Raw genomic sequence first — 72,089 nt, forward strand, 5'->3', positions numbered from 1 at the left:
TGGGTGAAACAGTAAATTATAAAAACAATTAATAATTTCACTCAAGATAATGACAATGATGAGACATCATACCAAAATCTGTGGGATGCAGCTAAAGCGGTAATAAGGGGAAATTTTATATCTTTAGAAGCTTATTTGAACAAAATAGAGAAAGAGAAGATTAATGAATTGGGCCTGCAACTTAAAAAGCTAGAAAAAGAACAAATTAAAAACCCCCAACCAAAAATCAAACTTGAAATACTAAAATTAAAAGGAGAAATCAATAATATTGAAAGTAAAAAAACTTGAATTAACAAATAAAACCAAGAGTTGGTTTTATGAAAAAGCCAATAAAATAGATAAATCTTTGGTAAATCTGATCAGAAAAAGGAAAGAGGAAAATCAAATTGTTAGTCTTACAAATGAAAAGGGGGATCTTTCCACCAATGAAGAGGAAATTAGAGAAATAATGAGTTGCTTTGCCCAACTTTATGCCAATAAATTTGATAACTTAAGTGAAATGGATGACTTCCTCCAAAAATATAGGCTTCCTAGATTAACAGAGGAGAGGAGATAAATTGCTTAAATAGTCCCATTTCAGAAAATAGAACAGGCTATTAATCAACTCCCCAGGAAAAAATCCCCAGGACCAGATGGATTTACATGTGAATTCTACCAAACATTTAAAGAACAATTAGCCCCAATGTTATATAAACTATTTGAAGAAAGAGGGGATGAAGGAGTCCTACCAAACTCCTTTTATGACACAGACATGGTACTGATACCTAAACCAGATAGATCGAAAACTGAGAAAGAAAACTATAGACCCATTTCCTTAATGAATACTGATGCTAAAATCTTAAATAAGATATTAGCAAAAAGACTTCAGAAAATAATCCCCGGGATAATACACTATGATCAAGTAGGATTTATACCAGGAATGCAGGGCTGGTTTAATATTAGTATAATTGACCATATTAATAATCAAATTAATAAAAACCATATAATCATCTCAATAGATGCAGAAAAAGCATTTGATAAAATCCAACATCCATCCCACACTTGAGAGTATAGGAATAAATGGACTATTCCTTAGTAATTAGGAGCATATATTTACGACCGTCAGTAAGCATAATATGTAATGGAAATAAACTGGAACCTTTCCCAGTAAGATCAGGAGTGAAACAAGGTTGCCCACTATCACCATTACCATTCAATATTGTACTAGAAATGCTAGCCTTGGCAATAAGAGCCAAGAGATTCAAGGAATTAGAGTAGGAAATGAGGAAATGACATGATGGTATACTTAGAGAACCCCAAAGACTCTGCTAAAAAGCTATTAGAAATAATTCAGAACTTTAGCAAAGTTGCAGGATACGAAATAAATCCACATAAATCCTCAGTATTTTTATATATCACCAACAAAATGCAACAGCAAGAGATACAAAGAGAAATTCCATTCCAAACAAATCTTGAGAGTATAAAATATTTGGGAATCCATTTACCAAAGAAAAGTCAGGAATTATATGAGCAAAATTATGAAACACTTGCCACAAAAATAAAGTCAGATTTAAATAATTGGAAAGACATTCAGTGCTCTTGGATAGGCCGAGCGAATATAATAAAGATGACAATACTCCCCAAACTAATCTATTTATTTAGTGCTATACCAATCAGACTCCCAAGAAACTATTTTAATGACCTAGAAAAAATACCAAAACTCATATGGAAGAATAAAAGGTCGAGAATTTCAAGGAAACTAATGAAAAAAAGTCAGATGAAGGTGGTCTAGGTGTACCTGATCTAAAGCTATATTATATAGCAGCAGTCACCAAAACCATTTGGTATTGGCTAAGAAATAGACCAGTCGATCAGTGGAACAGATTAGGTATAAAGGACAAAAAAGAGTACGTCTATAGCAATCTAGTGTTTGACAAACCCAAAGATACCAACATTTGGGATAAAAATTCATTATTTGAAAAAAACTTTTGGGGAAAAAGGAAATTAGTATGCCAGAAATTAGATATGAATCCACACTTAACACCATATACCAAGATAAGATCAAAATGGGTCCATGATTTAGGCATAAAGAATGAGATCATAAATAGATTAGAGGAACAGAGAATAGTCTACCTCTCAGACCTGTGGAGGAGGAAGGAATTTATGACCAGAGGAGAACTAGAGATCATTATTGATCACAAAATAGAAGATTTTGATTACATCAAACTAAAAAGTTTCTGTACAAACAATACTAATGCAAACAACATTAGAAGGGAAGTAACAAATTGGGAAAATATTTTTACAGTTAAAGGTTCTGATAAAGGTTTCATTTCCAAAATATATAGAGAACTGACCCTAATTTATAAGAAATCAAACCATTCTCCAATCAATAAATGATCAAAGGATATGAACAGACAATTCTCACATGATGAAATTGAAATTATATTCACTCATATGAAAGAGTGTTTCAAATCACTACTGATCAGAGAAATGCAAATTAAGACAACTCTGAGATACCACTACACACCTGTCAGATTGACTAAGATTACAGGAACAAATAATGATGCATGTTGAAGGGGATGTGGAAAAACTGGGACACTGATACATTGTTGGTGGAGCTGGGAAAGAATCCGGCCATTCTGGAGAGCAATTTGGAACTATGCCCAAATAGTTATCAAACTGTGCATACCCTTTGATCCAGCTTTGCTGATATTGGGCTTATATCCCAAAGAAATACTGTGGAGGGGAAAGGGACCTGTGTGTGCCAAAATGTTTGTGGCAGCTCTTTTTGTAGTAGCTAGAAACTGGAAGATGAATGGATGTCCATCAATTGGAGAATGGTTGGGTAAATTATGGTATATGAAGGTTATGGAATATTATTGCTCTGTAAGAAATGATCAGCAGGAGGAATACAGAGAGACTTGGAGAGATTTACATCAACTGATGCTGAGTGAAATGAATAGAACCAGAAGATCGCTGTACACTTCAATGCTGTATGAGGATGTATTCTGATGGAAGTGGATATCTTCAACATAAAGAACATCCAACTCACTTCCAGTTGATCAATGATGGACAGAATCAGCTACCCCCAGAGAAGGAACACTGGGAAATGAGTGTAAACTGTTAGCACTACTGTCTATCTACCCAGGTTACTTATACCTTTAGAATCTAATACTTAACGTGCAACAAGAAAATTGGATTTACACAAATATATTGCATTTAGGTTATACTGTAACACATGTAAAATGTATGGGATTGCCTGTCATCTAGGGGACGGAGTAGAGGGAGGGAGGGGAAAATTTTGAAAAATGAATACAAGGGATAATGTTATAAAAAAAAAATTACCCATGCATATTTACTGTTAAAAAAAATTTATAATTATAAAATTTTAAAAAAATTAAAAAAAAAAAAAAAGACTTTTGCTTATCCTGAGTCCAGCTGATTCTAAGGTACCCAGGATGCTAAAGCAGTTGCCACATTTGGTGCCCAACATGGGTCCAAGCATCCTTCACTGAAGAAACCCTCAGGGACCAGGAAATAGGGTGAGTATTTTAATAGACAAACAGGGAACTTACTTTGTTAAGGGCTAAACTAGTAACCTTTTCTAGCTAAAATGGGGCAGACATTAGGAAAAGATTCTCTGCCAGCCCCAGCCCCACCCCCACCCCCACCCCAGGGGTGTTTAAGATGATCAAGAGACAAGGTTTAATTATAACTTAGTTGCAGAACACTAGACTCTTGGGTTCATTAGAATGTACTTCCCCTTGGTTCTTAAAAGAAGAAGAAATAGGGCTAGATAATTAGAAACTGGTAGAACAACTTTGCGAATACTACAATAATAAAGGTCCTGGTTCAATTTCCAAGGAAACATTCTATATATACAACATAATACAATTGGCCTTAAAGAATCCTGCAAGTTATAGAAAAAAGAAAAATTTTCAGAGGAGCCAGATGAGGAAGTATGAGGAAAAAGAAGACAACGAACCAATTAATAGCAATATCACTAGAGAGCATGTGGAGTTAACTGAGGATGAAGGGCATGGCGTATTGAAGGGCGTGGTGTGGTGAAGGGCGTGGTGATTCTTGCTCTGACCAGGCAGCTTCAACCCTGCCTAAACTGGAACTGGTTCTTGGCACACCCCCCATCAACTTTACCTTCCCAGATGGAGGAGGAAGGAGAGAGGAGGAGGAGGAGGAGGAGGAGGAGGAGGAGGAGGAGAAGGAGGAGGAGGAGGAGGAGGAGGAGGAGGAGGAAGAGTGGGAGGGGCAGTGATACCACCAGCACTGCCCCCCTCTCCAGCAATCACCTCTTCCTATGACTAAATTGCAAAAGGCACTACTTAAAGCCACAGAAGGAGGACAGGATTTACCTGATTTGAAAATCAATATGTAACCAGTGCTTTAACAGGTTAACTCTTCAGGTCAAGAAAGTAGAATATACACTCCTTTTGATATAGAAGTCCTCAAAGACCTGAAAAAGGTTTGTACTCTTTATGGGGCTACATCAGCTTATGTTAAGATGTTATTACAGAATTTGGCTTATGAAGTCTTAACCCCTCAGGACTGGAAATCTATAGCAAGGGTATACTTAGAACCTGGACAAAATTTGTTGTGGCTTTCTGAATATAGTGAGCTCTCTAGGATACAAACCCAATGAAATAGTCATACTGGAGTTAATCCTCCAATCATCTGTGACCAACTAACAGGTGTAGGTTCTTATCCAGAAATTTCAATACAGATTAATTACCCCATAGCAGCAAATGAGCAAAATTGCTGCTGCTGCTATTAAAGCATGGGCTTTTCTCCCCAGTAAAAAAGACAAGAGTGAGGCCTTCACAAAACTTACACAAGGGCCAAATGGACCCTTTGCTGATTTTATGGGACATTTGCAGACAGCTGTCATATGAACTATTGGTGAAAATGCAGTAATAGACATTTTGATAAGGCAACTTGTTAAAGAAAATGCTAATGAGGATTGCAGAAAAATTGTACTAGGACTACACAAGGATGCTCCTTTAGAGGAGATCATAAGGTGCTGTGCCACAGTGGGCATAAATACCTTTTATAGCCAGGCTATGATGCAGATTTCCCAAGATCCCAACATGGAAAGACAAGGTCCCTTTTGGCAAGGTACTTCCAGAGAAACTCCTCAATGCTTTCAGTGTGGTAAAGTATGGCATCTGAAAGCTCAATGTGGCCATAGAGACAGAGTGAGAAAACAGGGTGGGAGAACAAGACCCAAAACCCCATGTCCAAAATGCAACAGAGGACTCCATTGGGCATCAGAGTGTAGACTGATTCAGGGAAACAGGATGAGGGACCTAGCCCCAGGGCCCAAGGCAAAAAATACTTAGGGCATGATGACAGCTGATGCTACACCCAGAGAATGCCTAGAAGTTCAGTACCCAGACATGACCAATGAGCCAGGAAGCCATCTGATGGGAGAAAGGGATTATATAATCAATCAGCCAGGAAGCAACATGATGGGAGAAAGGGACTACAACTGGGGAGAATAGAGTTGTATGCAGCTGGGACAACTGAGATACCCCCTGGACAGGTGAAATCTATTCCTCCAGCCTATGGATCCCTTGCCTCCAGGCACAGTAGGCTTGACCATTTCACCTCCTGAGAATACTTACAAAACAGTGTCCATCCATATACTGATGTGGAAAACTAGGGAATGTGTAGATAATATCCCAGTCACTAATACTTATCAACCAGGAGAAGTAGTAGCATCAGGTTTACTGAAACAGACTCCTAAAAACAACCTGGTGATAGTTGCCCAGATTCTGACTCCAAGAAACAAAATCCAGTATATTGCTGGACAGCAGCCGTGACCTATGCTCACTATCTATATAAATGGCATACCATTAGAAGGATTGGTAGAGACAGGTGCAGATTGTACAGTCATTAGAGGTGCCAACTGGCCAAAGATTAAGGCAGACACCTACATGTCTGGTATAGGAGGATCAATAGCAGCTAAAGTTAGTGCTACCTCTTTAAGATGGATATCTGAAGGTGAAACAGGAGTTTTTACTCCTTTTATAGTTGAAAAGGTCCCTATCAATCTGTGGGGAAGAGACATTTTACAACAATTAGGATTAAAAATGGGTACTTCGGTTTTTTAGGCAGGGCTGCTGTTGAAGGCCTGCCAACACTTTCACCTGTTCCTATCCAATGGAAAGCTGATACACCAGTGTGGATAGAACAGTGGCCTTTAGGCAGCGATAAAATTCAGCCTTATTAGATATACTACAGGAACAACTTGACCAAGGACACTTAAAACCTTCTCTAAATCCTTGGAATTCTCCAGTATTTGTGGTAAGAAAGAAATCTGGGAAATGGAGGATGTTGACTGATTTAAGAACGGTAAATGAACAGATGGAAACTATGGGAACTCTTCAACCTGGACTTCCATCTCCTACTCAATTGCATAGAGAATGACCTCTTTGGATTATAAACATTAAGGATTGTTTCTATTCTATCCCTCTAGATAAGGAAAATATGAAAATATTTGCCTTTTCAGTGCCCAGCGTTAGCTGAGCCTTATAAAAGATATGAATGGACAGTTTTGCCACAGGGAATGAAAAAACAGCCCTACTATGTGCCAAATGTATGTTGCTGCTGCTCTTACTCCAGTAAGAAAAACATTTCCAAAAATAATGTTATTACATTACTGGGATTACATATATTGGGATGTGCACCTGAGGAAAAAATGTTAGAAGCATATCTACAAAAGACCATAGAAACACTAAGGGACTACAAATTGCACATAGCTCCAGAAAAAATTCAAAGACATGCTCCTTTTTTCAATATTTAGGATATGAAGTATACCCTAAGGTGCTTACAGTACAAAAACTCTCCTTAAGAACAGAGAAGCTAAACACCTTAAATGACATTCAGAAATTGATAGGAGATATCCAATGGATGCGTCCAATGTTAGGCTTGACTACCTATCAATTACAGCCATTACATGACATTTTAAAGGGAGACAGTGCTTTAAACTCACCACATCAGCTTACAAAAGAAGCTCAAGAGGCTTTAGAAGTTGAACTGGCTTTATCCAATGGTTGAAGGAGACATTCAAAAACCCTTGGAAATACCAGTTTTTGCTACACAAGAGGTACCCACAACAGTCCTTCATCAAGGAGACAGTGTGATAGAGTGGGTGAACCTCCCAGAATAACCAGAACAAAACCTTACTCTTTACCCCAGTGCTTGTGGCTAGAATTTTATTAAAGGCCATTAAGCAAGCAGTACAATTATCTAGGATAAGACCTGACAAGATATACAACTTTTATACTAATGCACAAATTAATGTGTGCTGTGAAACCATCACAGAGTAGCAAATTTTGTTAGCCATGGTTCCAAATTTTACACACGGGTCTCCATTAAAGATAACTGGACTATTACATAATTGGTAATGGATTCTTGAAGAAAAGGTTTCTAAAGTTCTTCTTAAAGGACCAACTATTTTTACAGATGCATCCAAACATAATATTTGCACTGTATACTCTCGTGACAACTATAAAAAGAGTCAGAACTCCTTTTCAATCCATTTAGCAGAATGAATTGTATACAATCATTCTAGCTCTTATTATCCAGGAGATATAAATATAATATCTGAATCGCCCTATTCAGTAAGTGTGGTACAAAGAATTGCCATAGCCCAAATAAAATTTGTAGCCTCCAATATATATCAGCTCTTTAAGGAACTTCAAGAGTAAGTGAGAAAGCATCTAGGTAAGATATCTTGCAAGTCCACTCTCATACTGGACTTCCAGGTCCTATTTTTTATGGTAATTCAAAGGCAGATAGCCTTCTAACCATGTTGGCCAATACTCCTTTGTTTCAAGAAGCCCAAGAATCTCATTTTAAATATCATCAGGCTGCCCGAGCTTTACATTTACAATTTGGAATAACAAGAGAAGAAGCTAGGAGCATAGTAAAATCCTGTATAGCTTGCCTTCCTTTCCATGCTCCTACACTCCCTCCAGGGAAGAACTCTTGTTGTTTGAGACCCAATGAAATTTGGCAAATGGATTTGACCTATTATAAATCTTTTGGTCATCTGTCTTTTATCCACGTTGTGGTAGACCCCTTTTCAGGATTTACTTTTGCAATACCAGCAGCAAAAGAGACAGCCTGAGTGGTCACTGAATTCTTTATACAAGCATTTGCAATTATGGGTATGCTACAAGCAATTAAAACAGATAATGTACATGCATATACTTCTAAACATTTTGCACACCTTTGTGCATAGTATAAGATTTTACACACTACTGGCATACCCTTTAATCTTCAAGGACAGGCAATAGTAGAGAAGAGAAACAGAGACATTAAAACGCTTCTTCAAAAACAAAAGAAAGGGGCACCCACAAGTAACCCTAGAGAACTTCTAAATCTAGCTCTTTATACTATTAACTTCTTGATTTTTGACAAAGATGCACTGGCTCCAGTGGACAGGTTTTATAACCCACCAGAAGGGCAGTGTCCAGTGTTAGCAGCAACACTATCTTTAGATAATTGCCAGGTAATGTGGAGAGACCCAGAATGTGGTGAATGGAAGAAACCAGATAGGTTAACTGCTTGGAGGAAAGGGTTTGCTTGTATCTCTACAGATGGAGAAGGAATCACATGGGTGCCAACAAGCCACATTTGCCTTGTCCATAGGAGAGAGACAGAGCAGACCCTTAAAATGAAGGAGATGACTCAAGAAACATCGGGTGGCTCAATTGCTGACTATGCCAACCATTGAAAGAGCATGGCAGTTATGGCGTTTGACTCATGGACATCAAAATCCTCAGGAATCATTGGAATCCTGAGACATGAAAAGATTGTTGTAAGACTTCAAAACCCTCAGGAATCATTTGGATTCTCTGAGACATTCTGAAAAGATTGCTGTTGTACTTCAAAACCCTCGGGAATCATTGGATTCTCTGAGATATGATAAGACTGTTGAAGGGCTCGAAAACCCTCAAGAATCATTGGATTTTCTGAGAAATGATACAACTGTTGCAGGACTTCAAAAACTTGGATTCCCTGACACGTGAAAATAGATTGGTTTTAGAGTATTTCTTGGCTGCTGAAGAAGGCATGTATGTGATTGTTATTTACATACTCTCCTTTCTAGGACTTCTGGAAATCTTTTACAACACCATGTTGATTTATATTGTTTGTTATATTACTACTTGCATCTACAATTAATGTTTGTTACACCACATTGAGCCTGCCCTGGCTGTGGGGAGAGTCATCACTAATAGCTTGTGCTGTATTGCTATGTTTGTGTAATACCTCCCATGCTGATGGTTTGTGCATACCTGTTTCTAATAAGAAACTTCAGCCCAAAAACCTGCTAGTGATCCCAGCTTCCCTTTGGTGCTTTTCATCTCTCTTCCTGAGAAGTGGGGGGGGAGGGCGTGATCACCTCTTTTTCAGTGTTTTCACCTCCTTTCCTGAGAAGTCAGGGAGGGTATGATCACTTCCTTTGTGAGGTTCTCACCTCCCTGAGAAGTCAAGGATGGCATGACCACCTGTGTTCTAAAACAAAAGAAAGTGGGAGATGTAAAGGGCTGAAACTCTTGAGTCAATGCACTGGGGTCGGACAATCAAACACTTGAGGCTAATCGCTGATTGGACAATACTCTATAGGAATATGCTTGGAAAATGGCCCTTCCCACTATCCTGGGCTGGCCCAATTATTTGGTGTATACAGAAAATTGTGGGAGGAGCTAGGAGATGCAGTGAGACTATCCAGGGTCACTGAGAGAGAGACACACACACAAAGAGGTGAGGTTGCAGAGATCCTACGTGTCCACTCTCTTCACTTCTACCGCTAAAGACCAAGAATGAAGACTTTTGCTTATCCTGACTCCGGCTAATTCAAAGGTACCCGAGGTGCTAATGCAGTCACCACAATAAATGACCATTATACTGAAAACAACAGATCAAAATTGGTTAATAAGAGATATCCCAAATAAGAATGTTTAGCTGTCTTTGATAAATTCAAATTACCTGATCTAGGTGATTAAGTATATTAACTATTCCCTTGGTTTCTGAAAGAACTGGCAAGGATCATTGCTGTGCCTCTGTGAGTGATATTTGAAAGATTCTGGACAACAGAAGAGATACTACAGGGCTAAAGAAGAGCATGTTTTGTCCCAATTTTTTAAAAACATAGGATATAGTCAGTGAGCGTGACTTCAGTTAGAGAAAATCCTAGAACAAGACATTAAAGGGAAGGTTGGCAAATATCTAGAAAAGGAAGCTATAATCACTAAGAGCCCACAAGCCTTCATTAAAATCTGGTTATGCGAAACTAATCGTACTTCCTTTTTGAAAGAGTTACTAAATTGGTATGTGAAGGCAATGTTATAAAATTTTTTGCCTAGACATTTGATGAAAACAAAAATCCTACATTATACTTGTGGAGAAGATGAAGAAATGTGAACTAAATAATATATTTAGGTTTTTTTGTAATTCAATTTTATTTTCAATTCTGAATTATATCCCTCCTTCCTCCCCCTTCATTCCCATAAGAACACAAGAAAAACCAGGACCCATTACTATTATGTATAATCAAGACAGGCAAATTTCTAAATCAATCATGTTAAAGGGAAGAAAAAGAAGTAAAGGAGGAAAGAAAGAAGGAAAGGAAGAAAGAAGGAAAGAAAGGAAGAGAGGGAGGGAGGGAAAAAGGAAGGAAGGAAGGAAAGAAGGAAGGAAGGAAGGAAGGAAGGAAGGAAGGAAGGAAGGAAGGAAGGAAGGAAGGAAGGAAGGAAGGAAGGAAGGAAGGAAGGAAGGAAGGAAGGAAAGAGAAAAGAAGGCAAAAGAAGAGAAGAAAAGAAGGAAGACAGGGAGGGAGGGAAGAAAGAATATGCTTCAGAAGAAAGAGAGAGATGGAGGAAGGAAGAGAAAAAAGGAAAGGAGGGAGAGAAGAAGGCAGTAAAGAAGGAAGGGAAGGAAGGAGGGAGGGAAGAAAGAATATGCTTCAGTTGAATCTGAGTTCCTAAACTCTCCATCTGGAGGTGAGTAGCATGTTTCTTCATCTTTGGAACTGTTTGGTCATATGTCAGAGTTCCTCAGGCTTTTATGGTTATTTATCTTTATTATACTGCTTATACTGCTGTTATTAAATAACTGTCCCCCTCATTCTGCTCAGTTTTGTATTAGCTTTTATTAGCCTTCTCAGGTTTCATTCTGAAACCATCCCCTTCATCATTTCCAACAGCACAGTAGTATTCCATCACATTCATATACTATTACTTGTTCAGCCATGCTCCAATTGAATCATATCTCCTTAATTTCCAGTTCTTTGCCACTATGAATATTTTTGTAGATATGGATTCTTTTTTTTCCCCTCTATTTAAGATATTATTAGGGATTGTAGTATCACAAGATCAAAATGTATATCTAATTTAGTAGCCTCTTGGACATGGTTCAAAATTGCTTTCTGGGATGACTACAAAAGTTCAGTGTATCACCAACAGTGTATTAAAATACTTGTTTTTCTAGAACTCCTTTAATATTCATCATTTTCTTTTTTAAAAATCAATCTTGCAAACCTAATATTTGTGAAGTGGTACTTTAGAGTTTTAATTTGTATCTCTATCATTATTATTAGTAATTTAGCACATTTTTTTTCATAACTTGAAATTCTTCCTCTGAAAACTGCCTATTCATATAAAGTGGAGATTGGCTCTTATTCCTACAAATTTGATATAGCTCTCTATACGCATCTGAGAAATGAGATCATAGAGAAATTTTCTATAAATGTTTTCCCTAATTTGTTCAGTTATCAATTGGGAATGGCTCTCATTCTTATAAATTTGATATAGTTCCAATATATCTTAGAAATGAAACTTTTATCAGAGAAATTTACTATAAATATTTCCTCCAATTTCCTCTTCTAATTTTATCTGCACTGTTTTTTTGTTTGAGCAAAAACTTTTAAAATTGTATATACTCACATATATAGTATTTAACATATACTTTAACATATTTAACATGTATTGGTCTACCTGCCATCTGGGGGAGGGGGTGGGGTGAAGGAGGTTTTGCAATTGTCAATGCTGAAAAATTATCCATGCACATATTTTGTAAATAAAAAGCTATAATAAAAAAGATTATGCTGGAACAAAAGAAAAAATAATTTATATTCTCAAGATTGCCCTTTTTATCTCCTTTGAAATTTATTTCTTGTTTAATCATGAACTCTTCCACTATTAATAGCTCTGAGAGGTAATTTTTTATTGAATTTTTTTTTAATTTTCAAAACATATGTAAGGATTTTTCAACCTTGACCCTTGAAAAACCTTTCCTTCAAATTTTCCTGCCTTTCCCCACACCCCCTTCACCCAGATGGCACGTAATCCAATCTATGTTAAACATGATAAAATATATGTTAAATTCAATATATGTGTACATATTTATACAATTATCTTGCTGCACAAGAAAAATTAGATCAAAAAGGAAAAAAAAAAAATTCAAGCTAACTAGAACAAAAAGTAAAAATGCTATGTTGTGATCCACACTCAGCTCCCACAGTTCTCTCTCTGGGTGTAAATAGCTCTCATCATCACAAGACCATTGGAATTGGCCTGAATCATCTCATTGTTGAAAAGAGACACATCATCAGAACTGACCATCATATAATCTTGATATTGCCCTGTACAATGATCTCCTGTTCTGCTCATTTCACTTAGCATCAGTGTAAATCACTCCAGGCTTCTCTGAAATCATCCTGCTCATCATTTCTTATAGAACAATAATATTCCATAACATTCATATACCATTAACTTATTCAGCCATTCTCCAATTGAAGGGCATCCTCTCAGTTTCCAGTTTCTTCATAGGTAATTTATTTAATTTTTCTCTAATTTGCTTATGATGTCACTCTTTATGTCTATATCATCTGATAGCATGGGGTATATAGAGTGTTCAGGGAAGACTAGTACTTCTGATGTGAGCCCTTTTCAGGGATGCTCATCTATTTTTGGTGTTCACCTTCACCCAGCTCTCACTTGTGGTTCCAAGAAGTTGTAGCATGCACAGCAGCCACACCCCAGTAATCCTCTCAGCAGATGGCCTAATCCAGGTTGTGGGTTACCTACATGCCTCAAAGGTATCAGTGAGTTAGGGAAGTAACTGCCCAAAGTATGTGAAGACTTTCCCTAGCAGAGTGGGTGGACAAGAACAATTTGTTCCAATAGCCAGGAAGGTGCTTGAAGCAGGTATCCAAGATGCCACAGTCATCCACTGCATGCTGGACCCTTGCCAGTCATCTTGACTTTTGTCTTGCTACTGGACTTTGATGATTCAGGGAGAGAGAATAAAGCTGAGGACTTTGTGCAACTCTGACTCACTTCAATCCAATTCACTCTTAAGTCAAGACATCCCCCTGTGATATCATTGGTCCTCTTCAAAATGAAGAATGAACACCATAATATAATATATAGTTTGATTGATTCAGAACTGATAGATAAGTGAGACTCAAAGTGGTTAATGGCTTAATGTCAACCTGGCAGATATCTGGTAAAGTGCCAATTATGCTTTGTCCTTTATTGTTGAATGTTTTCATCAGTGAATTGGATAAAGGTATACATGACACACTGGATGACAGAGTTAGAATCCAAAATGATATTGACAGGTTAGAACATTGAGCTGAATTCAATATAATGAAATTCAGTCAGATAATTGGGTTCACCAATTTCACAAGTCCAAGGTGGGGGAGGCATAGTTAAATAGCAATTTCTATTTTAAAAGAAGTATTCTAGTGGCCAAAATGAGTTAGGAGTATGATGTGGCCACCAAAACAAAACAAAACACTAATATAATCTTATGCTATATTAAGAGAAAGTTTCCAGGAAGAAGGAAGTGATCACCTCTCTATTCTCTGTTCTTATAAAATCACAAGGAGAGTATTGTATTCAGATCTGGACACTGTTGTTTAAGATTTTAAGAAGGCAGCCAGGATGGTGAATGGTTTTGAGCTCATGTCATATGAGAATGGTTGAAAAAACTGAGAGTATTTATATTAGAAAAAGGAAGAAGGGAGATAATAACATCTGCCTTTAGTTTTTGAAGGGCTTTCATATGGAAAGAACATCAGACTTAGATTGACCTGAGAGAGCAGAAATAGCAGAAATTTTGAAGAAGTTACAAAAAGCAAAATTTAGATTTGATATGAAACATTTCCTATTCAGAGCTAATCAGAATGGGAATCCTAGAGATGTTGTAGGTTCTCCCTGACACAGAAGTATATAGCAAGCAATAAGGCCTCTGGTGTGCAATAAATCAGTGAGTATGTCAGTCAATAAACATTAAGTGCCTAGTAAGTGCTATCATCTCCCATATGTCTGATCTCCTGGACTTTACTATTATCTCTTGTAACTCATTTTCTAGCCAGATTGTATCAACTCTGAAACTCAAGCCTCCTCAGCACCCCCTGCCCCTGGGACTCCCCCCCTCTCTGAATGGAATGAAAAGGGAATGGACATTGAAGAGCTCTTTCAGATCAGATCTTCCATTTAAGAATGGAAATCAGTCCTGTCATCTCATCATCTCCCACCCAGCTGCTGGTCTTCATTTTGCCCTTTTCATCTTTTGTGTGTTGTCTTTTTCTACTGGTTGTGAGCTCCTTATGAGCAGGAACTGTTTTTTTTTTTGTTGTTGTTGTTTTTTTTTTTTTTTTTTTACCTTTCTTTGTATCCTCAAATACATAATACATATGTTTACTGACTGACTGCCAGGCACTATGCTAAGTGCTGGAGATACAAAGAAGAGCAAAGTATAGTCTTTGTTTCCCTAGGAGCACAGAGACACAAAATGCAAGCAATTATGTACAAACAAGAATAAATAGGACATATTCAATAGAGGGAAGAAACTAAAAATGTATCTCTTTGTCTACTTTTAATTAAAAAAGTGGAGAATGTAGTTTCTAGAAGACATTTATATATTACTATTTCAGTATATATTATTATATTCATTACCCAAGCCCTAAATTTAAGTCATGTACCTTCTAAAAAATTTGTGGAATTTTTTCTTTTTACATGTTTACTATAGAGTGTAAATAGAAATTTCTTGTACTATAAAGAATTCTATTTAGTAAGAAGCATTTTGCCTATTTGGACTTCTATAAGTTGGAATGCTTATATATTAGTAAATTCTTTTTCTCTCTTACTTTTGCTAAAAGACAAGACAGTTTTTCTTTCACACTCACTGGAGGTCTTCATGTAAAAGGGTAGATAATCACTTGTTATCCTGAAGATTCCTTTTCAGGTATAGTCAGTACTAGGTTGCTGCTGAGTTCTTTTCCTAGTTCTGAGATTGTGCTAAGCACTAGGAATACAAATACCAGTAAAATAAATAAATAAAAAATAAAAAGCTTCTGCCCTCAAGAAGGGAGTTGAGAGGGAGGATTAGAGTGGGAAAGATCCAGAAGAGGAGTGAATGAATAAATATGGCTAGCTTAGGCACTTCTCTAAATAAAATTGGAGGAGGGTTTACCATAGGGATTAAAAATTTAGAATGAGAAAGCTGCAGGGAAGTAAGCATTTTCTAAGACATGAAGACTGCTGGGATGTGACTGTGAGTAATATTTAAAGTAGTTAATAAATGATTTGAGGATGGAATAGGTCATCTTGGAGCTTAAAAAAAAGGAAGGAGGAAAGAAGAAAAGGAAGGAGGGAGAAAAATGAGGAAAAGCAAGGAAAGGAAAAAAGGAAAAGAGAGGAAGTTATATAATAAACTTTAAGAGTTTGGGAGTCTGAAAGAGTTTGTCTCACAAGTTTGGAAGTTCATGAGTAGGTGTGAAGTAAAAAGTGTGAGTGTGTATTGGAGAACAAAAGGGAGGGGGGAATTGAGACAGTGAATACTAAGACTAAGGGCTAGAATCAGTATATATATACAATCAACAATATATATAATCAGTTTTGGTCACATACTATGTATTTAAATTGGATACTTTCTCCTCTGCCTTACAAACATAATCATATTTCTTTTATTTAAGATAATGCAAGGTAAAAATTGAAAATGTGTTGTACTTTACCCATAATAATTCATTTAAATGTAAATCATTATTATGTAACTATGATTATTTATATTTAATCTTGTTTCTATTAACAGCATTTAATTAAAATTAATGACCTCCTGATCTTTTTTCTCCCTAGTCTTACAAATCTTTTAACCTTTCAAAATACTGATCACCACTTCTATTTTTTCTTTTCATAATGCTGTACTTTCCTGGTTTTCCTCTCATCTGTTAGACTACTTCTTTTCTGACTTAGTTCCTCCTCTTTTCTCTTCTCAAGGTATTGCCCAAAGCCCTCTTCAGTCCTCTTATTTTCTCCTTCCTTAAGCAGTGTCATCCATCTTCTCTGTTTCAAGTGTCAATTCTATTCTGATGAACTGAATTTCTTTCTCAAAACCTCATGGAGTCTTTCCAGAACTCCAACAGACCTAAGGGCATGCAATATCCCTTCATATGTCTGCCCAGTCTAACAGCTTGGAATTGGGAAGGAGATTTACACCAGGAAATAGTGATAAGATATGAGGGGGGATGAAGTTGCTATAAGAGGCAAAGTCAAAGCTGGAGAAAGAGGGACACAAAGACAATTACAATATTGGTAGAAGGTTTCTTTTTGGCAAGACTCACTCTTCAATCTAGCCACTGAATGCCAAGATAGCTGCAACCAGAAGAAATTGGAAGGCCATGCTAGCAACAAGATAGCAGGGCCTGAGTTCCATACTCAGAGCTAAGATGACTATGCTGAATCCATTTGGATTCTAAATTCACAGACTGCTGATCATAGATTAAGAGTTTCTACCACAGATTCTCATGACTTCTTTTACTGGAAGCATGTACTAGGCATCACATGACACTTCTTTGCTTGTTCTTAGGGAAGCAGAAATGGGGAACAAAAATTTAAATTGCATTTCTTAGAACTCCTAGGTTTAGTTAATACTCTGGTTAGGAACTTCTAGAGTCTAAGAGAGTACAGGCCTGTAAGCCCTTAGTAAAATGCTTGATTTTGATGAAATTTTGTTACTGTATATTGCGCATTGTTTTTATAATTCCTAAACTAGAAACATATCCTGCCTATATATTAAATATATATGGTTTGGGGGCAGCTAGATGGTGCAGTGGATAGAGCACTAGCCCTGAATTCAGGAGTACCCCAGTTCAAATCTGATCTCAGATACTTAACACTTCCTAGCTGTGTGACCCTGGGCAAGTCACTTAACCCCAGCCTGGGGGGGGAGGGGAAATATATATATGGTTGTTTCTGTGAAGAATTATCTCCATTATGTCAAAGACAATGACTGGGCTAAATGAAATGCAGCAAGTTTAGGGAGAAGATAAGGTTACTAGTGGGTAGGAGCTTGAGAGCTTGTTAGATTAAAAAAAAAAAAAACAAACCAGATTCATATGATATAGAGGGCTGGAACTCTGGAGAAGTAAACTTAAAACAAGGATACTCACAAGGTGTTAACTCGGTGGAATTGATGAAATGATGGTTCTATAGTATACATATACTTAATACTTAGCAAGATGATGGAATGGTTCTCTAGTTCACACATATTCAGTATACTGTAATGATGTAATTATAATAGGGTATTTAAGGGCTGAGAGGACTGGAAATGAGACATTCCATTTTTGACCATCCTCCTGGTGGCTCTCCTGCCTTCTGCACTCCTGCACTACGATCAAGGCTGGTCTTGAGGTCCTCCAAAAAGCTAGCCCAAACATTACATTTTGGCACCCAAATGTGGACATAAGGACCTACACTCAGCAGCTTAACTGATGCGATCTTAAGTTCAGCGGAGAAGTCCCTGTGATCAGGAAATAGCGTGAGTAGTCACTTTTGTTTTTCAACTAAAATGGGGCAAATACTAAGAAAAGAGACTTCCCCACCCCAAGGGAAGTGTGTATATCTGTTAATAATGAGGTGATACTGCCTTACAGAGAGAGTCTATGTGAGGGACAAAAGAATTTGACTTGAAAAGCATATAGAATTTGATACTTCAGTATTCAACACATTTACCCTGAGAAAGTCAGGATAAGCATGAAACTCATTAGGGTTTAGATTCTCAGATTGGGCAAAATCAGGTGAGTGGCTATTAATGCCACCTAATGGTTAAAGTCATCTATATCTAGATGTCCACTTAGTACCTCAAATTATTTATTCATAACTTAATATTCCTTCCCCTAAATATTTTCTTTCTTATGATTTCTCTATTTCTGCTAAAATTATCACCATTGGCCTACCCATACCAGATTTCAAACTATATTATAAAGTGATAATCATCAAAACTATCTGGTATTGGCTAAAAAAATAGAGTGGTAGATCAGTAGAATAGACTAGAGATATAAGACATAGTGATAAATGACCATAGTAATTTAATGTTTGATAAATCCAAAGACCTCAGTTTCTGGGATAAGAACTCATTATTTGGCAAAAACTACTGGGAAAACTGAAAAACAGGATGGCAAAAACTAGGTATAGACATACCAAGATAAAATAAAATGTTTTATGACTTAGACGTAAAAGGTGAAACCATACACAATTTAGGAGAGCAAGGAATAGTTTAATCTATCAGATCTATGGAAAAGAGAAGATTTTCTGACCAAATAAGAGATAGAGAAAATAATGAGATATAAAATGGATAAATTTGATCACATTAAATTAAAAAGGTTTATGGAAACAAAACCAATGTAACCAAGATTAGAAAGAAAGCTGGGAAACAAAGTACACAGTAAGTTACAATAAGTAACTCTGATAAAGGCCTCATTTCTCAAATATATAGAGAACTGTGTCAAATTTATAAGAACACAAGTCATTCCTCAACTGACAAATGGTTAAAGGATGTGAACAGGTAGTTTGCAGGTAAGAAATCAAAGCTATCTATAATTATGTGGAATATCAATATTGATTATAGAGAATTGCAAATTAAAACAACTCAGAGGTATTATTTCATACCTAATATAATAGAAATAAATTTTGGAGAAATGTGGGAAAATGGAAACATGAAGGCACTATTGCTGGAATTGTGAACTGATCTAATTCTTCTGAAGAGCAATTTAAAACTATGCCCCGGTCAATCAAACTGCATACCCTTTGATCCAACAATACCACCACTAAATCTGTTTCCCAAAGAAATATCCCAAAATGGTAAAGGATCTATTTGTACAAAAATATTATAGTAGCTCTTTTTGTGGTGACAAAAAATGGGAAACTGAGGAAATGACCATTTATTAGAGAAAAGCTGAATAAATTACTGCATATGAATATAATGGAATACTATTATGCTATTAAAAAATGATGTGCAGGTTGATTTCAGAAAAATCTGGAAAGACTTAACTGAACTGATACATAATGAAGTGAGCAGAACCAGGAGAACATTGTACACAATGACAGTAACATTGTATAATGATCAACTATGATTGACTTGGCTTTTTTGTTAGCAAGGCAGAGTTTAAGACAATCCTAAAGGGCTCATGCTATCCCCATTTAGAGAAAGAAATATCTGAATGCAGATTGAAACATACTATTTTCATTTTAATTTGTGTTTTTTTTTTTCCTTTTATTCTGCTCTTTTCAGAACATGACTAATAGAGAAATGTTTTTTACAGGTTCACAAATACACCCTATCAATTTGCTTACCATTTTAGGGAGAAGGGAGGGAAATTTAGAAGTCTTTTTTTTTTTTTTTTTTAACTCATTATAGGTATCTGGGGGAAAAATACTGTTCAAAGTTTAAAAAGCATCATTATTCTCTTACAAAAGCTAAAGATTCTGAATCATCTTTGATCATCTTGCTTTGTCAATGTCAATATGATAACAAAGTCCTAATGGGTCTAAGCAGTAGCATCTTGGTAAACGTTTAACAACTGGATCTCTGGAGAAAAAATTATGTATAATACATTTTAAAATTTTATCTGCATTGTTAACATTTTCTCCATCATTTTCTCAAGTTTAGATATTGAACAAAACACTAGTCCAAGTGCTGATTTAGAGCATATGCATATTTCCCAGGTGAAAATTTACAATTGTTTTCTACCAGGTTTCACTTCAGAAACCTGTTTTGATAATGTCTCTTCCTTTTATCTGCAGAAATACCAATTTAGGTCAGATTTTATTACTATTGTCATAATTTCTTGATTAACTTCTCTGAATTCCTGCAAACTATCTCACTATACATTGCTGCCAAATTATTTTTTTAACCAAAAGTGGAAGCTTAATATTGTTCTACCATCATCATGAAAGGCATAATTTGAGTTACACATCTGAACTGATTGGAGTTACAGAATCATAGCTCCTTTTTTTGCATTTTACAATATATACAATATAAAATAAAATATTTGCAGAATTGGACTAAATTATTTCTAATGGACAGAAAGCTAGCCTGGAGTAAGGATTGGCTTCAAGTTTTACCTCTTACAAAGAGTGACTCTGCTCCTGGGCATTTTTATTTAACCTTTCAGTTCAAAGCAGGACTATTGATCAGTATTGGTAGAGGGAATTGCCTCACTAGGAAATGCCCATTAGCAATGAAATCATAGGTTCAGACAAAAATAATGCTTAGCTCTAAACATGTTCTTTACGTTCTTGCTTCATGTCAGTGGTTCCCAATCACTTATCTTGTATAGAATTTCTTTCCTGCCATTTAAGTACCTTTAAAGTATGGCCTCTAAATTATCTTTCCAGTTATATCAATTATTATTCTCCATCTTGTACCTTATGCCCTAATCGGTCTGGAATACATCCATTACTCAGTAGACAACACAATGTTTGATCTGAAAGTGATCTTGGAGTTTATTCTAATGTCCTGATTTTTACAGAGAATTAACTTTTACTTTATGTTGTCCAGAACCAGGCCTATAAGGCATTTTCTTGCAATTGCCAAACTTTACCTCTGACTTTATACCATTCTCCTCTTCTGACTCCTCTTTAAGTGTGGTCTTCTTCCATTAGAATGTAAACTCTTTGAGAACAAGAATTGTTTTACTTGTATATTAGCACTTAATAAAGCCTTAATAAAAAAATTTATCTTCGTTCATTCATTCAAACTGGAACCAAGAAAAAGGAAGTGAGTAGTCACGTGGCTAGTTACAAAGCAGGACAAAATCTGGTGATTTCCAGCTCGCCTCACTTTCTCCTCTGATATCCTTCCACCCCCTACATTTTGCCACTTTTCTGTTATCATTCCTTCTCCCTTATGGTACAGTAGAAAGTATTTGAATTTGGAACCAAAGGTCTGGGGATTTCAATCGCCGATTCTATTAGAGTGAAATTGAGACAGTCACAATCTGTTTAACCTTCAGTTTCTTCATCTGTAAAATGAGAGAATTAACCTTTAAGGGCTTTTCCAGATTTAAATTTATCCTTTTTCTTATTACTGACATCTTTATCATCCATCAAAAAAAAAAAAAGTTTCGATGAAGATTCTTTATGATCCAACTCCCCACTCTCACCTTCCAAGCTAGAAATACTTTCTTTCTCTTCTGAATGCTTTAACCATGACTACATTTTATTCTGTATAATAATCATTTGTGTACGTCCTATCGTCCCTAGCATCCTAAGTTTCTTGAGGTCAAGAACCTTATCTTACTATCATCATTATTTGCACCACAGCTCGTCGGCATTATAAATGGCAAAATTATTCAAATGAGTAAGATTTAAATAGATAAATGTTAGCTGTTATTACTAAACCACTAATGTTTTCATTCACATGGAATCCCCGGCAAACCCAAGCAGCCTTTATCTCCAGTACTAGAGCTTTATTGTAAGCAGCACAACTCTTGGGGAGGATACCTTAGCCAATAGAAGATCCGAATTAGTTAAGGAGTGCAGAGAAACAGGAAAGACTCAATCAAGTAGAGGCGTAGCCTAGTAGCTTCTCCACAAAAGAAACAGTGTGGCATCGCACAAGCTATTTGCGACGGTCCTTATTTTACAGCGCTTCCTCGACACGATGTACACGTCAGAGCGCCGGGGTTCCCGCCCCGTGGCGAGATCCGGGAAAAATTAGAGGGAGACCTCACAAACGCTACGTCGGCCGCCGGGAGACCCAGGCGCCCATCTCACAATGCGGCCGCGGCCCCTCCGACGGGCGCCTGCGCGCGCAGGGCCGGCCCTTTCTATCTGTTCCTCCTCCTCGGCCCCCTCCCCTCTTTCCTCCTCCACCACCGCCTGCCTCCCTCCCTCCCATGTCCTCACTGCAGTCCCTTCGCCAGCGGGGGAGCTGATCCCTGGCTTCCTGGTGGTGGGGAGGGGGAGGGAGGCTGGCAGGCGGCTAGCCCGCCGGAGGCTGCGAGACCATAGACACCTGCACCGCCTGGTCACGTCGCCCCCCTCCCCTTTCCCAGCCCTTTCCCTCACCCCACGCCTTCTCCCCTCGCTCCTACTCCGGTACCCCTCCCCTTTCCTTTTCCCCAGTGACTTCTCCCCGCCCCACTCGAACAGTGGCCCGGCCGGCTGTGACGTTGCTAAGCCCCGCCTCCTCCCGCCCCCCCGTATAAATACGGGCTCTTCGGGCGCTGCCTTCCCACACTCGCTTGCTCTTCGTCCCGGCTAGCATCCCCCATCTTTTTGCGTCGTCGCCTTTTTCTTCTTCCTTTTCTTATTCTCTCCTTTTCTCGCTCTGTTGCTCTTCTCTTTAAGGAACCTGCCTATCATCCTAAATCCCTACCCGCCCCCACCTCGTTTTGGGAGTTTTTAAAATTAGCGTTTATTTATTTTTTTCTCCTCGGCCGCCGTCGCCACTGCTGCATAGCTGGTGTCGGTGCCGCGCTTTTCCCCCCCACGTCCTCCCCGCAGCCTATGGCCCAGGCCGCCTCGGGTATTTCTGCTTTAGGTAACCACATCCCTCTTTAAAAATTCCGCCTAAAAAGAGAAGACGCTTTACCCGACTCTTTGGGCCGTTATCTCACGTGAGTACCGACCCCTGAGGGGGCGCGTGGCGGCGGCGCAGCGCGGCTTGCGGGGCGGCGCGAGGTGGCTAGCGGGGGCGGCGGGCGGTGCCGGTGAATTGAGGGCGGGGGAATGGGAGGCCGACGGCGGGTCGCTCTGCCCCGGGTATTTGGGCGGGGGGAGGGGGGAGGAAGGGAGCGCGCTCTCTTCACTCCCGGCGGCCTCCCCTGCTGTCCCCGGAGCACCCCGCCGGGCTCGTCGCCTCTAACATGGCGGCCGCGGGTGCGCGGTGGCGGGTGTCTGGGCCACCCGGCAGCCCAGAGCTGGCCGCGAGCAGTGAGGAGCGAACGCGGGCGAGGTCGGAGCTCGAGTTTCTGCTTCGGACCTCCTTCAGGAACCGGCGCGGGCGTCCTTCCTCCACCCTTTCCCATACCGTGCCGGCTTCGGCTCTGCCCACAAGTCGCTGAGAGGGGGGGGGGGTGGAGCGAGGGTTGTCTCGCCGCCGGGGGTCGTCGTGTCTACTCCGCCGTCTCCCTCCCGTCCCTCTCCCGTGGTGCATTGCTATTTCCGGGGAGGGGGCCTCCTGGTTGCTGCTGCCTTAGAGGGTCTTCAGACTCGTCTTCTCCGGCGCTGGGCGACGAGGGAGGCAGCCCTCATCCCGGGGAGAAAGGAGAAATGGACTGCCCTGCTGGCTCAGACCTCTGGGGGATGGATTGGCTCTCGGAGTCCAGTGGAGTGGAGATGGCCCTCCGCGTCGGTTCGCGTGGCTGCCTCCGCCGGGCGTTTCGGTTATGAATGGAGCGGGGGCGGGTCCTCACTCCGGACCTCGGGTGACAGCTTCCCAGGGTTCCTGGGTAGATCCCAGCTGCGGAGTAAATGTGTCCTTTAGTTGAGAGAAGGTTGACTGAATTTGGGCCAACCGCGGGTCCGGGCCTCGGGGAAGCCCCAGTGTCGCCCCAGTGTCAGGTACCTTTTCTGGAAGACTCGAGGGCTGTGCCCCGCCCCCTGCGGCGCTCAGATTGGGCGGAGGCGCTGTCACTCACCGAGTCACCTCTTGGAAAGTAAGGCTTAGTCACTTCTCTACCTTGCTCTTTTTCATTCTTTTTGATGGAGGGAAGAAAATCGATATGAAGAGTGTAAAAAAATGAAGGGTGATTAATCCTCTTCACTTTCCGAAAAGTAGCATTCTTTGTGCAAATATTTTTTTTTGCTTCAAAAATACTAGATGTAAAAAGCGTGTTGGTCAGAGAAGCTGGTTATGTCCGTTGCACACTGGTCTTGATCTAATGACAGTTGGATTGAACCGAGTCTGCTGCAGGTGGACAATTGAATGTATTTAAGTCAGAATTCCTTCTAGTAAATGCTTCGAGTTAGATGGGAAAATTGAGAACTTGTAAGGAAAAGTGGGGGAAATAGTGGCAGTAAACACAAGGTTAGGTGGTATTCTGCTTTGATAACTGGTTACAGTTGCCCTGGGCACCGGCATCTGTTATCCACCTCATCCCCAAGCAAGTTGCGCTGAAAGTGAATTCCTTTTCAGGAGAAATGCCCTATTTTTATTTGAAAGAGACAGCAATCTATTTGTTGGGGGAGTTAAAGACTCTTTCAATCATACTTAAATAAGCAACTCGATGCTTCTTTTCTGCAGACTTCCCATTTTTGTATCTATGTGCAACAATTAAAATTGCGATGCTCCTTATATTTATCTGCTTGCTCCACTTTCTTTCTCTCCCCAGTCCCGTGGGGAGGGAGGGGAGTGAACAGAATTTGTTTTTCCACCCGACTTGTTAGGGAAAGAACTCGAGAGGAATTTCCTTTCTATATAAGCGTTGCTGCCGCATTTTAGCGGGTTTTTTTTTTTTTTTTTTTTTTTTTTTGTTCGAATCGACTGTGGGTGGTAATGGGGGAAGGAGGAGGGGTTTGTTCCGGTCTGGACCGCTCCAATCTAGTTCTCTTCTTCCTGTCACTATGTGAACAATGCTGCTGTCTTGTAGCACTTGGTGCTGCCTGTATTATGGTGGCCCCTACTCTATCCCTTTACAATATAAATGGGTTCTAACCCCGAGATCTTAAAAGTTATTTCCCTGACAAACTGAACTTCACTTCTAAATAGGCTAAGCCTACTGTAACTGATTCTGTTCTTTATTTAAAGGAAATAAAAATGCTGGTAAATGTTGCCTGTGACATTCTTTTTTCATTTAAGAAAAATACTAATTCTTCTTATAAAAGCTTAGTATGAAAAGCCTAGCTTTTTGGAAAACCTGTTCTTGGGCGATGGAGGAGCAAATACCTCCTGGTACTGGAAACAAAGCTCAAGATGTTGTTGACAGCAGCATTGTTGCTAGTATGGAGAACAGTGCAGCTCTTTTCTCGGAGGTAGTAAAATCTAACTGCTTATGTAGCAAAAGCTTTGTATTTAGGGATGCTGACAGGGCAAGTATTCTGGAGGTGGATGTTTGCACAAAGTAAAGAAGTAGTAGTAACCTGGGATTTTTATGGAGATGAATGAAGTTAATTTGTTCTTAAAGATCAAAGCACCTCAGAGTCTCTGATAGGCATTATGTATAGTAATTGATGGGCTTATTTTTATTCATGTGCGATAAAATGAATTTGCCAGTCTTCCCTGCAATGGATAAGTCCGGGACGTGGATAATTTAAGTCATGAGTTTTGAAATTATTCCTGCGAAATAGTGCTTTTGAAGTGTTGGCATCTTGCTCTAAACAAATAAGTATCATTAAAACTTTAAAAAAAACAAAACCTGTTTTGGGGGGAAAAAAAGTAAGCTCAAGGTACAGATATTTAATGTTTGTACTATGTGCATGCCCTATTAAAATGTTCTCTGAGCTTCTCAAAAGAAATAAATGGAAGCAGGTAGAAACTGTACTTTGAATTGAGTTCTAAGAGTTTACAGTTGTGTAACTGACAAGTGTTCTGATTATTTTCCCAGTTTTGATATGATGTAATGCAATATATTTTATTTCTTAAAAACTAGATACTCCAAGAACTTAAACTATTACAGTAGTTTACTTAAGAATTTCTTTAGATAAAAGAAAAAAAGTGTTCAATTTCATTATTAAACAGCTATTTTGTAAAATAATTCTATTGTATAATAGTGAGCAGGACTACTCTTATAGCAACATGTGCAGTTTTGAGATGTCGAAGTTTTGTTTTTTGATATGTCTTCTCAAGAAAGAGGAAAGGAATATTGTAAGGATTTGGGGTAAAATTCTCAAAAATGATATCATAAAGATAGGTTAAAAGAGAATACAACATCTGGCTAAGCTAGTAATTTCCGAAATTTCTTATATTCTGTTTGTGATTACTTAATATTGTTACTGTTAAGAATAATAGAATGGAATATAGTCTCAATAAAGAATTTGTGAGGTACTGAGAGGAATGAGTCTTTTAAAATCCATCTTTAGTGAATCTCAGGGAGGAGTGCCATTTGTTGTTACATTTCCATAACCCATTCATGTCTTTCTTGGCATATTCTAATTTTAAAGTAGCTAGAATATTATTTTACCCAAATCTCAATAGCTGGAGAACCCAGATCTACTAATCATCAATCACATCACTGTTGCCTTTTCTAAGACCTTTTTCATTGTCTTGGCCTTCCGGGTATTCTTTGATCTTGAACCATACTTAGGAAGTAGATGTGACTTGGAGAGACCTGTGAAAGTTTAAATTAGAATGGTGCTGATAGTTCTTTCCTTCCCACCCCCGATCTTAGAGTATCAGTGTCAAACTCAAATAGAAAGTTTGGTCACTAATCTGAATATAAGTATCGTGATGGACTACATATTCACTTAGTTTTAAAATGAGATTTACCTGTATTATATATCTTGTTAAACATTTCCCAATTATATTTTAATCTCGTTTGGGCTACATTCAGAAGTATTTGGACCTGGGCACAGATTTTAGAGGACTGCTGCTTAAGTCAGTTGTGACCTCAGCATTGCATTTTCTGGTTGTATTCCAGGTTTTTCAGTTGTCTTGGATTTGATTTACAAATAACTAAGAAGGGAAGTGTTCTTTGTTATTCATACCTTTATTCCTGTCTCCCTCCTACACTTAGAAATCCTATTTAAGGCTGGGATTATTATTTTAAGTAAAATGGGAGGTTGTCATTCTTAAGACTTTTCTAACTAAGTTAGAGTCACTGATCTCGGCGTCTTGGGGGTGAAGCAGTGCTAATAAATTTAAACTATTTTAGATTAGTGGTTATTTATGCAATAGATCTAAAAGTTTCTCATCACTTTATTTAGGTGCTATTATCACTATATGAAACTGTTGATCATAAACTATGCCATACCTTTTCACTATTATAATTTTAACATCAGGCTTTTTGAACAGATGCACTTTGTTCAAGAGTAATAACTACTCATTTATATCAGTGGTTTCTTAGGACCTTCAGCAATAAAGAAATTTGGCTTAAGCCTCTTATCAAAGCTTTGTAACCAGAGTCAAGTTTAAATTTATTTTAAAATAGGGACAATATTAATTTTTACTGACTAATTTATGCTACATTACAAATTATGGCTTTAGCTTGCTCTGCACTATGTGAGGACAAGTTCATCTTTGACTATTGAACCTTATCAAAGGGCTGGGCTACTATTAGGTGATGGAAGTGTGGATAGAGTTCTGGGATTGAATCAGGAAGGTTCCTCTTTATTGAGTTAAAATCTGGCCTCAGACATCATTATTTGACCTTGGGCAAATCACTTCACCCTATTTGCCTCAGTTTCTTCATCTGTAAAATGGGCTGGAGAAGGAAATGGCAAGCCCAATGTTTTTGCCAAGAAAAACCCCAAATGGAGTATGAAGAGTCAGAGATGACTGGAAAAACGATTGAACAGTAAAATCATGGGATTTTTGTGAAGATCCAATGAAAGATTTAAAATGGATGTGAGCATAATATTAAAATATAGGGGTCTAAATTGAGCATTTATTAGCTTCTAATGTGTACTGGGCCCTAGAGGGTTTTCCCTGTACTTCTATTAAAACAAATTTCATTAAGTTCACTAAGGGCAGAAACTATTTTTCCAAGAAAATAATTTGTTTTTACACTTAGCCCTACCATAATATATTTGACACTTGATAATGGTGGTGTATTAAATAGCAGTTATATTACAGAAAGATGGCTCAATCTGTAGTCTTGTTAAAATTTTGACCTTTAAAGGAAGCCTATAGAGAGTAAACAGGCAGTTAATGTTTATTGAGTTATTTATGTGTGCCAGGCACTGGACATGCAAAGAAAGATAAAACTAGATCTTGTTCTCAAGAAGCTTAAAATGAAATGAAAACATCATACAGTTATGTATGAATAAAATCTAGAATTAGGGTGAATAATAGAAGCTTGGAATTTTAACTTGGGACTTAAAGGAAGTCTGGGAAGCTGAGATGAGAAGGGAGAGTATTCTAGACATGAGGGAAAGCCAGTGAAAATGCACCTGAGAGATGGCATATCTTGTTACAGGAACACCAGGGAGACCAGCATCATTGAATTCAGAGTACGTGGGGAAGGGAGTTTAATTAAAGTAAGGTGTGGCAAGACTGGAAAGGTGGGAGGTAGGTGATAAGGGCTTTATTCTGGAGTTGGTGGGGAACCATCTGAGTTGGAGTGCAGATGATTTGATATCAGACTTGTGCTTTAAGAAAATTTGTTTTGACATTTGAGAAAATGGACTAGAATGGAGAGACATATAAGGCAGACAGACCAAGTAACAGAAGAGATGCAAGATGAGAATTGCATGTGGGAGGTAGCAGTGGCAGAGGAGAGAAAAGGGTCTAGGTAAAAGATGTTTTGAAGATAAAATTAACAGGCCTTTGGAGAGGAGAAGAGTCAAAGATGTTACTTTACAAACCAAGGGGATTGGGAAAATGATGGTACCCTAGTAGTAACAGGGAAGTTAGGAAAAAAGAGTTTTCTGGGGCCGGGAAGATGAGTTTAGTTTGGAGCATTTTGAGTTTAGGATGTCTACAGGACTTAACAGTTGAGATACACTGTAGCAGTGCACTGGAGTTCCCTAGAGAGGTTAGGGCTAAATAAATAGATTTGAGAATCATCGGCATAAAAGATAATTGAGAGCTGATGAAATCACCCAGTGAAATAGGTTAAAGGAAGAAAAGAACCAGACACATCTCTAGAAAGATTTGGCCATGGAGGCTAAGGGACTAGTCAGAAGTAGAAGACCACAAGGGGTCAGTATAGTGTCCTGGAAACCATTTAGGAGGACGATTGTATTACCGGTTGTAGACTAATTGGCTCTCTGTTTTTTTGTTTTTTTAAGGAGGTGGTAGGGAGTGAGTGGGACAGTAGTAGGTGGATATCTTTTATTTGAAAAAAAAAAAAAACAACAACAACAACATGTTAACAAGGGGAGTTTGGAGTGCTTATTGTGTAATTTTATAGTAATATGTTGAAGTTTTCCTGAATATAAAGGTTATCTTTTTCTCATTTGAACTAGTTGATTACCCTAAGTCCCTACCAATTCTGAATTCTTTTATGTCATTTGGTTTTGTGTTTCAAAATGACTTTTAATTTTCTTTTTTTAGGGCGAACTTTCTGACCAGGTATACAACTATCCAGAGGGCCTAGGAGAAGTGCTTTATAGAGAGCAGTTCGACTTCAACGCTGAGCCACCTTGGGAACCTAGCTGATGATAGGAGGGTTCCATCTCCTAACTTGTCCATGTAAGTGTTCCTAAATTTCACTTGTCATAAAACTGTATTTTTGTGTTTGGTGGTTTTTTGATGGGTAGAATTACCATGTTACAAATAATTGTCTTGGTTTGCTTAAAGATCTGAACTCTATAGAAATTCTACTCATGATAGTCTACATTTCAAAATACATGATAAAAATAATGTTCATATTTGTTTGTAATCCATAGGTTGTTTTCATATGGTTGAAATGGTATTGAAAATGTCAGGCATATTACCTTTAAAAAGTTCATTGGTTTATCTGTCTCTGCTATTTGACAATTACCAGTTCCTATCCATAATCTACATAAAAATCTTAAATGCATCACTGAACTAAAGATATGTTCTCTTTTCAGACAGATAATTTGAGAAGGTTTAGAAATTTATCTATACAAATTTTGTGTCCTGACAGTTGATATATTATTGTAGTTCAGAATAAGTTATTCTGTTTTGAAGTAACAGGTTTTATGTATAACATGTTTGGATATATAATACTATTTTGTAATTTAGGCAAGAGGACTTGATCCTCTTTTATTCATTAATTTTAAAAGGGTTTAGTTTGGGTTTTTCAAATTGGTGTTGTATTTGGGCTTTGAAGCACCTATATTTTAAACAATGTTCCTATTTATGTTTTACTGAAAGAATTTGGCAGAATTGTGAAGGGGGGGGGACTTATGTATGTTTTGAATTATTTTAAAATTGACTCTCAGACTGGAGAGAATGTTTAGTCATTATAGAAAAGATTCTAACAAAAAATTGAGGGGCAGCTAGGTGGTGCAGTGGATAGAGCACCTGCCTTGAATTCAGGAGTTCCAGAGTTCAAATCTGGTCTCAGACACTTAATACTTCCTAGCTGTGTGACCCTGAACAAGTCACTTAACCCCAGCCTCAGTGAAAAAAAAAATTTGGGTTGTACCACTGGGTCTCTTGTGTTGGCATTGGATTTTCCAGACATTCTGGTTTTTTCTTTGATAATATCTGTTTAACTTACTTTGTTATTAATTAACAATTAGCTAATTCAATTAGCTTGATTATGATGTTAACCCTTAAAAGAAGTTTTTAACAGGATCAATAGAAGGAAAAGTGATATTGAACACTTGTGATTTGGAAATAGACTATCAATTTTCCTTTGTATGTGATACAGTAGAAAAAAATATCAGAATGGCTTTATGAATTTAAATAATTTAATTTTTAAGAGCCTTGATTTTTTTTTTTTTTTTTTTTTAAGAAAATGAGTGACTTTGTACTAGATTCTTTCTTCTATGTCCCTTAATAACTCTAAATCAGTGGCCTAAACAAACAAATTGGGCAAGTTTGAAGGGAGTTCTAAGTTTTTATTAAAATGTTTCTAAATCTTATTTTTAATCAGTATCATTTTAAATAGTCATTCATCATTTAACCATTTTATCAATATTTATTTTCTTGTAAAGACAGTGTGGAATGTAGATATTTTGCTCTAATCTCCCTCAAAAAAACAAAAACCCAACATAATTCCCTTCTAAGCAGGATTTTGGAAGGTGGGAATATCTTCAAATGGCTTTTTTTTGTGTGTGTGAACATTTTGCCTTTTTTGAAACCCCACTGTCAAAAGAATATTAATATTAAAATGTTGTTTACATGTTAGGAAAGGTCTCCTGATGTTACAGCTCTTAGACTTAGAGTTTCAATGCTAATTTTGCCATTAGCTGAGCAATTCTCTTAAAATAATATTTGGATTAAATTTCTAAGAGTACTCTTCCCCTCTAAAATTTTATGATTTATATTATGCTTTCTGTTTATGTAACAAGCAAGTGAGTTTACAGTGACTTCAGGTAGGAAATAAGAAAGTATGCCTTGGGTTCCAGGGAGTATCTGTATCAAATCTTGGAATTCTTATTTTTTAAATTTATGTTGTAATTGTTTATAGAGACACTCTCCTTCCTTCATATTAAGAGTTTAGTAAGTGCTATTAATTCCTTGCCTAATTGGTCTATAAGAGTTTAGACAAAAACAAATATCTCCCCTTTTTTAATGTCACAAAAATGATAAGTTGCGGTACCTATAAAAACAAGCCAATTCAATGTATGCCCTCTTTTGAATAAAATAATCCTGAGGAATAAATCCTAACAAATACTAAATGTGTTAAACCTATGTGGATCATTTTCATCTGTGTCATATGTATGAGTATAATGTGTTGATTTTAAAAAACAAACAAACATGAAATTAAGCTTTGTTGTTCTTTTGCTAGATAACTATGAGAAGTGGACTTGGTAACAGCATACTAAGAAACTTGGTGTGTAATTCACTGTTTTTGTAAGCTATCACACCAAATGGAAGTACAAATTATAGAAATATGTTATCACTGCATAGTGGTATCAGTGTAGTTTTGAATCTGAACTTGCTTACCATAAAACATCTTATCTTCAATTACAAAGGGTGTAGTAAATGGCATGTAACATTTCAATAACAATCAGGCCTCATAAAGCATTGTCTTACCATGAAAAGATCATTGATCTCAGTCAGAATTTAACTGAATAGGTAATGTAACTTTTATTGGTCTCCTTTAAAATATAAAAAAGTCAGTAGGTGCTTTTCTGAGATTTTTTTTTTCAGTTCTAAATTTATGATCTCTGAGATTTGTACTTCAGATACTATCCCCATTTACAGATAAGACACTCAAGTTCAGTGATGTTTCACTGACTTATTCCATGATCTCCAGGCTTTAAATGTCAGGCCAAATTTGAAGCCAATCTGTGCAGCCTTCAGATTTAACACTGTCTTCATTATGTCAGTTTGTCTCTTTTAAAATAAAACCTTGAGCAAGGTTATTATAATTGTGACATTTATAAGTAGTTTGAGGAATAGATTGCTTTCTCCTTAAGAGATTGGGGAATGGGGTTGTTAATAGCTTCATTGCTATCTTTTCAGTTGTCAATATAAAAGTTTGGAATTTGTTTACATAATAACATTTTTCTCATAATGTTTCCTTCTGAACACACTTTTTGAGCTATTACTTGCTACATAGGAAATACAAATATATAAGGATACTGTAAGAATCCTAAAATGGGGGAAAGTCATCACAACTAATTTCTCAATTAAACCTTTTTGATAGTTTCCAAGTGGACATGTTTATATGTAGTGTTGAGTGGTAATACACATTTAAGAACTGATTTTTTTTTAAAGTGCCTTTCAATAAGTATTTGAATATCAGATGTTAATATTTTAGTTTTTGCATCCTTTGTAAACTGAGATGTATTTTCATGTGATATCAGTAGCGAAGGCTATAGATTCTTACATTAATAAATAGTATTCTCATTAGAAAAGTCTAAACAGTTCTGATGGCATATACATGATTTCTCCAATTTTATATTTTGAAAAAATAAAGATTTTAAGTTGTCAACACATACTCAACAAAAACCAATAGTTTGTATCTCTTTAAAAAATAAAGGACAATTTAAAATATACAATGATAAGTATATTGGTTTGCTTGATTAAATTACCTGTTTTATGTGGAATAAATTAGTTTTGGAATAGAGAAAAACAGTGGGGAAATAATTTTGGTGGAAAAACTAATGTATATATTTTTCTAAGAAGGTCGAAGGTCATACATTTCCAAAGTCTGAAGCTGTCTTAAACTTTTTTTAAAGGCAGTGTGAGCTAGTGATAGAGCTGCCAATTTGAGTTTATTTCTAGCTTTGTTCCTTAAAGATCATAGACTTAGAGCTGAGAAGAACCTCTTCACTGACAGGAGAAAATTAGGGCCCCGAGAAGTTAAGTGTTAGAGTCTGATAGGGAATACTTTAGTAAGCGTTAGATCTCTGGGCCTTAAGATGTCAAATGTTTGAAAAAATCTTTATGTGACAATGAAAAAATCTTTCATGTGACATTAAACTTGTTCACAGTAAAAAGAGTAAAAGAATGCTTTTTGGAATGGTTAGAAGTGCAAATATGAATAACTGTAACACTTTCCTTTTCTTCATAATAAAGTCTTTTAAAAAGTGAAATTTTCCTGGCTTCCAAACTGTTAGAGGACTGCTGTATTGGAACTAAAATTCTACAAGGGTTATTTAACCTTTGATTGAATCCAGTTAGGCCACTCTTCGAGCACACTTTCCAGGGACATCATTCCCCTCTATTTCCACCATTGTCTCAGAGACTGATTCTTGGGGGTCCCAGACACTTTAGACTTCAAACCATGAGGCATCATTCCATGCATATAGAAGCCAGTTGTCACAAACTATAAAGTCAAAAAAAGAGTAGAGATTTGCCTATTCTTGTTTCTTGCTGACTCTCCATTTTCTTTTCCTTTTTATCTTCTATTATCTTAGCCCACTACCTTGTCTTTTTTATCAAGATAAAAAGTTTAGATTATTTGATTTGCATTCTTGAACTTTTATTTGATTTCCTCATCTGTGAAATGAGGTGTGGAGGCAAAATTGGAACTAGTTCTTCCAAATCCAAAATTCTTTGAGACCATTCTATGAATTATTCTTCCCATTTGTGAACATGAATAACATTCACATGTCTGAGAATATAAATGTCTACCCTAATAGAAGCTGAATTGAACTTCAAGTAGTTCATTATTTCAATACAAGCAGCATTGTGTAGAAAGCCTGATCTTAAGAGTTAGGAAGACTGAAATTCTAATGCCATATGTGCTACATAGAGGCTGCATGACCCTGGTCAAGTTATTTAACTTTAGGTACCTCTGAAAATTGAATGACAGAATAATTGCTGCAGTATTATAGAAAGTAGGTTTTTGGGTTTTGGGTTTTGGGTTTTTGTTTTTTTAAGCATACAGTGGAAGAAGCAGCATTAAAGCCAGAAGATATGGATTCAACCGACTTTAGACAAATCCCTTAATTCTTTGGCTCTGTTTCCTCAGCAGTAAGATTGAGAAAGGGAGCAATTGACCCAAACTTACAGTTAAGGTCTTTTCCAGTTTCATAGCAATGAAGTCACAGGCCCAGTTAAAAAAATAACTTCTGTATCTGTTGGAGGATTTATTATATTTTATACATATTGGTAAATCTTAACTCTCTTATCTGGCTTCTTCCATTCATACAACTTATTTTTGGGATGCCTTTCATATTGTTGCTGTGTCTATATCCAGAGAATGCAAAACTAGTGTTTAATGTTTAATAAAACTGTGAAATTAGTTTTAAATGCTAAATGAAATATAGCCATTTACATATACAAAGGAGAAAGCTGGTGCTTGAAGTTGCTGGTCTCTGATGTACAGTGTTTGGTGAAATTAATTAAAACATTGTACTGAGTATTCTATTGAGTGTTAGTATACAAAGACAAAAAAGAAAATAACACTATCCTTGCAACTCACATTTCTTTGGAAAACACAGCAAGAATACACACAGAGATATGAAATCTGTTAGGTCTTGGGAATTCATGCTTTTAACTATAGCTTCTAGAATTTGTATCTTTGATTATCTCCTTTTCTTACTTGTACAAATTATCCTGTGTGGGTGCACAAGGAGCAGAAATGTTAATTTGGCCTTTGTACTCTTAAGTAACTTGTCTAGAAATAGATTAACATACCTTTGTCTCCCCTTTTGAGTTTAACTCTTTTTCCCAGTGTCTTAAATTTGTTGCCACATTCTCCTTTCTGTTATCCCTGATGCCATTCCAACAGTTAGAAAAAGGAGTTGACAAATACATATATATTCAAAAGCCAAATGGTTTATATATTTATCTGTGAGATTGTTCCCTTTCTTAGGAATGGGGTGGGTGCAAAGAAGTAATTGTTTCCATATCTTGAATTGGAATTTCTTGTTTACTCTATTCCATCTTGTAATTATGAGCCTTGCATACTTCATGTGCTCTCTAGTCAAGATTTGAGTTGAAGAGTATTCCAGTCAATTTTGCTTTTGTTTAAAAAAAAAAAAAATTTAATCGAGGCTATCCCAAGAGTGTTTTGCCTAGATATTTGTCCTACAAAAAAGGTGCAAACCATCACCAATTCTTTGCCCTTAAGTTCAGATGCTTCTCTTTTAAAAAAACAAGGATTTATATTTTTGAACCATAGTTTTAACCGATCCCAAAAGTTGTTCAGCTTCAATTTGAAATCCCATGATGATCAGGTGAAAAGTACTAATAGTAATATACATAAGTACTTGCTTTCCTCTTCGTATACTCTCCATATAATAGGCTTATTCCAAAAAACAAATAGCAACATATTTTTTTTTTCCCCCAGATTTATGGAACTCAGACTATTTCAAAATTAAATATTTAAACAAAAAAAATTGATTTTTCTGATTAAAGGAGAACTATCTTACTATGGCTTGGTGGAAAGGAAGAGACTTGAGTAGTTCCATATATCTATCTTAAAAGACTAGTTAGGCCATTATTTCAGATTTTCATAAAATTTTCATTGGAGTCTTATTACTACAACATGGTTTAAAATGTTTACCACATTTTTACACAATTATAACTTCAAATAGTACACATCTAAATATAGGTGACCACTTTAGGCAATTCTTATTTGAACTAATTGGGAGAACTCTGCTATAATTTATTAAACTTAAGATGTTGTGTTTATTTGCGTAAAGACTTAGATGTGGCTTGGAAGGGTACTTAGAGATTATTTTTCAACATTAGTGCATATCTTTATCAATTAGCTCAAAGGACTTGAATTTTTGCATTCCAGTTAAATAGGTATCAAATAATTTAACAAGACACATGTGCCAATGAAGATCTAACTTTACCCTCTTCTATTGTACTTATACCAGCTACTCCAGTTTCATCTATTCTTCCTTTTTACATTTTCCTTGATCTACGTTTATATTGTGCTGGTGGCCTTTAATTTCATAGAGAGATCCAAAGGTCCAATTTTTGCTCCCTAGTCCAGAATTGAATAAATCAGGAAATACCTCTTTAGCATTAACACTGCCCTCCTCCCAGTCTTTCTCTTCCTTCCTCCCTTTCTCCCCCCAAAAAATTTTTAAGGAGTTTGTTGTCACAGCTTTTGCTTCCTATCCATCATCATTACTTCTATGCTGCTCCCCCCCCCCATTCTAAAAATACTACAAGATAAGAAGATCCTTGATATTGAATAGAGAAGCTTTATATGGTAAAGGCATAGTGGGGGTTCAGTTTTCTATCACCTTCTATATCACATGTATTTACCATTTGTATTGATGCAATTTTATAGAAATTTAACTTTACCCATCCCATTAATGCGGAACTGTGCAGTAGTTTTCTAAGTTTTGAAAATAACCTGAAGGGTAAGTAATGTTCTCCATTTTATAAGTGAGGAAGTAATGATATAGGTGTGATATTCACAGGATGGTGTTGGAGAAGAAATGTTTCTGATTCAAATTTAGTGAGCTCTGGTAAGTTATAAAATGTGCATTAAAAGAAATCAAACCTGTCATGGGTAGTAACTTGCCCTTAGACCATTAACAAGATAACACTGTGGTTGATCATGTTAAGGTTCGGTTTCCTGCTTAGGTATCTCTGGAACAGTACTCCCAACCTTTCAGCTCTCCCTGTTCTACTTCCAGGGAGGTCTCCACTTCAGAAATCCAAGACCCATATTCATCCAGCTTGGTGTCAAGTGGGCTGTTGCTGCCAGAATTATCTTGTGATTATTTGAGAGATGTATCAGTTTCCTCTGAAGTACAATCAACTATAGAAGCCTTTGTAGCAGGTGTGTAACAAGGCAAGTGCTCAGCTGCTGCAGTCACTACTCTTGGAGCTGCATTCTTGATTACATGAGGATTCACCCTCATGAACGGTTCCACGGAGCAGTGCTTGGTTCTTTGGAGCCATATGTTTCTTCGGCAGCTACTGATGGAAATCCTACTCAGTAAAACCTGATATCCACAATCACCAATATGAAGGCACCAGGAAGTACTGAGGAAGGTTCTAAACTGTTCTTCACAGCTGTGAAGCCCAAGTGAAAATTACTTTTAAAAAATATTACAGCTGTTAATTACTGCACATGACTCTGGTACAAGCAAGCTGAGTGTCCATATTGCTAAGCAAACTTTTCCCCCACATTTATTTGTTGCATATATTTGGATCACAGAGTGATAAAATGATTTGGTCTTTGTTCAAAATTGACTTGTCATGTTTAAAGTGTTTTAGTAAAGGGAATCTAAATGAAAGATCCACTCTTCAGTGAGGCACAGTTGCTTGCACATTCTGATGTAAGCTAATGCCATAATGTACTAGTATACAACCAGTTGTGGATAGTAGAGAACCTATAGAAACATTATGGTCCATAACAGTCTTATTATGGTGCCTATGGAGAGGTGTTCCTGGCCCTCCCTCAAGCATCCTTGATGCTTGCCATGGCTAAGTTCTAGAGCTCTGGATAGACTAAAGGAAAAGAAAATATGTGGATCTCTTAAGGATCTCTTAAAATATTTTTGTGTTGTATCAGGTAAGGAGCTATCCTTACCCAGTCAGTGTTTCTGGGTCTCTGGATCATTCTATAAATCTATTAAAACTGGCTCTTTTGTTTAGCCTTTATGAAGTACTTTAAAATATAAAATTTAGGTTGAACAAAGACTTGTTAAAGGTACAAAGAAAAAATTGATCTGTGATTTCAATATAATGTTTTTTGTTTTCTAAAATTAGAATTTCAGGTCCTTTTTGTGAGGGTGTGTGATATAACAGGGAGGAGTTAGGAAGTACTGTTTTGCCAGCATACCCAGTGAGTTTAGGAGTTGGAAAGGTGGTGGTTTGTTTTTGTTTTTACAGATAACAGATTTATATATTGCAAACAGGCGGTACAAATCATTTGCCTTAATAAATTATCAAGTTTTCAGAATTAAATGGCTTTGCCTGGTGGTTAGCATCAAAATAACAAGATAGGCTTTTATAGACTTTTAAATTAAATTTGAAAATACTAAAAATCAAGAAATTGACCCTAAGAAAATACTTGATTAATGTCTGGAGGTGCTGTAGGCCAACTATTATATGTAGGCCATGATTATGGCCATTCCAGAACATCTGAATTTGAAGAACAAGTGTCAACTCAAGTGGGAAAAAAATTCTTTTGTAGGATTTTAATTAAGCCTGTAACAATAGTGCATTTTTGTTTTTTAGATTCCTTTCCCCTAGTACCTTCTGTTGAAGTTATAAAAATAATTTATTGTATGTCATTTGGAGCTTCTTTATACAGGTACACTTGTATTTATTTGTAATTTTAAAAGCCATTTTAAAACAATTTCCTAAGATACCTATGATTTCTACTAGAGATGGTTTTTAAAAGTCAACAATTAGATAACTTAGTAGTATTTGAGGTGCCATGGTATAGGTGCATGTTAAGTAACATTAAATAAAGTTTTGGATTGAACAGTTTGATTCCAATCTACTGTCACCATACTTAGCCTGAAAAAGTTTTCTGAAAAATGCAGGAATTGAGCTATATTGAATTGCAGGCTATATATTGAATAGACCTGGTAGTTTTTACTCTCCGGAAGTACTTTAGGGAAAAATACTTCTCTTGCAACATAGATTTAAATATGATATTCAATCCTACTTTTACCTTTAGAAAGATAGGCCTACTCTTTTTAAGGAAAGTTACTTTAGTGGGTCCAAATAAACAACTCTTAATTGAAATGAAAATAAAGCTAGTATGCAGTTTGGTTCTCTTAAGTAAACACTGCTTAGCATTTACTTTGCATATTTATCATCAAAATAAAACTAGATAGCTTTGCTTCCAGTATTCCACTGGATTAACTGAATGTTACAATGAAGAATTTAAATGCTTTTCTGCTAATCTTGAATCTGGAGATTTAGGTTTCCTGCATAATTATCCCAGCTTCTGAATATTGTTGTGGCTTGATTATAATTGGAGATCTTGTTTGCCTCTGCCCTTTGTTTAATGGCATTTCTACCAGGGATTATTTCAAAATCACAAATCAGCCTTTTAAGTTTTTTTGTCTAAAGTATATTGTCTAAATGTAGCTGGTAGCACTTGTAAAATGTGTAGTTTATGGGCTCTGTTCATTAAAAAAGGGCTAATTATTATTTTAAAACAATTTTGTATTGTCAGTGTCTTCTGAATTCATATGTTTACAAATTTGGAAATAATTAGTATATTATTATATTTTACAAAATTGATGAACTTTAAAGATTTTTAGGTTATGATTTGAATTTTTGTGGAGATTTAAAATATGCTTCTGAATGAGACTTCCGGAGGTGGTAATATATAATGTTAAGCCTCTTTTCCTAATAGCCATTACCTAATGTTGCAGATTTCCAATTAAATCCCTCATAATAGGGTAAAGAGGGAGTTTGGAAGAGGGCAGGGTTAGGTAGCATGATCTGTTAGGGCCTTTAATCTGTCAAAACTGCCAAAACTCATGAACAAACAGAGGAGGATTGTAGTTCTGCCTTTCCCTCAGATTGGTTATCAAAAGAGAAGAGGTGAAAACAGGAAGATTAAAGTAACTGCACCCCTAATCTCTGCATACTGGTAAAGTTCACTAATTATAGATAGTGTTACTGGATTTTTTTCTTAACATATTATCTCTTGATGGTCTTATAGGAAAAAAGTTTTCTTACTCTATATCTATATATCCTTGCTAATGGAAAAGCACATAGCCTATAATGTAGTATTGTCAATGATTACTTGAGCTCTAATGCCCCACTCAATAATGTATAGTACTTCAACTTTGGACTTTAATTTTCTCATAAATATATAAAATAAGGGATTTAGACTTTTATTTCTAAGATCCTTGTCAATGCAAATACCATCTATGTGGGTAAAACTATCATTTTTGTGACATAAAAGACATGCTACTAAAGTACTACTTGTTCTGTATTATAACATTAATATTTATCGATTGTCATAGCTCGAACCATTAAATTCTAATAAAGAAGGAAAAAAAGTGTTAAGCAATTGTAAGGGAGAAATGGGTCTTCCCAGGAATACAACTTGAATCAAAAGTAAACTTAAATTATTGAGATCTAAGTGGTAAACATAGGCTGCTGATAGCCCAGGCATGATACATTGTTGTTCTGGCTCTTGGAAGCTTGTTCCTCATGCCTTTGTTTTGAACTTCTCCTTAATTCTGACTTTGACTTTATTTTTTCTAAATTTTATGCTCTTTTCTTTTTCTTTTAAATTTTGCTTAGCAAGATTGTACCAAAGGTCTTGTGGAAATCAGTATTGTGACTTAATGCTAGTTTGCCAGGTTCATTTAAGGGAATTAAGCTGCTGCTTTTTTCTTTTTTCTTTTTTTTTTTTTTTAAATGGGGACACTTAATCTCTATATAGAACAAATAAAGGTTTTAAATAGTTGAAAGCTATAAATTGAATATCAGTACTACCACTAGGTTTTTAAAAGGCATATGCACTTTCATTCTCATCTTATATACCCTCATGGTATCAAAAAACTTTATAATGCACCCCTAATCTCTGCATACTGGTAAAGTTCACTAATTATAGATAGTGTTACTGGAGATAGTGTTATAGATTATGTTAATTATAGATATAGTGTTAATTATAGATAGTGTTACTAGTGTGGTCAGAGATTTTAATAAACTACTAAAAGGTGTGTTTAGTGGGGGGGGGGGGGTAGAGGAGGAGGAGCATGGATAATTCATCCTGGGTAAGTTCTCTGAATTCTAGGATTTGACTAAAAGTAACATAAGGAATAATTCTTCATAATTATATGCCTGAATATTGGAGAGCTATATTTATGTGTAGTATATATAAAACTGTCAATTGAAGCACTTAGCATGGATTGTTATGTCAAAGTTTTAACATGTATACATAACTGTGAATTAATGTAATCTTTGAAAAATGATTGTAATTATTCATAGAGTACATGTGATCTTTTATTTTGACAGTTTGTTGCATATTCTAAGGACCCAAACGTAAGGCTTGGTGGCCCATCTCCTTGTTTTTCCTGGTTTATGACTTTCGGCTTTGTGGAATACGGCTGAGATGAAAGGATTTATTGAAGATGCAAACTACTCTGTTGGCTTGTTGGATGAAGGAACACATCTTGAAAATGTTATTGATAACTATGTCTATGAACATACCCTAGTAAGTAAATATCTTAGGGTCTGCTTATGTGTTATTTAGGGTTCCTCCTTCCCTCCTTCCTGCTGACTTTGCATGATCATTGTTTACAAACCATTCTTTTAATGTTTACAAACCATTCTTTTAATGCTTAATTTCTGTCCTCCCCACCCACTCCCATTTTGTGGTGCTTTTATCTTAAAATGCTTAGTGCTCAGTATTTCTTAGAGTATCATTTCTTCTTAGTAGGGGGATAATAACTGGAAAGTTTTAACTCTTCTTTCATAAATCTATCATCAGTATTTCTTCTGTTCTACCCAGCCCAAATGTTAATCCTATGTCCTTGAATTTTCTTGTCTCTACACACAACTTAGAGGAAAAACCTTAGCTTTTCTTGTTATAAATGCTAGGGACTAGATTTCATTTCATCCTGAGCTTTTCAGTTATTAATGGTGCTTTCTGTATTCACCTTCAATAAACTGCCATTTCATGCTTCTGTTTCTAAATTAAAAAATCAAGTGAGGTAGTCTACTTTGCATCTTTTTAAATTGCTTTCACTTCTTCATTCACAATTTTTGTCTGACACTGGAATTTGATTATTCAGAATATTTTTTTTTTTTTTCCATTTTCATCTATGGATTCTTAGATGGTGGGAAAATCATCTCTTTGTTTTTTCTGATTTCCTAAATTTCTTCTTCCAAAGTCTAAAATATATTCAGAGAATGTCAGATATTTCCCTTTGGTAAATGTAATTATTGCTATTCGCTAGAAACTCTTCTAGGAGGAGCTATGGAAGATTGTGTAAAATGTGCCATACAAAGGCCTGGATCTGTTTCCTTCTACAACTTTAAGGATATTGAAACTTGTTTATTTTAAAATTTGCTTTGGTTAAGAATTTCTTGGAACAAAGAGGGATAAATGAGAAGGGGTTTGTTTTTTTAATGCCAGTCTAGAAATAAAGGAATTCAGGGATTTGGACACTTTTTTTTTTTTTTTTTTTTTTTGTGGTGAATAACTTTCTAATTTATCTTTAATTTCTTAGACAGGAAAAAATGCATTTTTTGTTGGAGATCTTGGAACAATTGTGAAGAAACACAATCAGTGGCAGAATGTTGTGGCTCAAATAAAGCCATTCTACACAGTAAAATGCAATTCAGCTCCAGCTGTTCTAGAGATTTTAGCAGCTCTTGGAACTGGATTTGCATGTTCCAGCAAAGTAAGTTGATTTTTAGTGTTACTTTTTCCCTTTTTCATTAGAGCAAAACAATCCTGTGAGGTGTTAAGTTGGAGATAATTGAAATTTCAAGTGTATCATGAAAATATTATAATAGTTTTTTAATCAGTCTTTGGGCAAGAATTGGAAAGTGCTTAAAAAAAAAACTATAGCTTTTGGAAATTAAATTTTAAATGAGTTGATGCCATTCTGGAATTTATAATTGCTTCAAAAGAAATAGTAAGGCTTTCCTATAAAAATCTGATGCTGGTATTAGGATGACAAGTTGAGTTGTAGATTTGCTTCCTATACTTATACTTTTCTGTTGCTTTGATTTTGGCTAGAAATTTTTTCTTCCTATCTATGCCAGTCAGTTGAAATTAATTTCCCAGGCTAATTTTTAAAAACTAAAGAAAAATAAAACTTATAATATGTTGTACATATTGTTTTAGTGCTTTTGATAAACTGTCTTATGTGCTGAACTATACTCTTATGTAGAATAATTTTTAAAATATAAAGCTTAGGATTGTGACATTGGACACTGTTTTTCCATTTTTTTTTTTTTTTTTTTGTTTGTTTTGTTTGTTTCCCTCAGAATGAAATGGCATTGGTGCAAGAATTGGGTGTTTCTCCCGAAAACATCATTGATATAAGTCCGTGTAAGCAATCTTCTCAGATAAAGTATGCAGCGAAAACTGGGGTTAACATCATGTCATGTGACAATGAAATTGAATTGAAGAAAATTGCACGCAATCATCCAAATGCGAAGTGAGTGCAAAATTATACATTCTTGGGTTTCTAATTACTGTAGGGTTCTTTTATTTTTAGCTGAGTGGCCTACTAGCTTGGAAGAAGGAAAATAAAATAGGACACCAAAACTGTTAACATTCATTTAAAATTCCAATAATAGTGCTAATCAGCATTTTCATTATATTTTCCTCTATTAAATTCATTTGCAGTTTCTGTGGTAAAGTGCAGTTCATTTGAGGAAGAATTGGTTAATTTCAAGAGTTTTGTGTAGTGACATTTTTAACACTCTACCTTTGGCCTTAAACATAATTAGTAGACCCATTTATCTTGTGAATTATAGAACTAGTTGTTGCTAGTTTTGGACTCCAAAAAGTTGGATCATTTTAAGTTTCCCTGTTCAGACTAGAAATGTGAAATTTTCAGATAAAAATTAATAAAAGACTACTTTTGCAACCTCAAGGAAATAATTTTAGCTTCTGTATTAGCTTGGTAGTAGTGTTTTGTTTGCTTTTTCTCTCAAGCCTTTTATATTAAATGGGGTAGATTTGTGCTAAAAGAATGAAATCACAAGCTAAATTGGTCACAAAGTTCAATTGAAGCAATTTACTTTTGTCTGAAGACTTAGTGGATAGTTTTTTAGGAACATAGTAGCATGTGGAGGAATACTACCTAATTCAAAATAAATCATTGCAGGAATAAAAACTCTTTAACTTTGGCACTTTCAGCCTGAAAATAAAATTTATACATTAAGATTTCATTTTTAAGATCTTGGTTTTAACTTTTTAAATATATGTGTATTTATAGTATAGATGTACCTTATTTTGCATAATGCTATTATGCCAAAAAAGTTGTATGGCTGGATTGGGGGGGCAGGGAATGGCAAGTAGATTTTTTTTTTTTTTTTTTTTTAAGTTCACTAATAAAGAGGTATTTTCTATCTAATCTTTATTTAAGTCAGATCAATTAAAACAAATAACAATGAATCAGGGCGGACTATATTATAGCTCACAATAATATAATGATGCTGCACTCTTGAGTTGAGCCACAGGGTGAGGGACTTTACATACCTGTCTTCTCTCAGGTGATAAGCCTGATGGAATATAGGTAAGTTGTTTCTCCTTGTTGCAAATTAAAAGAGCTGCTTTTTCCCAAGTTTTCTTTCTTTACTTTGACCCCTTATGTCCATCTTCTTATATTCTCAGCCCCAAACTAAATGATGGTGCTTTTAAAGATAGTTGGGGAGGTTTGTTTTGTTTCAATGCAATTGGGAATAATTGGCTTCTTTTATCCTATTTGCTTTCTGAGCACCTAGTATTAATCTGAACTTTCTTATCTAGGAAAGAAACCTTATTTCCCTTCTTCTCTCCCCCTCCCCCCTTGTAATCTGTCAATTACAAATGACAAATTAGTCATGTATTAGCTTAGTAACTTGTTATTTATTTTCTAGTACATTTTCCACATCTTTAATTATAAGAATCAATGGGAAATTAACTGATTTTTAAAATTCTCATTAATTTTTATTGTAGTTGCAATCAAGTATACAAAAAATACTGTACTTGTATTAGATGTTTACAATTTTAAGTAATAATCTAAAGATTAAGCCTATATCAAAATACTAAGATAAAAGGTCCCCAAATATATGTATATTTTTTCCTGCTTGAAGGGAGGCTTTTTTGAAGGCCTGGTGTTTTTATTGAAAAAAACTGCTATTTCAATTCATTACCTAGTCTTTTTAAATTAGGCAGGTGAATTTATGGACTGACGCACTTCATTTGAAAGTAACGTCGTCTTTCATTACAGAGCCCAACTGACTCTTGGTGCTACAACAGAGTCTTAAACTTGCTGAATTTCCATATTCCCATCCTTGTTAGCTCCATGTTTTAGGCCCTAATTGCTAGTTTTTTCTCTATACAGGATTGTTTTTCATTAGGTTCACTTGACTCACCGACGATGGATTGGGAGAGAGCACTGGAAACATAATCAACACACTTCTGACAATCTTCAGGCTTCACATGTGCTGATGATGATGTAAACCAACTGTGCCCCAATCATCTTCCCCTTCTCTTAGGCTCTTACTACACATCGCAACAGAAGATATTAGTGGAGATGAAGAGAGTAACATGAAGTTTGGCACCACACTGAAGAATTGTAGGCACCTCTTGGAATGTGCTAAGGAACTTGACGTCCAAATTGTTGGTGTTAAGTAAGTCTTCTAAAAATTATGCTGTTATTAATCAGTATAACTTGGTTGCTTCCCAGAAGTTTCCAAATTATAATTAGTATAAAATGTATTTTTAGCTATCTCTTTGAGATTTTGTATATAACCATTATAGTTTTTTGTGAATGGAGTTTTTGGAATAAGTCTGTTTGTTGAGGTTTCTGGCTTGAACTTTCCTTTCTGACACCCTTATTTTACTAGTAGTATTGAAAACACGATTTTAAGCTAACCAAATATTGTATATAAAATAAATGTATAAACAAATGTGCTCTTGATTTTTCTGGGCTATGAAATATCCCCATTTGAGAAACACTACATAGTGAATAATCAAGAACTATGTTTAAAATATATTTTGTCACTAAGATATGTAGAAAAATACAGAGCTGATCTGCTGGGTGTCAAAAGGTTTCTCAAGGATTTTATTATTTATTTTAATTGATAATTTTATTAAACATTTTTGAAAATGTTCTTAAAACTTTCTTGGTTATGCTAGGAAATTATTTCATCATAGTTACATAATTGTATAGTTGAGAAAGCATAATATTATCTTTTATCAATTTCTAAGAAAAATAGAAATTTCATGTTTTTTTTTTAACCTTTTAGCTTAAGAAAGTAACTTAATGTGGTATTTACATTTAAACTTAATTCTTATGAAGATTAATGAAAGAAGTTGTTGTTAGATTAAATACTATATTATCCAGATCTTTATGAAAAAGGTAATTTTGTTTTTTTAGTATAATTTTTTTCATTAGCCATCCACATTTTTTTTCCTTTGTTCTAGTCTATTAGCCTTCTATAAGGAAACATATAGAACTGATGTGTATAGCCGATGATATATCCTGTCAGATAGAAAGCTATGGCCTAGAAAAATTAAGAGCTGTGTTAAGTGACCCACACAGCTAAATATTGATAGGGGTTTAAAGCAGAGACTTGATTTTTGCACTTTTAATCAGTATTTTATAGGCAAGGCAACGTGATAATTCAGGAAAAGGAAACTGGAATTGAGTTCAGATTCACAGTCAACCAGGCATATCCAGATGTAGGTTCATAATTCAGCTCTACTACATTGTTACCTGTGTGACCTTGGACCAGGTCACAAGCTTTCTTGAGTATGTGTTTTTTAAAATCTGATTTTTAAGGTCTTCCAATTTTAGATCCATTATCCTATAACTAATTGTTTATTTAACTTTTACTTCAAAGGGACAATCCAAAAATAGTTTTTTTTTAATTGCCTTTTTAAAATCTAGGCTTGGGGGGGTTTACTCAATTAGCACATTATAGAAGGTATGACATGACATTGTCTTGAACATTTCTTAACATAGCCTCTGAAATCTCAGCGCTAACATTTGAGGCCTAACATCTTTAATGCCAAATTTCATCTTTTTGTTCTTTCTAACCATATTGGATCAGGTTTACTTTTTTTCTCTTATGGAATTAACTGCCCCATATAACTTTAACTTGTTTTACCTAATATGTTTCTCATTGTATTATTTGTATTTGGCTGAATATATGTACTCATGTTAAGATGATTTTTACTTGGGAATAATAGCCTGAAAAGAAACAATTGTATGTGTCTTCTTGTTAAATTTTAAATACTTGACTATTGTTTATAACAATTGTTTTTAATACCTTTGATTATAATTTTTTTGTGTCAAATTGCATACACATGTATTGTGGGTTAGAATTGTACTTTTGTGTAGTGAAGTGAATTTAGGGTTATTAGAAACCTTTTAATGGTACTTTAAAATTTTTATCCTGTTTTAATCTTTCAGGTTTCATGTTTCAAGCTCTTGCAAAGAACCTCAAGTGTATATTCATGCTTTATCTGATGCTCGATGTGTGTTTGACATGGCTGTAAGTTCTTGTAGTTTTACTATACTTGTGGCTTTCTTAAAAGTGTTATATGTGGACTGAAATTCAAAATGTTACTCTCCTTGTATTTTTATTTAGCTCCTTAAATAACAAAATTTTAAAATTTCCATAAGTAATATGTGTCTTTGGGGTTTTTTAAAGTGAATCAGAGAATCAGCTCATTATTAATAGGGGAGCAATGTGTTATCTGCTTTCAGAAATTGGTTTTTGGTTATAGGATTATGGAGATAGCAAGCATACCATTGTACTTGTTTATGTATGCAGTAAGAGACAGTGTCCAGGATGATAGGTATATAACAACTAAGAAGAATTAGAATTTAAAACTTTTCTTGTTGTTTTAACTTTCTCCATTAGTGTAATTAAAGAACTGATGGTATTCTATAAACAAAAGGATAACTATTATTAAAGATTATAATTGATGGGGTTTAGAACCAAATGAGGTCTTAGGGTCTCTACTCATTTTGCAGATGGAGGGACTAAACCCTACAGAGATTAAAAGTAAAAAGCTACATAGGTAAGTAGCAGATAGGGTGTAAATCAGGTCCTTAGATTTCAAATATAGTGTTCTTTCCATGGAATTAAGTTGCTTTTCTTATATTTAGGCTGAATTCCACATTGGAATTATTCTAAGATGGATTTAAATCTGCATTTTGTAAAGCTTTCTAAATATACTCATTATTCTTTAGGGAGAATTTGGCTTTAAGATGACCATATTGGACATTGGTGGAGGCTTCACGGGTAGTGAATTTCAGTTACAAGAGGTAAAGTTTTAAGTGATTTATAATTTTTATTTAATCTGTTTAACCATCATTTATACCTTTCAAAAGTTTTTAAGTGAACACGAACAGAGCAGCTTTTTATATAGGGTGTCTGGTTATATTTCAGTTTGATACTTAATATAGCATCTTTAGGATAGTTACTAGTACCTTTAGAAAGAATTTTAGGAATTGAGCAGTCCTCAAGAATCATGTCTAGTAAATCAGTTTAGGCTTAAGAGGGAAGAAAGTTCAAAAGAATCTAGTTTCTTAGGCCTATCCCTTGTCCTTTTGTACTCAGCAACTTACTTTGTCTTGAGCCAGTTAACTGTTTCCAAAGGGGGGGGGGGGTTCTTTTGAAATTTTAACAACACATAGAAAAAGTCTTTTATTCTTATTAAGTAAATCTGTTGTATAAATGACCATTTAGCATGTCAGGTCACTGTCATACAGACTGGCATTAATAAATCTGATTTCCTTTTTTTCCCCAAAGTTGTAAAAGATTTAATAGCACTTTAACAAATTAAGAACAACTTGTTCTTATATTAAATATCTAAATTCCATAATGGGTACAATTTAGCCAAATTCCCCATCATTTTAAATTCCTTGTTCTTTCTCAAACCACATATCCATCAGTTTGTCCAAGTTTGTCTACAGCCATGGCATCTTTTATTTATCCCCCTCCTTCTTTTCACAAAGCAGTGACCCCTGTTGGGATCCCTTGTTTGCCTCTATTTTTGATTATTGTAGTATTCTTTTGATTAGTCTTCAAGGATTACTCGGCTAAATTTGAACTCAAAAGATGGAATATTTTTGACTAAAGGAGGCCTGGAACTATCCATTATGCCACTTTGTGCCCTTTTTTAGTTTTATTTTTTTTATTTCATTGTTTTCACTACATTCTACATTCCAGTTAGACTGACCATCTTTCTAGTCCTTGGACTCAAAATCTAATCTTTCCTGTACCTTTCCTACTGTGTTTTTTTTTTTTTTTTCCTGTACATTACCTTTTTACCTCTGATTCTTAGTTTCTAGTTGTTTTTGTTTGTTTTTTCCCCAAAACTTGCCTCTATGAAGCCTTTCCTGATCCCTCCAATTACTTTACATGTATTGGGTATGTTAACATTTACATAGTGTCCCTTGGTATTAGCTCCGTGAGGGCAAAGACCAAGCTATATTGTTTTGTTATATCTGTCTTTTGGTACATGGTTGGTCCCTGATTTAATCTTATTGATATGAAATGCCTTATTAATCATAAGGTACAGAGTAGATAAAGTTTTGAATGTAGTTCTTCTGAATCCAGACTTTAGCATGCTTTCTTCTTTACTATGTTTATCAGGCAATACATTCATTGATTGGCTGACAAAAATGAGCCTGCAAAACTGAATATGCTTAAAATATAAACAAAATAAATGACAGTCTGATTTCTGGCCCCTACCAATTAATTATTCATAGGTTAGAATGAATATCTTTTACATTTTTTCTTCTCAGTGAACCAGTTTCCATGGTTTTGATAAATCTAGCTGTTTAAGTTATTATTTTGAAGTCTTTACCAAATGGTTATCTGCTAGTATATTTCTGCCAATAATTAATGGTTCTTCCAGGCTATAATCTGCAGTCACTGATAGGAAAATTTCAAGTCTTAAATTTGTTGTCAATATAAACTAGATAGTAAATTTTGTCTTTAAACAGATTATCTATTTCCCCTTTTAAAATTTTAATTGTTCTTTTGTGTCAGAGGAGGAATAATGACTACATTTAAAACTATAGATTGAAATTCTTAAACTTTGAGAGAGCATGGTTAATGGTGTCTTTTTTCAATGATAATGAATGCAAATTGTAATACCTATAAATTTATGATGGTCTATTCTGTTTTTATAACTTGAAAATGTAGCTTAGGTTCCTGGAGGCGTGGGGGCGGGGGTTATGATTGGTTAAACAATCCATATTGCATTAACTCTATAATTCCTTTGAGAACCAAATGGGTTTTTGACTTGTAATTTTTGGGACTGATTTAGGCTGTTAATTCATAAATTATTTATCATACTTAATTGTCTAGAACTTTATAATTCCATAGGTTAATCATGTCATCAGCCCATTGTTGGATGTCTACTTTCCTGAAGGATCTGGCATTAAGGTCATTTCAGAACCTGGAAGCTACTATGTATCTTCTGCATTCACTTTAGCAGTTAATATCATTGCAAAGAAAGCTGTTGAAAATGTTTCCTCTGGAGGTAATAATTTTAAAAATTTTGAAGTAAAAGTTTATTTTGGGGAACTAATCTTAGTTCATTGCCTGGGATTAACTTCTCCCTGTACATTTTGATTCAGTATTATATTAAAGATTAAAAATCTGCTAACAAATATTAGCAGTCTACATGTCCACCTGTATTTTTCTTATGTATTAAGGGACAGTTGTGAGTCTCCTGAGGTTTATATGTCTAAAATAATAATAGCGTTCTAATATTAAACCTTCAAAACATCAAAATCTTGTCTGGTATATAGAGGTTACTTGTCATTTTTACAGATTTAAAATAAAAAAATTAGGGGCAGCTAGATGATTCAGTGGATAGCGTACCAGCCCTGAAGTTAGGAGGACCCTAATTCAAATGTGGCCTTAAGACAGTTAACACTCATTAGCTTGTGACCTTGGACAAGTCACTTAAACCCAATTGCAACACACCCCAAAATCAAATCTAAAATTTTAAAAAAATACTATTTTTCATTTCCTTATCATAATACTTGTGTTCCATAGATAAGGTTCTTTGCCTTCTAATTACAGTCCAAACAGAGAGCCACTTAAGAGAATGTTCTGCTATGCTTATCTCATTTCTTAAAAAGGCTATTTTATAATAGGTAGGTAGTTTGTGATATGGTAGATAGATTCTGTGAACAATTTTGATAGGCATTATTGTGAGTTGTTAGCTTTTTTTTTTTCTTCCTTTCAGCACATCATTTTGATAGAAAAAACTTTTTGATTCCACTACTTGTGTTCTAACTATAACTTAGACTTTTAGTCATTGTCCTAAGATTCAAATTACTATAACTTTTATTTTTTTTTCCAGTAGGAAAAACCGGGAGTAATGAACCAGCCTTTATGTATTACATGAATGATGGTGTTTATGGTTCTTTTGCAAGTAAATTGTCTGAGAACTTGAATACCATCCCAGAGGTTCACAAGGTAAGAACATTCAGCCTTATTCAGCCTTTTATCAAATACTTATTAGATACACATAAGAATAAAAACATTGGATGGTGTTTTACATTAGAGGAATAAAGAAAGGGGGAGGATACCAAGAATAAAGAAGTATGTCTGCTCTTCGAAATTTTGTTTTATTATGTTTTGGGAATTGGAGAGAGGAAAAGAATAGTAGAAGATGGGCAGAAATTTTAGGATTTTCTGAAGAGGTACTTAAAACTATTTTTTTCCTTGTAGAAATACAAGAAAGATGCGCCTCTGTTTACAAGCAGCCTTTGGGGTCCATCCTGTGATGAGCTTGATCAAATTGTGGAAAACTGTCTTCTTCCTGAGCTGAATGTGGGAGATTGGCTGATCTTTGATAATATGGGAGCAGATACTCTCCATGAGCCATCTGCTTTTAATGATTTTCAGAGGCCAACTATTTATTACATGATGTCATTCAGTGATTGGTAAGATGTGATTTTTTGGGGGGGGTTGTTTTTTAAGCTGGGTAGCAGATTTGGAGTTTGATTTAAGAGTTTGATCTTTGTTCTTATATCTCTTCTGCCTTTTGTGGCTAAATTCTCCAGTTCCTTCCCTCTTATTTTTAATTCTTTACTGTCTGGCTTTCAGTGTCATCATTTACCCAAAATTGCCATCTCCAAAGTTACTAACAATTTCTTTATCTTTATTGGCCTCTGTGCCACCTTTGACAGGGTCAGCCACCCATTCTACTTGGGCTTTTATGGCACTCCTCTTTGGACCTCTTTCTGTATCTGTTCCTTACTTGCTGGCAATTCTTGGTGATCTCATCAGCTCCCATGGATTTAATTAATGATATGCTTGATAATTCTCACCTATCCATCTCTAGATTCTTTGCTGACCTCTAGTCTCACATAGCCATCTGCCTTTCAGACATCTTAAACCAAATGTCCAGTAGATACCTTAAACTCAGCATGTCTAAAACTGAATTCACTGTCTTTCCTAGAACATTTTCCCTGATACTGTCAAGAGTACCACTGTTGTCCCAGATTTTGCAACTCAAGTACTGTGACTCTTCATTCAATCTCTTGCCAATACCTGTCAATTTTATCTTCATATTAATTCTTTTATGTGTTCCTTTGACTGCTAATGCTGGCAGAGGCCCCTTATTGCATGTTTGGACTATCCTACTGGTTTTTTTTTTTTTTTTTTTTTTTTGTTTTGTTTTGTTTTTTTGATGTGTCTCTTAGTCCATCCTCCTCCAAAACCAAAGTTTAGTCACCAAAGTGCTTTAGTGTGTTCTAGTTCTTGTTCTGTCTCCCCCACACACACACATACACACATCCAATCTTCCATCCTAATGGCTTCCTGTCACTTCCTATCCAGATAAAATGTTAAATGCTGTGCTTGGTTTTCAAGTCTCTTCATAACTTTTTTCATTCATCTTAACCCATCTTTTCTTCCTCCCTTTCTTTTCCACATCTTACTCAGCCTATTGACATGACAAAAACAGGTTTCCTTTCCGTTCCTCACACAAGACATTTCATCTCTCAGCTCTAGACCTTTTCAGTAGCTATTCAACATACTTGGAGTACTCTTCCTCCACTATCCAGCTAAAATACTTTCTAGTATCTTCCTACTATTTATCTTGTAAGTAGTTATTCATCTATAATTGTTTGCTTCTCGTCTTCCCCATTATTAGATTGTGACCTTTTTGGGAGCAGTGTCTTTAAACGTTTATCTTGGGGGCAGCTAGGTGGTGCAGTGGATAGAGCACCAGCCTTGAATTCAGGAGGACCCAAGTTCAAATCTGGTCTCACACACTTAACACTTCCTAGCTGTGTGACCCTGGGCAAGTCACTTAACCCCAGCCTCAGTTTAAAAAAAAAAGTTTATCTTTTTGTTTAATACTTAGTGTAGTGCCTAGTACTTAAATAATTTTTGACTGACTTTGTAACATGAACAATGAAAAGCTTTGTTTTTTTCACACCATTACTGAGGGTACTCCTCAGTCAGGAATTCCTGAGTTTAAGTTACGTGCTGGATAAGTGGGACCTTGGAACAAGCTATTTTATATCTTTCCATATATAATAATTTTTTAGTTGTTGCTTTTTTTCCCCCATTTTAACAAATATTTATTTAAACACTGATATAACAATTGTATTATTATCTTTAAATGATTTGTGCCAGCTGATGATTTTAGCAAAAGGTAATTTTGGCTTTTTTCTTTTCAATGATATAGGTATGAAATGCAAGATGCTGGAATTACTTCAGACACAATGATGAAGAACTTCTTCTTTGTGCCTTCTTGCATTCAGCTGAGCCAAGACGACAGCAGCTTTTCCACTGAAGCTTAAAACAGGCATTAACGCTTCCTTTTAGACCTGAAGTTGCAAGTTAAGCTTGTCTGGTCAACATTCCAGTGTGGAAGAAAAATTGAACAATCTTAACTATTCACTCTCCAAAACTTGAAAGAAATTAGTAATAATAGCTAATTGGGACCAGGCAAAACCAGCTTACAACTACAATTCTTTGGGGTGAGGTGGGAATTAGATAATGTGTCCAGATTTAAACTTACCAGTTGTCCAACCCCTAAGCGTTTAAAATAAAATATGCAACAAAATGGATGACTTAGTGGAGATGGAAGCCCATCACTTGGGTTCCCCATTATAAACCGTTTACATACAAGTACACAGTTTTTATACTAAGGATTCCTGTTAGAAAGTCTTGTAAAGTTATTGTCTTTCGCCCAGATATATCAAATGTCAGTGGAAGACCAGTGTGACTTCATTTAGATATGTTTAGTGTATTTAGAATGTGTAAATTTGTGCTTTGAACTGTAGTTTAATAAATGTAAAATTGCATCATAGTATTTGTTGTATTTGACCTGACGTAACCCTTGTATGATTGCAATAAAATTTTGTGTAGATTTTACTGTTTTTTCAGGCTAAAACTTTGGGAAAGGGGCTAGTTAGCAAAGGTAGTTTTGAAATAGATATGTATATGACTGTTTTGAAAGTTATTTTTCTTTAGCCCAATTATTTCAAGTTTAGTTTGGCAGTACTTTAATTTTTTTCAATTATTTAAGTTTTCAATAATTTAAGTAAAATAAGTTTGATAAATCATTGTGAATTTCAGATTCTTTACTGGAAAGTTGACATGTAGTTTGCAATGTTTATTAAACATAGTATGTTTTCTTTAACAATTCTAACACCAAAAATGTTAAAACCTGCAAGCCCAACAGTAATAAATAGACATCTGTATATAGATACAATGCATGTAGTATTTTAGACATAAAATTACAAGTTTATTGGCTGAAAATGGTAATTTATGCTAAATAACAGAATAGATGGGGGGGGGGGATAAATTGCAAATAGTTATATGCATATCAGTAAAAAGAAGGGCTATATCCATCTTCCAAAACCTTGATGCTCTTTTGCACTGGATATTTAAATTTTTTATTGCAGGAAAGCACACTATTAAGTTTTTCAACCGTGGTAATTAGAAAAAGAAATTTTAAGCTGTTCTCTTCTTTGTTACTTTGAGTTCAGTTAGCATTATTCTTTTAATTCTTGTACTAATTTGGTTGGGGTTTTTGTTTGTTTATCCTTAGCCTGACAGTGTTTAGTCAGGATTTGTAATGTTCATTGCTAATGTTATTAATAATTTTAGCTTTCAGAATTGAAATAGTAATGAAATAAGGATCATTGTTCCTAACTTAGCTTTTGCTCAGGTGTGGAATTTCTGCCTCCCAAGTGGAAATAAAACTTCACATTGGTGCCAATTGACAGAAAATCCTAACCTGTATTTTTGAGTTAGGAATATTTAATACAAAGCTGGTTTTTACATGTGTGCTGAATTCAAAGCAGAAAGAAATTGATCATGTTTCTCTCAAAATTTCAACCTTTGAAACCAATAGGGTGCACTCATTGCTTGATATTTTGTGATTTAATGAATGCCTATTTGAACTTAATATTGGGGCTACTAAAATTTAGGATCCTAGCATGCTGGTGTGTCATCTTAATTGTATTTGTGGGGCTGGCCAAGGCTAAATGTAGAGTTTTATGCAAAATTCTAAATTCTAAACTTACCATGCAATATCCTTGGAACTCAGAGAGATGGAGGAATTGCTTCCCTACCTCCTTTACATGTCATGCTTGTTTGTGGCCCAAGAATGCCAAACTTTTGCAACTTTGAGCTTATTGATCACTTATGATAGCTTCTAAATTTCACAGCATATCAATTTTGCTGTGAAGTCTGTAGAAGATTGTTTTATGTGAAAATGAAAACAGCTCAGAGCTGTATCACCTTTGTAAATGATATGGTAGTAACTTCAGGAGATGTCTGTATTGTATTTGAAGACTGTTTGCCATAAAAATTGAAGTTTTGAACCTATGTATTTCAATTTGATATGCTAAAAAGTACTGAATTAATGTTACTATCCTTTCTGTTTACAATATTGTGTAATCAATCCAAAATTTAACTGAATATAAAAACATGATTTCTATATAGTAAATTGAACTGTAAAGGTAACCTGTGTGTGATTCTAAATACACACTCTAAAGTTTTGGGTTTTTTTAGTCACCTTTAAATTCTAATGGTTTTTAATGTGAAGTTGAAGTTTTAAACTATCAGTCTTGATTTGTTAATTTCTAAGCCTTCTTCCAGATGTTTTCTAATGCAATTAGCATTCTCATTCATTTGTAATTTAAAGAGATATGACTAGTATAAGCTGACAAAATACTTTAAGATCAGAAGGAAAAAAAATGAATGTTTGAAAATAATCAAATAAAATCCTGCGTGCAATAATTTAGAGATTACCTAGGACCACATAAATTGTCACCCACGTGCATATTGAAAAGTATTTTGTTGATTCCCAACACTCTGTGTGGGTGTTGCAATGTAGGATTAATAAGATTTCTAAAGTGCTTAAATACTACATGATTGCAAATCAGAATAACAACTGACACTTGTTGAGAGTACATGTGTGTTAAAAGATGAAATCCTATTCTTTGCCAAAATTTAATGTAATTTCCCCTTAAACTTGGAAGCATATAAAAGTTTGTAAGCAAAAGAAAGTATTTGAAGACTTCAAAATTTAATTGTTGCTGCAAATTGATTGGAAAAATTTAATGTCCATGGTTTTGGCAAATCATTTTTTTTCCTGTACCTTCAAACTGAGGCCTTTTAATTTCTTCAGATGAGCATTTGGGATACTCATTTAAAGCATGCTTAATAGTTTGGTCAGTAAGGACACTGCAGGCTCTCTCCAGTTCAAACCTTCTACCACATTGCTAAGTTGCTCAGATTGATTACTTTTTTCATTCTTAAATTCCTTTACTACTTATTAGTATTCTCATTCTTTTCTTGACACCAGTGTTTTTTATCCTACTTCTGGCTTTTCATTCTTGTTTTTATCCCTAAACACAGTATTTTTTTTTTTTAAGATTTTGTCTCTTTTGTCATTCTTTTACACTCATGAATTCAATTATATAACTGGTTCCAAATTTGTATATTCAGCCCTTATAAACTGATCTTCAATCCTGAATTTCCAAAACTCTCCTGATCATTTTCACTTGGAATATCCTCAGATAACAAAATTATTTTGCCTCTGTTCCCCAAAACTATTTTGCTTATGATACCACATCTTTCCAGAAATTTGTGTTTTTTTTGGGGGGGTGGGTAACTCCATGGCAAACTCCTTTTCAAAACTATTGTTCATTGCTTCTGAAGTGAAATGCAAATTGCCTATTCTGGCTTTTAAGGACTGCCACAATAAATCTCCAACCTTAAGGAATATTATAAGGGAATTTCTCTTAATTCCTATCTTCTTTCAAATGCTTTTCATTCACACTTTTCTGATTTATCTGTGCCCCTACCTCCCAAGATAATTCCTCCAATATTCCTTGGGCTCTTAGATTTTTTTTATTTGTTCTATTGGTCCTTAACATATTTGTGTCTTGATTTCCATCTTGATAGTATATTCTTTGAAGTCAAGAAAAATAGGTGGTGTTTTTTTTTGTTGTTGTTTGTTTTTTTATGGTCTGCTTGGTAAATGTTTTGGGTGAAGTCTTAAGTAACTTAGGGAGGGGGATCCGTGAAGTTGTCAGCTATGCAAACTTGGTAGTCTTGATCTTCATGATGTTAAAATGTCTTAGAATAGAATTCTATAAAATTTGCTGACTGGATATAGGAAGTATTTGTCAGTCTTTTGAGGACTTAGCTATGATTTTGGGGTCTTTGTTTTCATTTTTTCCTTAAACTAGCACAGCCCAACTGTGTTTCTAACTGGTTTGAAAAGGGTATCTTTTTGGATACATTACAGTTATCTTTATAGCACTTGGCTGCGTGGTATAAGAAGTTGCTATGTTTTAGACCCTGTTTGAATCTTGTTCTTTTTATTTAAAAAAAAAAAAATTGGGAATCTTCTCTTATTTGCTAGTATTTTGGTTTGGAAGAAAGAGAAATGTGAAAAGATGTGATTTTAGAATTTGCTTTAAAGTGGAGGTCATCCACCATAGTGGGTATGTCTTAAGTTATGTGCCAACTGGTAATCAAGGACAACTAGTATCCCAGCTGATCTAATTTGGGGAGGCAATTTACTTTGTTCCCCCAAGGCTGAAGACAATGGAATAAACTAGACTTGGGGGGGGTGATTTTTTTTTTTTTTTAATGGGAAAAAGTTGAACCAAGAGCATTGGTGCAATAGAAAAGTCACTGAATTTGAAGTTGTCAGGAGCCCAGCCCAGTTTGAATCCTGATTATTCCTGTTGATGCTATCTCTCACCATGATCAAGCCACTTAAGTGGACCTCACTTTACTTATTTGAAATATAAGGCATCCATTTTAGCTCTAGCTTTGTGATTCTGCAAGTAGTCACCTAAAATGAAGAGTGAGCCTCTTTAAGTTTCATTCATAGGATACCTAACTGCCAAAAAAGAGCTATGTGAAAATGCAGTATCCCTTTAAAATTAGTCTTTACAAAGGCCTTTTAGCATACTGACACCAAATAAGGCATTTTCCAGAGTAAGAAAGGTTTTTTTCTAAATGAAGAAAAAAATTGCATTCTGTATTCCCATTTGGAAAAGAAGTCTCCTCCAAGATAGTTTTGTCTGAATTTATGCCTGAAAAACTCAAAAAGACCTCCAGTGCTTAAAAAAAATTAAACTCTTTTGAGATAACCCATTCCACTAAAATCATATGTTTTTTTTAAAATCCTTTTCCTGAATATTTGAATGCTAACTAAGTGTTCCAACTAAGTCTTCTGTAGGTCTTGTTCTTTTTCAATTTTATTTTGGTTGATTCTCATGGCATTTTGGGAAATTGTGTGTGGTGGAAAAAACACTACATTGTTTTAAGCATTTTTTCTCCCCCATTCCCTAAATGAAAAGGAATTTAAAACTATGTAATAAATTTGCATACGGAACCAAGCAAATAAACTCCCATGTTCATATCTTAAAATGTGTTAATTTGCGTTTTGAATCCATTTCCCTTAATAGGTAGTGATGGTATAGACTTTAATTGATCTTCTGGATTCATAGTTGATCATTATTGGATCTTTCAAAGTCTGTCTTAATAATGTTATTGTATGTATGTTGTTTTGGTTCTGCTTATTTCACTTTAGTTCACTTTTTTCTTTGAAACTTTTATTTTTTATGTTGATATAACAAGACATTTTATTAAATTATTCTCCAATTAGTTATACCGTAATTCTCTGAGGAATAGGTCTTACATGGTAAAGCCTGAGTCAGACAGTATGCAGCTTAATTTTTTATCATGGTTTTAAATTGTTTTTCAGAATGGCTAGACAAATTCCTAACTCAACCAGCAGCTCATTAGTCTCTTTTTGCAAAACTTGCAACATTTGTCATCTTTTCTTTGTCATCTATCCAATGGGTACCTCAGATGTTGATGGAACCTCAGTTGTTTTAATTTGCATTTCATAGTGATGTAGAGCAATTTTTTCCTTACTCGTTGCTATTTTGACAAATTTCCATTGAGAACTGCTAATTCCTAGTCCTTGATCATGTAGCAATTGGGCATCATTTCTTATGAATCTGATTATCTTACACAGTTTAGAGGAAGAGATTTTTGTTCTTGTTGTTTCTCAAATTTTATGTAACTAAAAACTTGTCCATTTTATCGCTTGTGACCTTGTCTGTCCTTCATTGGTCGTTAACTATTCAGTGATTTCAAAGGAAATATTTATCTAATTTGTTTTTATATCTTTCATATATCTGGATCATCTGACTTTAGAGTTTATTGTGAGAACTTAGTTTTTCTTTAAAATCAATGGATCTTGCTTTTAAAAAGATGTTTTCTTGTAACTTAATTGCTTTTTGCTTCTCTTCAAATTAGTTGGGAATATCCTGCTGTATTTCTGTACTTGCTTGGAAAGTATCTTGTATCCTTCATTTTCCTTTTCTTACGGTGTTTATTCACAGATGGTTGAATTCATTTAACTTACTTGGAGACATGTTCCCTTCTATCTTCCTTGTTTTTATCTACCCATGCTCAGTGTCTTTAATTGAATTTTCCTCTTTCCAAGATCTTCAGTAATTTTGGTCCTTTCCAAACCCCATCAGTCACTTTCTGATTCCTTCCTCTTGATGGTGATTTTCTCAGTTCTTGAGAGCTGTTTCATCTTTTCTCCTCAATGCTGGGAGATTCACATTTCACTAGCCTCAGTTTCTGCTCCAAGTGATTAATGGGTAAATTGAACTGCCTACACAGCTAGATGCCAATCCTCTTAAGGCATCTAGGTGGCACATTGGACTGCAGCACTGGTCCTTAGAATCAGGATGATCAAATTCAAATAAAGCTTCCAACACTTAATAGATGTATGATCTTGGACAAGTCACATAACCTATGTGATTTTCCTTAGCTGTAAAATGAAAGTGCTAATAGACAGTACCTAGCTTCCAAATTGTAAGGATTAAATGAGGTAATTGTAAAGAGCTTACCATAGTCCCTTCCATATAATATGTTCATAATGCTTGTTTCTTTGAAACCTAGTGGAGCTATATAACACATTGATTCCCTCTGTTCTCTGAGCTGATGTAGTTAGAAATTTCTTTATCTCTCGCACAGAATCTTAATTTGAAAAGATTTAAGAGGTTGGAAAAGGTGTTTTGAGTCTTCCATCTTGCCAATAACGTGACCCAGATGGAGCAAATTTTGTCACAGTCCTTGTCCTAGTTGCTGGGGTGTTTGGATATTTAAAACATTGCGCTACTAGGTTCATTTTACACTTTGTTGTGGACTTTATTTGTTCCACTGATCATCCTTTTAAAACCAATCCCAAATTGTTTAGATTTGCATTTTTTATCCCTATTGAAGGTTTGACCTTGAGCAAGTAAATCACTTTAAGTGCCTTCTATGTGCCAGGCATTGTGCTAATTTTGCAAATGGTTCATTTAACTCAAGAAGAGCCATAGAAACTAGAATTATCCATCCCCATTTTTAAACTGAAGCAGATAGAAGTTAAGTCTTTTGTTCAGGGTTACACAATATGAATTAGATTTGAATTCAGTTCATATGCTTCATCTCACCACATTGCTAATTAGATTGGTGGTGGTATGGCATAAACAAGGTTAAGAATTTCAGATTTCAGCTTCTCGATGTTATCTCTGATTAGGGCAAAAATAGGAGTTAATTTTATTCTAGACCCTATATTTCTGTTAATACATTCTACCTTTGACAATTTAGTTTGCAGTCCCCAAGTCACTTTTTAAATAGTCTTGCCTTAGCCACACTATTCAATCTATACTTTAAAGCAGTTGTTTTTTCTTTTAGATAAAAGGTTAATTTTTTCCATTTATAGTCCAATGAGTCTGAGACCTTTCTCAATAGATTACAATTTCTTTAATTGCATAAATTTACCTTATGATTTGTTTTGGGGTCTTTTTTTTTTTTTTTTTAACCAAAACGAAGGATACCAGTAGATCACATGGGCTGTTTTATCATTTTATCCCTCATTACAGGACTAGACCATGTTTTTCAATCTGACAATATAATTAACTCCAGTTTTTTATTTTTTCCAATATGCTCACATTATTTCATGTCTCTATTATGCTTTGATCAACTTAGATGTTTTTTTTGTTTGTTTTTTGCATACAATATTGTTGCAGAATTCAGAATTTAATCATGCATTATATGACAGGTACTATCCTTAAGCTGCCCTGGTATTCTAATGATAGGACCACTTGTATATAGATCTATATAATATACAAAATATAAAGTATCCTTAGCAAAGCCCTAGCAATTGGAGGAACCTTGGAAAAATAATCTGCAGAAGGTGACCTTCTGGATTATAGAATAATACATGGAGGGAAATTGTGGAAGAAAACTGGATAGAGGCTAGATTATGAATAGTTTTAAATGCAGAATTTCTATTTTATCCTAGGGATAATAGCCATAGGAATGCATGCGGTTCAAAGGTCTCATGGTTGTCTAGTGTGTACTTTAGGAAAGTCATTTTTTCTGCTCTATGGTAGAGAGAATGGTGTGGGGATTAAAGTGAAGAAGATGAAATATAAAAAGGTGATGGTCTGAATTAGGATGGTGAATAAGATGACTGAGAGTGGTGGGGGGATGTGGAGAAAAGGCAGCTGATAACGGAGGAGTTGGCAAGCCAATTTTTGAACCTTAGTTCCCACAGCTGTGTTAGAGATGTTTGAAAGATGGGTGGCACACAGGTACTAACCATCTGAAGCTGGATCCAGATTTTGGTGACTGGACGTTCATGGGAGCCATCTCTATGGTAGGGGGGGGGAGAGGGGAAGGAAGAAGAAAAACTTAGGTAACTCTAAAAGGAATAGGAAGTTATTTATACATAGTAATTTACAGTTTTGTGTACAATTTTACTTACACTGTTAAGAAAGTGCTTATTTTATTCCATTGATTTTAGGATGCAAAATGAAAAGGGGGAGGACATTCAAGTAGGAGAGCCAAGAGAGTAATGTTAGGAAGAAAGGAATGTAAATCGTGAATTTGGTAGAGATGTTATGAAGAATGATTACTAAAAAAGTAATGTTAATTTGTCAACTAAGATCACTGGAAGTCATTGGAAAGAGCTTAGGGAAGGTTTTAAATTATACATACCTTTTTCCAGTTTAGCTGAGAAGAGTTGTAATAGCTAGTGAAGGATGGTAGGATTTAGTGAAGGTGTTTTCAGAATGGAGTGGTAGGGTTAGGTATATTTATAGGCAGGAGGGAAGGTACCTTTAGAGAGAGATGAAGAATACTAGAGAGGATTTCATAATGGTAAAGAGGATAAAGTCTTATAGATGGAAGGGGATGAGAAAATGGGTTAATCTCGGAGGGCTACTATATTTCATAATCAAAAAAACCTAGTAGCTTTGATCTTAATGTCACATTTCCTAAATATTTCTGGGGAAGTGGAAATTAATACCTCAAAAGTATGAGTAGATTCCAACTGAAAGAGGTTTTTTGGTGGGGATTGGAGTGCTGTGAAAGCTTAAGAATGACTGATGGTAGGACAAAGAAACAAAGGTTTGAGAATGTGGTTATTATGTTTATAGTTTGCCAAGGCTTCCAGGTTGGGAAGGTTGTAAAAGTGTAGTCAGAAGGGATGGCAAGGAGAAGCTTATTCAAAGAATTGTACAATTCCCCAAAAGCAAACCAGCCTAGCTCAGCTCATTGTCCAAGATATATCATAGCACACATACACATTCCTTAGCCCTTTTAAAAATTAGAATAATCACATAATGTCTTTTATATCTTTCAGTCATATAATTTTAACATGACATCTCATGAGAACTTTTACAGCAGCATTTCACTTTATAAAAATCTTTATACTCCACAAAGAGGATCAAGCTGGAAGGAAAACAAAGAGGAAAGATGGAAAAGATCTATAAAATATTTTATAAGAAACTTTTCATCATCAAGGACAGAAGTACTACATTTGGTTTAACATCACAGTTCTGGATATGTTTCTTGAAGTGAAAATAGGATGGAAAAAAACAGCTGGACTAGAACAAAATATACAGTGGAAGTCAAGCAAAACAGTTATGGGGGTGCAATGGGATTGTCTTGTGGTGTATCTCTGAAAGGGAGATAGCAAAGTTATGAAAATTTGAGCCTCAATAATAAAAAGTAAAGGCATCGGTGACCATCAATCCATATGTCTACTTTTCCCATTTTAAGCTTTTGTGTGAATAATACAAGTGTATCATTGATAAAGTTATTAGAAGGAAACAAGACTTTTTACAAGTAACCATTTATAGATTATATCTTTGCCATCACAAAACTGAGTTATAGGTATTACTATGTATATGTATATGTATGTATATATAGTATATACTATTTTTTTTTTCAGACTCCTAAATTTAATAGTGTTAGGAGTGTTCTCGCTTGTGACACGCCAGCACCTTTTCTGTGGTTTACTATCTTAAAAGTTGTTTGAGGCACTGAAAAGTTGACTACTCAATGATACAAAATATTTGCCATAGAGAAGACTTGTACCTAGATCTGTCTTTAAACCTACTATGCAACACTGCCTATGTTGAACATCATACTATTTTTAAATTATTTTTATTTTCATTTCCAGGAGGGTCCCATTCTCTCCCTTACTCTCTTTAACTATCATAAGATTTTTAAAAGAGGAAAAGCACTCAAAAATACAATCAACACACCAATCATGACTTGCAATATATAATCTAATCAGTGTTTCACACTCAGTCCTCCCTCTTATGTTTAAAAAAGAAAAAAAAAAGATGCATGCATTTTCTCAATTCTTCTCTAGGGCCATGTTCAATTATTATAATTACACTGTTAATTTTAGGACTTTTTGTTATATAAATTATGTGCCTTTTCCTTGTTCTGTGGGGTTTTTTTGGTTTTATGTGCCACAATCAGTTTGCTAGCGTGACTTCTTAATTATGATAATTGATAGTTGCTAATGCTATTCCTTTTTTAAGTGCTTCCATACCACCTTTTTAATGACTTTTAATTTTGTAGGTAAAGACCTTCTGGTGTATATTTAGAGGATCCATCTTGTCCTTTTTTAAAGTTGGCACAATATTTGTCTACCTCTACTCTTAGTATCTCTTCTAGAGTTCTAGACAATCAAATCATACCCATAAATTCCTTGAAATCCCTCCTAACACGTGGAGCTCATTTGTCGTTTGTTTCAGTGGATTCTGAGTCTTCATGATCGCATTTGGGTTCTCTTAACAAGATACTGGAGTGGTTTACCCTTTCCTATATTTTGCAGATGAGGAAACGTGACATGAAGTAAACAGTGAAGTGACTTACCCAGAGTCACACAGCTAGTATGTGAGGTCAAATTAAAACTTGGGTCTTCTTGACTCCAGGCCTGGTGCTCTGTGTGTAGGGCATTGCGCCACCACACTGCCCTTCGAACCACATTATTCTCAGCCTAAGACTGGTGTGCCTCTTGTTCACTGGGAGCTTTCTTCCCTACATTAATGACATGAGAAGCTCAACCAACTTTCCCTCCCTGCTCCCAAGACTATGATATAGTGCCTTAGGATTTATAGGGAACTTTCCGCATACCAACATTATAAATGAAACAAAATTTTCGTTATTTTATGATGAAATTAATGGGAAGACAAGTCAATTTCTCAGTTGCTCTCCTTTTCACCAGGAGAGACCTCCATACATGTTCAAAAAGTTAAAATTCTCCATCAGCTACATCTTTGTGCTAATATCATGACTCGCATGAAGAATTAAATCCTTTTGGTCAGGCAGTCTATAATCTTCCTATCTCCCAACCTTTGGAGGATGAAAATCTTTTTGTCTTCTCCCTTTTCTTATCCTCACCCACATACTCTTGCATCTTAACTTGGGTTCATGGATTTCCACCTAAGATCATGCTTGCTTTGTTTATACTATCCGCTATTTAATTTGTTCCTTTTGAACAAGGTAAATCTCACATGAGTATGTACATATTTTTGCAAACTTTATAAAGTCCTATAAATGCCAGCTTTATTGTCCTAGTCCAGCAAAAAGTTCCATGTCACCATGTCTCAGAACTCCTCTGAAGTCATATTTAATTCCTTTAATTAAGATTGCTAGCTCACTTTATTCGTTGCACATATATATGCACAGACATTGACATCAGCATACTTGGAAAATAAAATTTCATAACAAATTGGGCAATGTTTTGATACTTTAAAGTTTAAAAGATATTTTTAAATTCCACAACATTTTATTAAGCCTCTTTGATGTGCTGGCCACTAGGAAAAGAAAGACAAAGCAATCAATGCTTTCTAGGATTGGCAAACATTGTTACAGATTTTTACTTTCCCTCTTTCTTTCTCCCTTTTGTCTCTTTTCCTTAAGACTTTTTATATTGAAATGTATTATTTTTTGTTGCATTAAATGAGTGTCATTCCTTGTTCTTAATATTTTTAAAAAGTAACTTTAATTTGTGATCCTGAATAAAAAAATCTTTCCTGTCCCCTTAACTCTCAATTTCAAACAAATAAAATATTCTTAACCATTCCCAGAAAAAATGATTGCAATACTTTGTAGCCTATCCATGGTGCATAATAAAAATTCATGAGTGGGTATTTTATTTTCTTTTTAATCTCTGACTTAACACTTTCTTTACTAAAATCTGTAGTCCTCGAATTTTTGAAAGAAATGGGAGCCAAGTGAAAGCAGTTTCTACAAGGAAACTGTCACACAATCCTATGTAAATAGCATGTGTATAAAGCATGTTGATAGGGGAGAAAGCTCTAAAGATTGTGAAGAAAGCAGGATTTTACATATTAAGCATAAATTTTAGATTATGTAGGCAGTTCAGGATTGTACAATTTGATTGAGGGTAGCCTCTGTATAATCCAAGATAAATTCTAATTTTAAAATCTTTAATATTTCATTTTGAAACCTTGTATTCTTTCCCCATTAAATTTTGTCTTCCTAATCTTACATTAAATTTACTGTTTGTTAGAATTACTGTAATTTGCATTTTCCTAGGCCATTACCACTTAAGATAGGAAAAGACTAGGATTTTTAAATTGTCAAAAATAATCAAGTGCAGCAGAAAGGCCCTGAAGATGGGACAAAGATTAAGGTTAACGATGAGAAATTACCTAACATTTATATAGTCCCTTAAAGTTTGCAAAGAATCTTACATATATCTCACAGGAATAAAAAGATTAGATAGAAATTGGAACCCCCTATTTTCCATTGTATCTCCTAAAAATATTTTGCTAATGTGTCCCACCTATGTGAAATTACTTCGCATTTCACTTCCATCCCCATAGAATACAATTTCTTCAAGTACCAGGATTGTCCATTTGGGCTGACTTTCAGCCCCAGCTCCTGCCAAACACTTATCAGTCACCTTGGTTTTGGTCCCAACTTATGATTTTATCAGTGAAAGAAAAATGTTGCATTATTGTGAATCAGCAACTTCCTCTGCAACTCATGAATACAGAGAGGTTAAGTGAAATGTTCAGCGTCACACAGTCTGTGTCAGAACCCAGATTTTTTAGATTCCAAGTCTGGCATGATATTTATTATACCATGCTGCCTTATCTAGGGAGCATATAATGCTATTAATGATATAATGGGTACCTAATATTTGTTGAATTAAATAGAATCAAAAGGGATAGTTCTTCCAAGAAACAAAAGTAATCCCCTTTCTGAAATGGCATTTTGCGGTTTATACTCCATTGCATTTTAAATATTTTTAAAAATTCATATTTCACTAGGTACAAAATGCCTTAATGTAGACCCAGTAAGTATAATAGGAAGAACATATAATAGTTGAAGGGTCATAATTGACATTTTCTGTATTTAAGGAGCCTATAGATTACTGTGGAGATGCTTTCAGCCTTTTTTGATTGTAAAGCAAATCACTACACTTTCTTAGACCAGTTTCCTTATTTATAAAAAGAAAAAGTTGGAGTAGGTGGCCTCAGAGTTTTTTTTAGCAACTCTAGATTTGAGCTCCTGTGGTATATTTGCATACATACATACATTTATTTTTGACAATAATTTTTAATTGTGTCCAACTTTTTGTGAAACTCATTTGGGGTTTTCTTAACAAAGGTAATGGAGAAGTTTGCCATTTTCTTCCCAAGCATTTTATGGATAAGAAAACTGAGGCAAGTGGTTAAGTGATTTCCCAGGTTCACATAGTAAGTGTCCAAGGTCAGATTTGAATTCAAGAAGATGCGTCTTTCTGATCTCAGGTCTGGCACGCTGGCCACTATTCCACCTAGCTGCTGCTATATATACATATAAAAATGTACAACCTTGCATCATAAATGTCTATGATTAAAAAAAAAAAAGAGAGAGAGAGAGCCTGGAATATTTCTAGGCAGGAGGCAGGAGGCAGAGGAGATAGGAGATGGGAATTGAACTTTTCTTAAATATTCAAAAAAACCTGAACAATTTTCCATACTAAGCTGGAAGGCTGGAATCCCCATTTGCAAGTACACAGGTATCTTATAATATCTTAGGAAAAGATTTATTGAATGAAAGAAAGCAAAACCAATGAAGAAATGATTGCTTTTAAATCCCAGATTCTGAATATTCTATTTTCACTCATAGCTCTGGCTTTGGTTAGAAACTCCTTAGAATCATCCCTTCACAGGGCAGCTAGGTGGCGAAGTGGATAGAGCACCAGCCCTGAATTCAGAGTTCAAATCTGGTCTCAGACACTTAACACTTGCTAGCTGTGTGACCCTGGGCAAGTCACTTAACCCCAGCCTCAGGGAAAAAAAAAAAAAAAAAAGAATCATCCCTTCACTGGGGTTCTGAATACTGTGTATCTAATGTCATCTTCTGATCAAATTCCCTATTTAATCAGTGCCAAATAATTTGGATTATTATTGCCTTGTATAGTTTGAAGTCTCATATTACAGATCTTTCTTTTCAAGTTTACTCCATTATTTCCTTTCAGATTCTTGACCTTGTGTTCCTTCTGTATAAATTTCATTATTTTTTTTTTCTATCTCTAATATGGTCCTTTGATGCTTTGATTCGCAGAGCATTTAATAAGTAAGTAACTTAAGTCATATTGTCTCATGGCATGATCTACCCACAAGCAATTAATATTCTGCTAATTAAGTCTATCTCTGTAGAGTATTTCATAGTTCCTGTGTGTACCTCAACAGGTAGACTTCCTAATGTTTTTCATTATGTACTTGTATAGAATTTTTCTTATCTTTTTCTGTTGGGTTTTGCTTATAATGAATGCTAATGATTCATATGGGTTTATTTTGTATTCTGCCTCTTTGCTGGAGTTATTTCTGTTAATTGCTCTAATAATTCTATTGACCTATTGTTTTTATTGATTTTAGTGTTTTAAAATTCTATGAAAGCAATGATTTTTTTTTTGGGGGGGGGAGACTGGGGTTAAGTGACTTGCCCAGGGTCACAAAGCTAGGAAGTGTTAAGTGTCTGAGACCAAATTTGAACTCGGGTCCTCCTGAATTCAAGGCTGGTGTTCTATCCACTGCGCCACCTAGCTGCACCTGAAAGCAATGATTTTCATTCCTTTTTACCTATAGTTTTCTCAGCTTTATTGCTATAGTTGGTGTTTCTAGAACTGTATTTAACAGTGTTGATATTGGACAACCTTGCCTTATTCATATCTCATTGGAAAGGGGGATTATCCTGATGGCAAGATTTCCCTAATCATCCTTTCTAGTATAAATTGCATCTTTACTCATTCTTCTCAACTCACTAGTTGGGATAAGGAGGGATTTGGAATAGCTGCTGCTAACTCACCCATTACCACTTCTGTGTTACCACCCTTCCTCCTTCACTTGGTAACCTCTCTTTCCTTGAGATTCATGTTATTCATATCTACCCCCTAATCAAAATATTGGGAGCTGTTGTCTACCATCATACTATTCCCCTTCCTTCCTCAGTGAATTTGATACCTGACTTAGTTTTTTTGCCTCTCCAAACCTTGCCATTATACTAGATTTCAATATATTTATTGATTCTCCCTCAGATATCCTAAACACTTAGTTCCTCAATTTACTCACCTACCATGACCTCACCTCATCATCTCCCTGCCTCAGCCACACACAAAGATGGTCATACCCTTAATCTAACTGTCATCCAGAAATGAATCACTTTCATGGTCAAGAATTCTGAAATTTCCTTATGTGATGGTAATCTATTGTCTTTTTTATCTCTTTCTGCCTTCCCTTACATAGTGCTACTTTTCATTCTCAGTGTGACTTCCAGTCCCTTAAAGTTGTAATTCTTTCCCTATGTTCCCTGCACTAGCCATTCTTTCCTCTTATCCTTATCTTGACTTTTTGATAAACCAATTCAATTTTGTACTATGCTCCTCTCTTGAATCCTTAGTTCCCTTATCACATTGTCAGTTAAGGCAAACCCTTAGCCTTGATTACAGTACCATTCATTGTAGAATGAAGGTAGAGAAAATCATGCAACCATTCTGACTGGTCCACTACAGATTTGTTACCTACTTGGGCAGTATCTAAAATCAAGCTGTTCACTTGTAAATTTGACAATTTCAGAGTATCTGAGAAAAACTAGCCAGGAGCCACCTAGCCCTCTCCTTTTGCTATTAATCTAAGCATCAGCACAGTGCATAGAGTATCACCCCTGAAGTCAGGAGGACCTGAGTTCAAATATGACCCCAGACATTTAACACTTCCTAGCTGTGTGACCCTGGGCAAGTCATTTAACCCCAATTGCCTCAGGGGAGGGAAAAATAACTTGTACTAGTTCGTTTTCATGTTTGTGCTTTCAGACCCTAAAGCGCCTTTAAAAATTATATTTGCCTAAAGATAAATAAACCTTGGCAGGATTTTTTGTCTGCTGCTCATTTAAATATGTCAGAAAAATTTAGTACTATCCTACCTGATTTCTCTAGCTTTTTAAGGTTTAAATATCTTGTAAACATGGATACAGCAGTAATGTTCCAAGTAGAAGGAATATAAAAGATAAAAACAGTTGAATGTGACTGAAGAAAACTAGCAAACTAGCTCTTGGCATTTTGGAACATGTCCACAATCTTCACTACAGTCCATCCAATCCAGTAAGTGTACTGATGCCTATTACTATGTATAACTGTAAAACTTGCTTCTTGTCTGTATCCTTGACATTGAAATGAAATTAAATGAGAATCCTTGATAATGTAAAAAAAAAAAAAAAAAAAAACTTATATTACCTTCACCAGGCCCTCACCTATAGCTAGGCAATCCTATTATACCTCAACTCACTATTCAGTTCTCCCTTCACTTTTTTATTTCTCCTCACATCTCATATGGCTATCCTCTCTCTCTCTCTCTCTCTCTCTCTCTCTCTCTCTCTCTCTCTCTCTCTCTCTCTCTCTTTCTCTCTCTCTCATTTTGCCTCATATTTTGCAGAAAAAATAGAGACTATTCACTGTGATCTCTCTTCTCCCCAATTCTTTGTCTCCTCTCACTCAAGTACCTTGTGTTACTCTTTCCTCCTTTACTTCTATCTCATGTGATAAAGTAGCCTTACTCCTTACCAAAGCTAACTCCTTTTTCATTCCATCCAGTCTCCTCCAACACTTTCCCATGTCAATCCTACTCTTATTTTCTATTTCTTCCAGTCTATTGGTTAATTTTCAACTGCCTACAAACAAGCCCATGTCTCTCCTATCCTGGAAAAAAAAAAACCCAAAATTTTCACTTGACCCTTGCATTCCTGTTAACCATTATCCTAATTGTCTTCTGCAATTTATATCTAAAATCTTCAAAAGGCCAACTAATTACTTTCATTTTCTCTCACACTCTTCTTAACAATTTCCTTCCAATCTGCTCTGATCTTATTCTACCAAAACTACTCTCTCAAAGTTGCCAAATTTTATCCTCAAGAGCAAATAGAAAATGCTATTTGGCATTTAGAGAGCTTCATAACTTCGACTCCTCCTTTACAATCTTATACCTTATTCATTGAAATGCACTTAATCAAATGATGCTATCCTGCTGGCCGTTCCACAGAAGCATTCCATCTCTCAATTCTGGGCAATTTCTCTCTGACTACTGATGTCCCTGGCTTCCCTTAAGACCTGACTAAAATTTCGCCTTCTACAGGAGATCTTCCCTAACCCCTTTTAATTCTAGTGCCTTTCCTCTCCTCATTATTTCTTATTTAGCCTATATGTAGCTTGCTTTGTATGTATTTGTTTATATCACGTCTCCGCCATCAGATTGTAACCTTCTTGGGACTATCTTTTGCCTCTTTATATCCCTAACCTGCTACACAGAACATGTGTTAAATATGTTTGTTAAATCTCTGTTACACATAATGGGATGTGTGCATGTTCAGGGAAAACTTTGGTATAAGGGCTATGGAGCCCTTTTCAAAATTTTCTCCCAGCAAAATGGGTAAATGAGAACAAATTGTTCCAATGGCCATGCATGCAGCTAAAGTTAAACATCAAAGGCACCAACATTATCCACTGTACAAGCCATCCTAGTCATTTTGATTTTTGTTTTACTGCTGGATTCTGATTCTGGAAGAGAGTGAGATTCAGTGGGAGTCTAAGCAATCTTCTTGAAGATTGACACTTTGGAGAATGAGGCATGAAG

At 35.4% G+C, this 72,089-nt stretch overlaps 1 protein-coding gene across 7 annotated transcripts; it reads left to right on the forward strand.

Moving 5' to 3' along the window:
• Positions 1-22,067: 22,067 nt before the first annotated feature.
• Positions 22,068-54,472, forward strand: AZIN1 (antizyme inhibitor 1). Of its 7 annotated transcripts, XM_074267726.1 has the most exons (14): positions 22,068-22,912; positions 29,449-29,635; positions 30,753-30,827; positions 37,068-37,234; positions 41,395-41,593; positions 42,612-42,785; positions 43,378-43,550; positions 45,601-45,735; positions 47,523-47,604; positions 48,309-48,383; positions 50,455-50,611; positions 51,443-51,558; positions 51,814-52,028; positions 53,783-54,472. In XM_074267726.1, the coding sequence occupies exons 5-14, from the start codon at positions 41,492-41,494 to the stop codon at positions 53,895-53,897; spliced, it is 1,344 nt and encodes a 447-aa protein (XP_074123827.1). In that variant the 5' UTR covers positions 22,068-22,912; positions 29,449-29,635; positions 30,753-30,827; positions 37,068-37,234; positions 41,395-41,491; the 3' UTR covers positions 53,898-54,472. The 7 variants fall into 7 exon arrangements, with proteins under 7 accessions (XP_074123827.1, XP_074123820.1, XP_074123862.1 ...); XM_074267719.1 differs by lacking the exon at positions 30,753-30,827 and having other exon boundaries at positions 29,449-29,586; positions 37,089-37,234; XM_074267761.1 differs by lacking the exon at positions 30,753-30,827 and having other exon boundaries at positions 29,449-29,586; positions 37,089-37,234; positions 51,446-51,558.
• The last annotated feature ends 17,617 nt before the right edge of the window (positions 54,473-72,089 follow it).

The sequence above is a fragment of the Sminthopsis crassicaudata genome, chromosome 1 (assembly GCF_048593235.1).
Source record: "Sminthopsis crassicaudata isolate SCR6 chromosome 1, ASM4859323v1, whole genome shotgun sequence".
NCBI classification, from domain to species: Eukaryota; Metazoa; Chordata; class Mammalia; order Dasyuromorphia; family Dasyuridae; genus Sminthopsis; species Sminthopsis crassicaudata.

What these genes read in the sequence shown, in the direction of transcription:
- AZIN1 (XM_074267726.1), top strand. Translation starts at nt 41,492, where the DNA reads ATGAAAGGATTTATTGAAGATGCAAACTACTCTGTTGGCTTGTTGGAT. An exon ending in ATGTCTATGAACATACCCTA is followed by an intron (nt 41,594 to 42,611) that starts GTAAGTAAATAT and finishes TTAATTTCTTAG; the next exon opens with ACAGGAAAAAATGCATTTTT. An exon ending in GTCCAAATTGTTGGTGTTAA is followed by an intron (nt 45,736 to 47,522) that starts GTAAGTCTTCTA and finishes TTAATCTTTCAG; the next exon opens with GTTTCATGTTTCAAGCTCTT.